The sequence below is a fragment of the Podarcis liolepis genome, assembly GCF_965112155.1.
Source record: "Podarcis liolepis genome assembly, chromosome: 7".
Classification (NCBI taxonomy): domain Eukaryota; kingdom Metazoa; phylum Chordata; class Lepidosauria; order Squamata; family Lacertidae; genus Podarcis; species Podarcis liolepis.
In genome coordinates, this window is record NC_139561.1 from 2543808 (window position 1) to 2604755 (window position 60948).

The 60948-nt window shown below is 50.4% G+C and overlaps 2 protein-coding genes across 4 annotated transcripts in view; both read right to left on the minus strand.

Annotated features, from left to right (window-relative positions):
• CNNM3 (cyclin and CBS domain divalent metal cation transport mediator 3) overlaps nt 1-8594 on the minus strand; it is a 30332-nt gene extending 21738 nt beyond the window's left edge. For both annotated transcript variants that reach the window (XR_014528654.1, XM_083514222.1), the window contains exons 1-2: nt 7064-8594; nt 179-322 (exon numbers count right to left, since the gene is read on the minus strand). Coding sequence is in view for 1 of the 2 variants with exons in the window: in XM_083514222.1 (XP_083370348.1) it covers nt 179-322; nt 7064-8555 (1636 nt within the window). In the remaining variant the exon portion in view is untranslated. The remainder of the gene's footprint in view (nt 1-178; nt 323-7063) is intronic.
• Nucleotides 8595-12434: 3840 nt separating this feature from the next.
• Nucleotides 12435-60473, minus strand: CNNM4 (cyclin and CBS domain divalent metal cation transport mediator 4; the record flags this gene model as incomplete). Of its 2 annotated transcripts, XM_083514220.1 has the most annotated exons (9): nt 12435-14425; nt 14643-17730; nt 18530-18717; nt 19289-19354; nt 23242-23341; nt 24671-24840; nt 27035-27172; nt 28139-28282; nt 58925-60359. In XM_083514220.1, 8 exons carry the CDS (start codon nt 60357-60359, stop codon nt 17524-17526), a joined length of 2448 nt encoding a protein of 815 aa, XP_083370346.1. In that variant the 3' UTR covers nt 12435-14425; nt 14643-17523. The 2 variants fall into 2 exon arrangements, with proteins under 2 accessions (XP_083370346.1, XP_083370345.1); XM_083514219.1 differs by lacking the exon at nt 19289-19354 and having other exon boundaries at nt 58925-60473.
• Nucleotides 60474-60948: the final 475 nt, after the last annotated feature.

A 60948-nucleotide genomic window follows, 5' to 3' on the forward strand; every position in this document is an offset into this window, starting at 1 on the left:
CCCCTGCCCACCTGAACCAGCAAATTAAGCAGCTACCACCACCTAGGATGCAAGTCCACTCCTTACAGGGGAAGGGAGGTTTAAAACATGTCTTTGCTAAACAAAAAGGGCAAGAGAGGGAGGGGGAGCGGAAGAAGAGAAGCCCCAAACAGGCCATACCTGCACGAAACCCACTTACTGTAGTCATCTGACTCATCCATGATCTCTGATTTTATTATCTCCTCAATGACATCTTCCAATGTCACCAAGCCCATGACTTCGTAGAAAGGGTCGCCTTCACCTTCATTGTTTACCTTCTGAACAATCGCCATGTGCGATTTACCTGGGAAAAAGGAACACGAAGGCACGGGGATTGGTAAAGAACAAGACCGTTAAGAAGAAGAAATGGGCAGAGCTTGCCACAAGACCCTCTTCATACACAAGATAAAAACAGATAGAGGAGAAGCATTGCAGACAAAAATATTCCTGCATCTGGTTCAAAACATAATGTGGTTTGTGCAGGCTTTGAGTGGCTAAGGTTCCCAGGCCCATCGGGCTGCATTTTTACCTGGACAGACCGAGCAACCACAGAAAATGCAGTCCTGGATTCCTGGCTGGGCAACAGTCTCCATCCTTGCCCATCTACTTTACCTCCAGCAACATCCAGCACCTCCTATTTCACATTCCTACCACTCAGCACCTGACAATTAAATGCGCAAATAGAATAATAGCATGGAAACAGGCGGCCCATGCACAATTGCACCAAACATTCCAAAGGCAGGCTCCTAGGTTTTCTGGCGCAGTACATGGAGGTACAGAAGCCTTTGCCAACCTGGTGCCCCCCAGATGTTCCGGCCTACAACACACATTTGGCACTTTCTGGCTGCAGCTGGTGGGTGCTGTGATCCAAAATATTTGGGAGGGCACCAGGTTGGCAAAGGGAAAGAACTATATTGATTTCCTCATGAAAAGAGCCCTACTGGATGAGATCAAAGGCCAATCTAGCATCCTGTTTCCACGGTGCCCAACCAGGCACCCCAATAGGAAGCCTGCTGCAAAGCAAGCAGTATGCAGAGGCAACCAGCCTCTGATGCTGGAGGTAGGGCACAGGGAGCGACGGGCAGTAGCCACAGATAGCTCTGTCCTCCATCAACTGAGCCACCAATTTGGGCTCAGTCTCTCCTGTGACGGAGACTTTGCTGTAGTGGTAGCCTGACTATGAAATACCCTCTCCATTTATTTATAGGCACTAACAGCCCACCTTCTGAATGTGGTCTGAGGGAGGGTATACTTGTTTAGTGCCTACTATGTCATCGTTTAAGCGCCAGGTGAAAACTTTTAATTTCCCCAAGCCTTTAGCATTTTGCAATCTCAGTCTCTTGGGAGTCTTGCTCTAAAGCTACTGCTGTTGACCCCACCGTTTCGCTTTTAGTGGATCATTAGATGTATCCTTGTTTTTGCTGTTTGCATTTCTTAAATACAGAGTGAACAATGCAAACCTCATCTCACTAGCTAAAACATATCCTCTAGCCCAGCCAATTGCTCTGATGACAGATTAGGAGAATATTGCACCCACAGACTGGCTCAGATCATAGGCTTCTCTGTGGAGGCTGCTGGCTCGCACCCAGACGAGGCTCCCGATAATAGCTGGGTTCAGCCAAGCAATGCAAAACAAGTGGAATGTCCCCCTGCTGGCTCCAAGGATCTCCTGCAGGGTCATTCACGTGAAGGCTCCAAACAGCCCATCTCTCTCTTCAATGAGCTTCTCAAGGTTTTTAGACCACGCCTGGCTCCCTGGAATTTGCCCCCATCTGCTAGTTCTGGCCATGTGCCACCTGGAGCGACCAGAGCCCTTTGCAGCATTAGAAGGTAGCTGTTTTCTTCCTTTGAAAACACTCTGAACTCCTTAAAGGCTGGCAATGTTACCTCCTACACCAAGGCTGCCTGCTTCTGGCCTTGTTTGAGGACAGGAGGGAGTCAAAGAGAGCGGCAGAACCCCGTTTTCCATCGGGGTTCCTCCAGCTTAGTGGAATGAACTCAAGAGAGAGCAGCTGCAGTGGCTAGGACTCCTGGTGCCCAAGGAGGAAAATCCCAACGGCACCCCATGTTAACATGGGGCACAATGCACTTGAAAGTTCTCCTGAGTGAGCACCAGTGAACTGAACAGGAGCTGTGCAAGAGCAGCAGGTGCAGCAGAAATTCCTACTGCAGGAATGGGGAACATTTTTCACCCCAGGGGTGGCATTTTCTCCTGGGCAACCTCCCAGGGGTGGGAGGAGCAAGAGGCCAAACAGTGGGCAGAGCCATAGATGTGGTTCTTTCCCATTCCAGCCACATAAAGACCAGAATTTTCTACACACCATTTATTCATCTAGACAAGCAAGCTCATTCTGCACTCGGAAGAATCCATCTTTTGGAATAGCAGCACCTATACTTTGGACTTCCCTGCCTATTGCCTTCACACAGGCGCCCTGGCAGTGCCCTTTTCAGTGCTTGCTTAAAACATTTTCCCTAGGCATTCCTACCCAGGCATGCAGAATACTGACATGTGGTTTAATCTCTTTTTAGCCAATTGTTAATTTTAACTACCTTTCAAAAGTTTGTATACCACTTCAAGGTTTTATTACAATCAAGTTGTATATAAATTTTGATAAACAAATAAATAGAGAGATATAAATCACAGCCCAAGGCCATGTTCAAGCCAGGAAAAAGACACAAGTGAGGGTGTGGCCTGGGGAAAGAGTTCCAAGGGCCAAACAGAGAGATCTGGACATCCATGCCTGGCCCCTGGGACTGAGATTTCCCACCTATCCTGGTGGGTTTTGCTTCCAGGGTCTGCTCTGCCACCCTCAAAGATGCCTGAACAGAAAAGGCAGAAGAGGCAACAGGGTTGAAACTGGCCACAGACTTCAACACCCCGAGAATGTTTGGGAGAGATGAAAGCAAGCACTTCTTCCTGCAGCACACAGTTAAACTACAGGAAGCAGTGATGGCCACCAAGTGGGTGACTTAGAGAAGATTAGACAAAGTAATGGAGGAGGATCAGGCTATCACTGGCTACTAGCCCTGATGGCTCTGCTCTGCCTCCACAGTAGGAGTCAGGCGCAGCACTGCTTCTGAACGCCAGTTGCTGGAACCCACAGGAGGCGAGGGGGCTTTTGTGCACAAGTCCTGTGCGAGGGTTTCCCATGAGCATCTCTTTGGCCACTGCAAAAACAGGATGCTGAACTTAGTAGGCCACTGGACTCATCCAGCAGGGTTTGTGACAATGACCACAACTAAGCGGTAGAAGAACAACTGCTTTGCAACCCAGAAGTCACCAGTTCAGTTCCGAGGGTCTCTTTAAAATGATATCCAGAAGCAGAGCTGGGAAAGGCCTTTACTCAATAGCCCTGAAAGCTGCCTGCCAGACTAGGCCACCGCTCCCCAACGTGACAATCACTGGGTGCTTTGGACTACAGCTCCCTTCATCCCCAGCAAGCACAGCCATGGCTTGGGCTGATAAGAGCTGTAGTCCATCTGGTGGCCACCAGGCCGGGGAAGGTTGGACAATGTTGTCGATGATTTATTGTGTCTCTCCCTTTCTCCTGTGTGCTACTCCTTGTTTATGTGCTACTAGAGCAGGATCAGACTCCCACCACTGTGGATTTCTAACTCCCAAAGCTGTGCTGGGACATGCAGTCTGCACCCCCACTTTCTGCTCCCTGTCCCTTTTTACTTGTGTGTCATGTCTCAACAATTGCAAAGCCTGTGGGCAGGGACTGACTTGTCCATAGGTTGCTCTGGGATCCTTATGGCTGAAGAGCTGGGTACAAATGCATGCGGAAAACCTTGCCCCCCACCAGATGTTGCTGAACTACAACTCCCATCAGCCCCAGCCATCATTAACAACGGTCAGGGCGATGCAGCTGGTAGTGCAACAGAATCTGAAGGGCCACAGTTCCCTCATTTCTGCTCTAAACAAATAAGCAAAATGAAAGGCAGCACAGAAAGGAGGCGATGGAGACGGAGCAGCCAATCTTGTTCCAAAGGTTGAGGTGAAAGGGGGCAAAGCTGTTCATTTTCGTCACATGCCAGGAGAAGGGGAAAGCAGCTTCTTAGTTGTAAGGACAACCAATCTGTGTGCATGAGAGGGGGAGGGAGGGCTGGATGTGTAAGATTCTTAGGAGGCTTATTCTCCCAGAATAAAATGGCCTGGGGCCTGCTTGGAAGTGGTAAGGCTGGAGAACTGAACCCGTGAACTTGGCTGCTCTGTTTCTCAGCAGGGCAAGCCAGATCCCTGCAGGTATGCAAAGGTCACGGGTGCCACCCAGCTATTCCTGCCAAATGCTTCAGGAGGGAGAAGGGCTAGGGGAGGAAAAGGAGATGAAGGCCTACTAGTTTAAAAACAAGAATATTTCTCTGCTCAAGGAAAGCCTACGCAGATACAACCTATGCTACAGGCACTCCAAGCAAGGAGGCCTGGACACAAGGGAAGCTTGTTGGTTTGGTCCCTTAAAGGTGCTCTGAATGCATATGCACAGAAAACCCTAAAACTCCTTGTGATTTTTCCTAGGGGAAGGGGTGGGGAGGAGAATGGGCAGCTGGGCACTGGAAGATGACTAGAGCACCGCTTGCTTTTAGAGAAGGGACATGCAGAGCACTTTTCAACAGTGGCATCCAACCCACTGCTGCCTTCCTTTCTGCTCTGGAGCAGGGAAAACCAGGAGCACCAGACCAGGTTCAAGGTTTTGATCCCATCACACAAGGCCCTTTACAGCTTGGAACCAGGTGACCTGAGAGACCGCCTCATTCCTTCTACACCCAGCAAGCCACTGCGTCCTGTGGGAATCCCTCTCCTTACTGTCCCTTAAGTATCTGAAGCCCACCCCACAGCAACCTGGAGTGGGGCTTTCAGTGGGGCTTCTCCTGCTTGGCAGAACACCATCCCTGTTGAGGTATGATCCCTGTTTACGGAAACAACTGAAGTGACATTATTGTTGCGACTAACTTTTCAAATCAGCCTTCTGAAAATAATGTTTTTAGGTCTCTACTTTGGGTCTTATTTGTATTGTTTTTAGACCTATCATTAGTTTTTGTACGATGGTGAGTTGCCTTGAAACTTAAATAAATTAGTACTTCCATAAATGAATAAAACAATAACAGCAGTTGGGTTTTTTCTTTGCCAATATGGCCCCGCAGAGCCAAGACTCCCCAAGCTCCTTTTCTGTGTAGCTGCCACACAACTCAAGAGTCTTCTTTTGCAGCCACCTTAGAACTGGAGCTGGGGCAGAGATTGCCACCCAACAGGATGGCATCCAGCCCCCTCTGCAGCTCTGAAGTTGGGAGGAAGACTGGCCTCTTGCCCTACCCACAGACCGCCATGGTGGAAGGGTAACCATGGAAACAGAGGGTGGTTCATTACACACTGGGCAACCACTAGCCTTGCTGCCTTTGAGGTGGTCAACCTATGTCTGGACTGTACCACTTCAGGTGGGAGATGACAAGATGGAATGCTCCTCCATAGAAGCATGGCAGGTTTGGACCTGGCTTCCTCCCAGATACACCTTTTTGTACTTGAAGAGCATTTTGCTGTGGTTGTTGGCGCTCTGCTGGTTCAGAGGAACAATCCATTATACGAGCCCTTTCAGAAGTGATATATTCCAGAGACAGTATTATACATCCACGATGCATATAGTAAGGTCAAGTTTCTTAAGTCAAAGAGTTTGTTCTGCTCAGCATCTAGAGGGCCTGTGCTTACCCAGAAAAGTTCTGAGTGCAGAATAGGTTCCTACACACTTAACTCCAGCAGGTTCAAGGCCTAGACAGCTGGAGACATTATTGCAGCCTCTCAGGTGACCGGAAAGGACTAGTTACTACTGAACTAGTAACATATCTACACTTATTTGCAGCCGTACCTTGGTTCTTGAATGAAATCCATTCCGTAAGTCCATTCAACTTCCGAAAACGTTTGGAAACCAAGGCGCAGCTTCCAGTTGGCTGTTTGGGTTCCAAAGCGCATTTGCAAACCGGAACACTCACTTCTGGGTTTGCAGCGTTCGGGAGCCAAAACGTTTGACTCACAAGGCGTTTGAGAGCCAAAGTATGATTGTTAAGCCAAATAGAGTTGTACCTTGTTTTTTTGGAAGCTGAATGTTCAATGGGGCTTCCACAGCTTACAATCGGCTGCAGGAGTTTCCTGCAGCCAATCAGAAGCCACGCTTTGGTTTCTGAACGTTTTGGAAGTCGAACAGGCTTCCAGAAAGGATTCTGTTCGACTTCCAAGGCATGACTGTACAGGAAAGCATAATAAAACCAAGTGGGGTGGGAGAAGAAGAAATGAGGTTCCTATGCATTAGCAGTGCCTGAAGTCGTATTTAAAACCCCTAGCTGTCCACGTCCATGAAGGAAAGCAGATGAAACCTCTACAGGGCTGCCACATGGTTGCCCCTGGCCATTACCTCAGTGTGTGTATTTGCTGGGATGCTGAGATTGGCTGCAACTTGGACACTACATGTATGCAGCAAAAAAACCAAACCTACAAAAGCCCCACTTGTCAGCTTATACCTGGCCTGCTCATGTGGCTCATAGAACAGCTGGAGCAAAGCTGAGGTACTTGGCACAGCTCTTGCTGTACTGCCTGACTCAGCCTCTGCCAACCTGGTGCCCTCCAGACATTTTGGATCAGCCCCAGCAAGCCAGGGGTGGTGGGAGTTGGTATGGGGAACCTGTGGTCCTCCAGATGAAGCTGCAATATTACCCCTCACCACTGGCCATGCTGACTGATGGACTCGAGTCCAACGGCATCTGGAGAGAAGCAGCTTTCCCATGTCTGTTCTAAGGAAACTGGGGCTTCACAGAAGATAGTTTGAAAACCAATTGTCTATTCTCCTGGCAATGACTCTCTAGAGAAGTTTCTCAACCTTGGGTCCCCAGCTGTTGTTGGACTACAACTCCCATCATCCCTAGCTAGCAGGATCAGTGGTCCGGGATGATGGGAGTTGTAGTCCAAGAACAGCTGGGGACCCAAGGTTGAGAAATAGGGCTCTAGAATCTTGGGCAGACCTTCCAAGTCAGTGGCCTAACTGAGGGGCATGTCTTTTACCTCGCTTGAACTCCTCCAGCACAGCGTCCAGCTTGGTGTCGTTGAAGACAAAGTGGAGTGGGTGATTGTAGAATTTGATGATGGTGCTGAGAGGGGTGCAGTCATCAGGATCCACCAGGGCCAGGTCCTTTACGTAGAGCATGTCCACCAGGTTGGTGCGCTCGTCCTCGTAGATGGGGATGCGGGTGTAGCCGCTCTGCATGATCGTCGACATGTTGTTGAAGTCCAGCACAGCGTTGGCATTGAGCATGAAGCACTCGTCCAGCGGCGTCAGCACATCCTCCACGGTCTTGTTGCGCAGGGCGCTCTTGCTGAACTCTTCCCGAACAAACTCATTGTAGGGGTCACTGTTGCGCACCATGTCCAGGATCTTCTCCCGCAGGAGGCAGGTGCTGGTGTCGTGCTGCAGGGCCAGTTCCAGCACCTTGCTCAGCGGCAGCGAGAGCGGGAAAGTGAGCAGCATGAAGAGCTGCGTGAGCCAGAGCCCGCGCGGCGCCAGTGAGAGCCCCCAGCGCGAGCTGAGGGCGAAGGGCAGCACCTCGGCCAGCAGGAAGACCAGCCCGGCGGCGCCCAGCACGGCCGGCGCCAGCATCCCCACCGCCTGGTAGAAGAGCACGGCCAGGGCGGCGTGCGCCACGCAGCCCAGCAGCAGCAGCGAGCACAGCACGAAGGCCCCGCGCTGGCGGAGCGGCTCCAGCGCCTTGCAGGCCTCGCGCTCCCGCTCCGAGCCGCAGTCGCGCAGCACGTACAGCTCGGCCGGCTCCAGCCACAGCGTGCTGAGCTGCAGCGTGCGCAGCAGGGCCAGCAGCGCCAGCAGCAGCGCCACCAGCGAGCCCAGCAGCCAGGCCGGCAGCCAGGGCGCCAGCGCCACGGCCGACACCCGCCCCGCGCCGCCGCCGCCGCCCTCCTCCTCCTCCGTCACCAGGATGGCGTCGCCCGGGGCGGCCCGAGCCCACGCCTGCCCGGGCCCCGCCGGGCTGCACAGCTGGAAGCGGCCGCCGGGGCCGCCGGGCGCCACCTGCACCGTCACCAGCGCCGCGTGCTCCCCCACGGCCCGCGCGCCCTCAGCCAGGACCTGGGGCGCCGCCCGGGGCAGCGGCGGCGGGGGCGGCGGGGAGGCGGCGGGGGCGCAGGGGGCCTCGGCCGGCACGAAGGCGCCCCAGGGCCAGCTGCGGTTGCTGAGGCCGGTGCCGTAGAGGCGCAGGCGGAGCGTGGCCCCCGGCGCGGCGCGGATCAGGCCCCCCGAGGCCCAGGCGGCCGAGGCGCCCTCCTCCAGCCGGAAGCCCATCACCCGCGCCCGCGGCGGCGGCGGCGGCGAGGCGGAGGAAGCGGTGGCCTGGGTGGCTGCGCGGGCCCGGAGCTCGCCCGCCGCGCCCCTCCGCCCCAGCGCGGCCCGCCCGCCCGGCGGCAGCAGCACCAGCAGCAGCAGAGGCAGCAGCAGGAGGAGCGGCGGCGGCGGCGGCCCCCCCGGCCCTCGGCCGCTGCCCACCATCGCCAGAGCCGCCGCAGCCGCAGCAGCAGCAGCGACAGGGCGAGGGGCCGCCCACCAAGGTCAGCTGACCGCGAGGCCGCCGGCGCCTCCGAACTTGCCTGCGGGCGCCCGGGCCAATGCGCGCCAGGAGCCGAAGGGGTCCAGCCAATGGGCACGCAGGGGGCGTGGCCGAGGAGCGGGGAGCAAGTTCGGCGCCGCCGTGTTATAAACAAGGCGGCGAAGAGGAGGGAGGGGCTGCGAGATGGGGGAGCTGCGATTTAAAGGGGCCGCGTCCCTCCGCTGCGCTGGTCTCGGGAGGCGGGGCCGCTTTCTCTTGGCTCCAGTAGAGATGTGTGGAAGCGAGAGCTGGACCATCAAGAAGGCTGATCGCTGAAGAATGGATGCTTTTGAATTATGGTGCTGGAGGAGACTCTTGAGAGTCCCATGGACTGCAAGAAGATCAGACCGATCCATTCTGAAGGAAATCAGCCCTGAGTGCTCACTGGAAGGACAGATCCTGAAGCTGAGGCTCCAAGACTTTGGCCACCTCATGAGAAGAGAAGACTCTCTGGAAAAGACCCTGATGTTGGGAAAGATGGAGGGCACAAGGAGAAGGGGATGACAGAGGACGAGATGGTTGGATGGTGTTCTTGAAGCTACCAGCATGAGTTTGACCAAACTGCGGGAGGCAGTGGAAGACAGGCGGGCCTGGCGTCTCTGGTCCAGGGGGTCACGAAGAGTCCTGGCTTTGACCCCCCCCCTCCCCACCCAGCGCAAATAGCACCGGGCTGTGCCGCTTCAGACTCTGTGCATTCTTATTCAGGAGCAAAGCCCTGTGCGGCTCACTGGTACTTACTCTGAATTACAGGTGCAAATAGCATTTAACTGTACGGAAGGATGCTTCTCCCTCCCTTGCTCCCCCTCGTTCCTATGTGACCCAGTTGCATGCTTACTCGGGAGCAGGTCCCAGGGCCACGGAGGATTTGAGCCCCGCAGTAGTGGGGATTACTTCACTGGATTGCTTTCTGTTCCAGACATGGTTTTTGTTGGGGAGAGTAGCCAAAGTTGTTTTTTAAGAAATCAAAGTTTCTTGGGAAGGTGTGGGTAAAAATACCAGGGCAGGCTGCTTCTAGGAGGGGCAGTACCTCAAATAATTGAGTACTTTCGATGCTTTTCAATAATATTTGTGGACCTGGGGGGGCAGTTGCCCCCCTGCCCCCCGGCTATTCCTATGGGGACACACAAGCAACAATTGCAATCTACATTCCCATTTCTGCCCCACTGTGCTATGATCCCTCTCCTCAAACAACACTGGAAGCAGACTTCTATCATCTCAGAGGATTGGTCCTCTCACTTGCTCTGCCCCTCCAAGGCGATAGGCAAGGGTCTTCCGCAGGGCTGCTGTCTGAGATCCTCTTCACTGGAGATGCTGGATCTTGTGAACATAAAGCCTGTTTGCAGTCATGGAGACAGAGGCCCACTCCAAATATATGTTGAGCACAATTTGAGTCAAAGGCACCAGGCCAGACGAGAACACAAGAAGTGCCATTTATTGAGCCAGACCATTAATCCGAACTATGTAGTCCAGTACTGTCTATGCTGAGAGGCAACAGTTGTGGTTTATTATATTTATATGTTTATTTAAAGCATTCTTAGCCAATCTTCAGGCAAAATGGTTCCTGGGGTGGCTTAACAGAGACAGGTCCTGCCATCAAGCTTACAGTCCAAAAGACACAACACAAAAGGAAAAAGAAATGAGAGGGAGAAGCGGGGGCAAATCCGGACTCGGGTTCTTAATTGCAAAGGTATTATAATGACTAGCTGGAATGGGGAGCGTTTAAGGTGAGGGGAGACCAAATGTTGCTGGACTCGCAGCAGAGTCATGGCGTGCCCCCATTCTCTCTCTCCCTCTGCTGCAGGCTTACAAATATACCCAGAAAGCTCTGCAACCTCAGGGCCAAGGAGAGACATTTAGCAACTGGCTTTTAAAAAGTAGATTGCAGTAGGCTCCTGGTCCAGTTTTGGGTCCCTGACATGGGAGGGGGCGGGGGGGGATTAAACCATTGTACCCCACTATGGTCTCAAAGCAGATTGTGGCACCCTACACCTTCAACTTGCATGTGTGTGTGTGTGAAGCTCCGATTAGCTCCTTTAACTGGATATGCAAGTGCCAGTTGTAGGATTTGAGGGGCCTTGCAGCAAGGGACCCTCAAGCAAATCTCCTTAACCTCGAAGAGGAGGGATGTGCAAACTGCTCCCTGGCAAGACTGCCCGATCTTGCAACCCTCTACAGCTGACCCCACAAACTTCTTCTCTTCCTCACCAAAGAGCAAAAAGGACCTTGAAGCAGATGCCACACAGCAGGAAGTCCACCCCCCCCCCGGAAGCCAGGAACATTAGCCATCCGGCTTCTCTCTTCAAAAGAAGAAGGGTCTGGGGCAGAAACCTGATCCTTTCAAACTGGGCATGTCCAGGGTCGTCTTCTAGTTCTTGATACTTTCTCCTTGCTCTGCTCTTCTGCAACTCCAGCTGATTTCATTTGATAGCTGATCTCCCTGGCACATTGTGCCCGTGGGTCAGATTTATCTCTCCCTCATTCTGCTGTGTTTAATTTTTTTTATTATATATCAACAGCACAAACATAAAACAAAACCAGTACAACCACTGGAGTGTAATAGCAAAAGGTGCCCAGAAGCAGGAGAAGAGAGCAAACTCTCCCTGCATATTGCCTCTGACCCCAGAGGTAGAGCAGGACCATCATGCTGTCAACTGTTCAGAACACATCTGGCCAGCTGCTGGATGGGAAACAGCCAGCTCTGCCCCCAGCACTGCCTCGTGTGCCCACATCTGCCTTCCCTGTCAGAGGTTCAGAGGGGGGCTCAGCTTGCCAAGAGTTATCTCTAGCAATGCAGATGAACGCTTTGAAATGAGGTCTCCTCCAAAGGCAAAATGGGAACTGCAGTTCACCCAGGACAGGTGATAGGACAAGCGGCACAGACCCAGGCCAAAAAAACCCAAACCCTACTGGAGCACCATTTAAAATCAGTGCAGAAATAAGACTGTCAAGTGACCAGATTAAAAACTCAGCCTGGCTTCCTCCTTTGCCTTTAATAGCAGCTGCTAATTTAAGTAGACAAATCTGCTAACTGCAAGGAGACGAATATCACCCGCTGGTCCACCTGCCAGGAAGGGAAATTAGCTTATTGAGCACAAGAAGCAAGGCCTTTTCAGTGGTGGCTCCACATTTATGGAGCTTCCTCAGGAAATACAATCATATCTCTCACTGTTGTCATTTATATGGGACTAAAAACAAAATTGGGGAGCAGTTTAAATTTTTTTTAGTGGCCCTGTACAGGGACTGGACCCTGTCTGGGGTGGCTGGCCAAAATAGTATAAAAACACACACCATTTTGTTTCTTTTCATTGTTACTGCTTTGTTTTTGTTATTTTAGGCACAGGAGCAGTGATAAGTGTAAAAGCTGCCAACCCCATTGGATTGTGGCCTTGGAAATTAAGTCTAGGACTGGGTGATATATCGTCCAAAGCCGGTTTGAAGTCCCAATTGTGATATTGGTTTCATAATTTTTGACCTGGCTATATCACAAGCCATGATTTGTGTGTATGCTATGTGAGAAGACCCATGGAGCCAGTCCGTGCCTCTCCATCCCTCCATCCTTAAATCAGACATCACGATATTTCAGTATATCACAGTGTTTAGCTGGTGATATATCATGATGTTGGAAACCAGATATTGCCCAGCCCGCATTAAGTCCCACTGACTTCTATGCAACCCTCTTTCAGGTATGTTTCTGCAGGATCACAACCTTGTTATCCTATGACTCTGAGAGCAAACCCACTTAGAGGCTTTGAAAGAAAAGTCACCAACATTTCCCACCACACTTTGATTTGGTAATATTTATTACATAATAATAATAATCTTTTTAAAAGCTTGTCTCCCTCATGGGAGCTAGGATCTTAGGTTTAGTGTTTGTATTTTAAAATCAGAAAAAAGACAATAAATTACATCATGTCACCCACAAAGGGGCAAATGTTGAAAAACCATTGTGCTTTCCTTAGGAATAATAATAATAATAACAATATTTTTTAAAAAGGGAAATAAAAACCGCAACAATCCCCACACACAAAACAAAAATTTAAAACTCAGACAAAAAGCTACATTCAAATGAGACACATATACAGTCTAATTAAAGCTGCTTAGAAGCACAGACATCCGTTGGAAATAGCCCTGGAGGCAGGAAAAGGGATCCTGCAGTTTTAAAAAACCAGTCACAAAGCAAATGAAGGAACTACTCCCCTCGCCCCAGTTCCAGTTCCAGAATCAAGTATTGCTAACCTAACCCAACATTTCAAAGTCAATTGTGCTTAGGAAAATGCAGGAAGAGAAGGAAGAAATACTGGCCTGGCCATGCGGGAGAATAATCATGAGATGGGTGGTCACAGTTATTAAAAATAAACAAATCCCTGCAATCAGAGAACTAGCTCGGCAGGGAAGAAAGATGTAACCCAGCCCTCTCCCTGCTTTTCCGCCTGATGTGCTAGTGTTCTGCTTGTTGGAACTTTTTGACTTCACCACTCCAACACTCTAACTTTCCTTCTGCTGAACCTTCAACGCTGCCCTTAGAATACTAGACAGGTTGTCATCCCACAGGCGGCCAGAAAGCTAAACCAGAACATAGCCCCCTTGTGGGTTTTACCCCACCCCCACCCCACGGCCTGACTGAGCCAGAAGCCACGTGGAGATCTGCAGTGCTCTCAGGGTTGAGAGTTGGGAGGGGAACCAGCCAGGCTTACAGTTATGCCTACACAGCAGCTTGACTGGAGCTAAACATGACTCCCCACTGCTGTCCTCAGATTGAGCTGCTGTTGAAGGCATATCAACAGATGGCATTCAAAATGTTGGCAACCCTTCATTTTATGCTTGATGGATGTCCCACTGGGGCTATGAGTCCATGACTTTGCCCAGAGCCATGAACTTGCTAAGGAAATGGTAACAGTGCTTGGCTCTAAACCTGGGTGTCCTTGCAAGCCCATCACCTTCCCAAACCAAGTTTGGCCCTGTAAAAGAGGTTTGAGGGCCAAGAAAGTCTCCCAGCCACTTGGAATTTGGCAAAGTTCTTATATGCCAGCCTTTGCCAGCTTAGTGCCCTCCAGAAGTTTTGGACACAACTCTCATCAGCCTTGTGATCTACATGCCTTCTGCTAGGCAAAACAACTGAGGACAGTTTTTTAAAACTATATTTTTAGTGGAGGGGGCACCATTTGTATTTTCTACTTCAGGTACAAAAACCTCTTGGGGCGTCTTTACCCACCAACATGTTTCCTATGAGAAACTGCAATGTTTGAAGTGCAATGCTATGCTATAAAAGTACAATCCTGCTACACCATTTAATAGAACATCAACGCATCTGGGTACAATCATACAGTCTGTGCAATGGTCCCTTCCTCCCCAAGCCAAACCTGGTGACCGAATTTCAGATCACTTTTTGCACTTCTGTACCCACTTACTTGGGAGTAAACCCACCTGAACACAGTGGGACTTGCTTCCAAGTGAACAGGCTCAGGACCAACTCCATTTTGGTTTATGGGAAATTGCAGCGAATGAATATTGCCTTTCATCCAAACACTCCTACTTAGAGACGTTCAATTTTCACATGCTTTTTGTGCAGATATATAATTGTACTTTACACTGTGACTCACGAAACACAAGTCCTCAAGTGAAAGACACTCTGACAAAAGCAGGCACCTGTGACTCCACCAGGGTCACTGAATAAGCCATGAGACTGGGCTGAGAGATGCGAGGAGAACACTCTCTGGGGAACAGGCAACACTGACTCTCTACAACGTGAGTGACTGAATCATCTAAGCTCCACCTGACTGCAACTCTTCCCCAATCCCAGCAGACAGTGGCTGGAAAGGGCCAAGTGATCCCTGGCCTATGCCTGGAGAAGGGCACCTTCTTACGCCTTTGGGCGATGTGATACAGCTGCAGTGTCTTCCATCCTGCCTTGGTTCCTTATCTCCTACCCTGGATTTGGTGTCTTCTCCTGGATTAGATGCCTCATCCTTTTAGTAAGAGGAATGGGGAACTCTGTGGCCCTCCAAATACTGTGAGATTTCACTTCCCAACAGCCCCAGCCAGCTCCCGCAATAGTCAGGGATGATGGGAGTTGTAGTCCAGCAACATCCCGAGGGTCACAGGCTCCTCAGCTCTGCAACAATACAACCTGCCCGGGTGAAGAGAAAGTAAAAGGGGGATCAGAGACAGCAGCATCAAAATGCCTGCATTTCTTGCAGAGCTAAATATGCCTGTCCAGCCCCCTCCCCTTCTGGTCCTCCTGCCACTGGACACTGGACAGCCCAAAGAGTTTCTGACAGGTTTCAGTGGAGATCAAAGGAAGTGAATCTGGAGGGTCAATCAGAATGTGAAGACAGACCTTTTAAGAGCACGAGGGCAGAGTCCTCAGCAGGCACATGCAAACACAGATTATTTCTGCCCTTGGACAAGTTTCCAAAAAACAAAAAAGCCACAAACCCAGGACTCCTCACAGGTTACTGGAGAGATTCAGCTGAACCTTGGAAAAGACCAGTCATGGTGGGCAACCACTGGCCAGTACCTGTAATGTTACTATTAGCTGTATTTATGTAATGCCATTGATGTGCATTGGTGCTTTACAAAAGGGCAGGTCCCTGCCCTGAGGGGCTTACATTTTTTCATTTGACACTAAGCAGACGAAGGGAAGGAAAATGGGAGATGGGGTGCACACAGGTAAAATGTGTGCAGCATTTCAATCGCCGGTGCATAAGCTTTGTTACCGGGCAGCCTTTTCCCAACCAGGTGCCCTCTAGAAGATGCACAGGACCACAACTCCCATCAGCATGTGTGATGCTGGGGATGAATGGATCATGGCTGTGTGGCCTGCTGTTAGTGTCCAAAGGCTTCAATGAGAAGGCAGGTTTTGAAGGAAGTAAGAGAGGTGGCATTAGGCAGGTGGCCCTGGGGACAGTGCCAGACAAGGGGGCATGAGACCTTTGGGGGGCTGAGGGCTGGAGGGTAAAGATCAGAGGAGGATGTTCGGAGCAGAGGTCTTGAACATGTCATCCTTCAAATCTCCAGTGCAGTTTTAACAAAAGTGTTTGAAGATGGTCCTGAGCTCCATTTAGTAAGGTGGAGAGTAGACAACTATAATGAGAGACGTCTGCACACCACCCAAATCCCCTCGGGGCAAACTGACCCAGCAGCAACGGCTGGGCTGGATTAATTCTGTAGTGAGGCATAATGAAAAGACTCTTGACCACTGAAAATTAATCCTCAAGTGGCTGTGTCCTGATTCCACCCAGTGGAAAGTAATCTATCCAAAGTAACTACAGAAGAGTGGAGGGGACATCTCAAAGTGGTGTCATTTCCCCCATAGTAAGTGACTGCATGAATTTGCTGCTTTCACATGTGCCACGATCAATTTAGATAGAAATCAGGCTTTACAGGAACAAAGCAAAACACAATTTATTATTTCAGTTATGGCTGAAAACTCCTGCATCTGGAAACCCTTCAGGGCTGCTCCTGTGCTGCAACTGCTATTGTCACTTCCAACTCTGTTAAGTCCCAAAAGGCACCACATACAGGAACTGGGAACTGTCACTGGCTCTGTCAGATTTCCGCATGAGAACTTGAAACTAGAAGCCTAGCAGAGCTGATCATTCTTGGCCTGATCTACATGGGAGAAGCAGAAGGGACTGTACCATTTGAGTCTGTATCTGGAGGTTACCATTTCTGAATGTTCCCCAACCCCCCCCCCCATGTAAAAACAAACAAGAGCAACAACTAAGAGAACATAAACTCCCTGCAAGTAGAGAAGAGTACAACAAATTCTAGCCCTGCCTTCTCCCTGCTACACTCATTTTTTGATTTCCAGGGAGCTTTTCGTACAGCACACCAGGAAAGCATTCGTGAAGCGGCACAGTTCATCTAATTATCCTTGGGGCACACTTTCTTCAGTGGGATCAGAGCCCGAATGAGGAAGCAACAGTTCCCCTCCCTCCAAGCAGAAACACTCTCCCCACTGCCCCAGGAGGCAGGCAGGGGCAGAGTGCAGGTTCCACCAACCTTTAAACCCTGCTTAGTTCCTAGATGTTTGTCAGACACTCGTCTCCTGTCCAGTGCCCAATGGGCTGGATAAAAAAAACAAAAATATAACAGAACAGACGCCCAGACAACACGCAAGATACAGAACTTCCTGAGACAGAAAAAGGGTTCTTGTCCTCTCAGCAGGGGCTGCTGTTGCCTTCGTAGGACCCCAGCAGCTGCCCTGCTCTCCTTCTGGCCAGTTCTGTGTGGTCTCTCTACCTGCCAGCCTCTGGACTGGAGGCAGGGAGTGCCACTCTCCACAAGGTGGTCTCAGCTGGAGAAGAGCCAGGTGTGCTCCAGAATAGGATTCCTCTCTTCTGAACGCGCCTGGCCGTGGTGCCACTTCGTCTCTTTCTGTTTGTTTAAATAAAAAGCTGGTGTAGAAGAGCAAGCAGGGAGCAAACTCCCTTTGGAAATCTTCAGGGCAGCCAGCCCCTCCCCAACCCCCGCCTGAAATGAAAACAGGAGCATCCAGATCGCAGCACACAGTTTGGGCTTTGGCCCTCCCTCCGTGACCAAGTTCCCTTTGGTATCCAGAACCCGCATCCTTTTCATCAGCAGCTGGGCAGCTGTTTCCACGGTCAGGCTGCCGGCCATTGACGGATCAAACCGTCCTGCAAAGGAAGAGTGTGTGCACGTGTGGATGTGGGGAGAGCTTAGCGAGAGGAAATTATCTGGATATTCTCCCTCCCTGGCTGCAGCCACTACCTGAGGTTTGTAGGTACACAATCAAAATCCTCTTGTGGGCACTGGCGTGTTCCCCCCCCCCACCGCCCCCCAGTTCTCGTCTCTGGAAGGGAAGGACTGAGGCAAAACCAACCAGACTGGGTCGCCCAAAGGCCGGGGTCAGACGACGTTGTCTGGGGGGCTGTGGTTTGCTTTGTGGTGTTGGCAGTTCCTCTCGTTCAAAAGGCTGGTTGTTTCGTCCGTCACTGAGGTTTCCGCCTTTTCTGACAAGGAGGTGTCCAGTTTGGGGGTGCCACCCTCAGGAGACTGGGGGCAGCTCTCGAGGCGGGAGGCCATGAGACCATTTTGATACTGGAGGCGTGTGATCTGCCGGGTGGAGAAGGAGATAGAAGCTGAACCCTCAACACATTGCTCAGTGTGCACAATTCCTTCCCGCCCCCCCAAAAGCAAAATTTTTGCACGATAAAAGCACAATTCCATAATGCATATAGGTTATGTAAATTTATTATTATTATTAAAAGTGCATCTTCTTAAATACACACATGTATAAACACTTACCTGTTTTGCTTAACAAATTCTGTTTCTGGTAATCATGAGGAAATCCAGGTGACACCCTGCCTTTTGACTGACAGAAAAGGTGCTTGGATCTCTGCCTCTTGACTTTTGAATTTTCCCAAGGCATCGCCAGCACATGAACAACCATAAGGACTAGAAATGTACTTTATGAAAATTGCTGAAACACTCAGGTTGCGGAATTTCTGCACTTGGGACTGAAGTCTGCACTTGCACAGAACACCAACAGCCCTGGCTAAAGATCCCCAAGGGAACATCTACCTCAGACCTGATGGGATGCTCATCCACACAAGATAACTTCCTTCACACAGGAAAAGTTAGGCTGAAATCTTTCTCCCTGACAAACTAGCTTCCTCTGTGAAGAGATTATTTGCTTTTTGATATGGAGGGCAGCTGTGTGCTATCCTGCAAGCCACTACCTGTAGTCTGAAGCAGGAGGAGTCTGGCCCTTTCTCAGCTCAAGGGCCACATTCCTTTCTAGGCTGCTTGTCAGTGGTGGGCCAGGATCCAAAGTGGGCAGGGCAACACATGTTCATTTACTCACACCCCCCCTACAGCTGAGTGCCTCTTGAGACTCAGGCCCAAGACCCACCTTAATATACTGCAGGTCCGTAAGGGCGCGGACGCTGAAGTCGGAGATGTACTGGGAGCTGCCGCTGGCGTTGAGCTGGTTGTTGCTGCCGCTGAAGTTGGAGGAGATGGAGTCGGAGCGCTCGTGGTAGCAGAGGGAGGCGGACCGATTCAGATTGCTCAAATGAGATGGAGAACGCACCTCTGAAACTAGACACAGAGAAGAGTGAGCCAGGGACCAAGCCGTGCCCTTCCTCCCCCCTCCGAACTGTCTTGCCAACCGCGCAAAAAGTGATGCCACCCAAGAGGGGTGTAAGCCAATGGAAAGGGCTATCCATGCACTCTCTGGCTGCATGAACAATTTGTTTTTTGTTCAAATTGGATCAACTGGTTTGTTGCTTTTAACGCCAGCTTTTAAAACTACACTTTAAAAAAGGAACAACCAAGAAAGAAAGAAAAAGCAAAGAGGAGCAGGGGATCTGGATTAAGGCAGCTTTTGCCTCCCCAGTCCCCTCCAGAAGTTTTGGACAGCATCCCCATCAGCCCCAGTAAACACATCTGGGGCTGTTTGGGCTAAAATTTGGACTGGGCTTTGCAGCGCAACACAATTTTTGTAAAGAAAATAATCTGCAGCCCAGTGCATTTGCATTTCCAATTTATGTACCCCAAATACCATCTTTTGCCAATCTGGTGCCCCCCAGAAAAGCAGGGCTGAGTCAATGCAACCTGCCAGGCAAGGGGTTAATGTGCACCTCTCACACCATGCACAAGTGTTGTTTACCTGACACCCTGGGAAACAAAGATGCTCGGGGCATAAGAGGCTGGTGCTGGGGCGCGACAGGCAAAGCTAGAACCCGACATGGACACAGAGAAGGGCAGGAAGGAGAGAGAGATGCAAAAGGAGAAGTCAAAGAAACCTTTGATTATGGAGAAAGACCACACAGCCCCTTTGCGGGTCTGTTGCTAGCCCATTCTGGTGCCCTTGGCGGAAAGCCCAAATGGCATGGCCTCCCCCAGAAGTCCACGCCTGCTTGTGCTTGCCACAGGGCATCCTCCCCTGGAAGCCTCCCCCTGGGAATGGACTGTTGTTGTGCTGTTATGAAGCTCTGGCTGCTTCCAGTCGACCTTGTGCAGGGGAACGTCCTGGCGGCCAAGGACAGGATCAGTGCCCCCTGCACTGCCACTCACAGCAACATCCCAAGCCCATGGCCAGCAGTGCCCACCTCACCTGGCCTGGCCTCAGGCAGCTTCTCAGACAGAGGCCTGATTGAGAGGCAGGGAAGGGAAGAGCTCCCAGGGTGAGAGACGGGGAGAAGAAAGGGAAGCTCCCTGGTGGGAGCTGGGAGGCCCCCCCTTTCTGTGTGAGGAAAGGGCCATGATCCACCTTTCAGAGAGGACTCTGCATTTTCTGTGATCTTTCTTTCTCTGTTCTGCTTTTTATTTACTTTCTTTTATCTTATTGTATCATGAAAAAACTTTCATAATATTTTATGAATAAAATCAGATAAAGATTTATATCAAGGGAAGAGTACAAGGGAAGTTTTGCAATGTGTTGAACCACAAGTAGTTGTTTGGATGAAAAAAACAGTAATGTGAAACACTGGCTCACGGGTGGGGAATCTCAGGCTCAGTGGCTGACCACTGCCTTCCCGGCCTCTCTGCCTGGCACTCTGGGGCTCCCCACAGGCCTTACCCCTCACAGGTCCTGCTTCATGCCACCCCCCCAAGTGTCCTGGCATGGCTAGGTCTCCTTGAACTCCATCCTCCTTCCTAACAAGCAAGAGGGGAATGTGTAGGTGTGGAAACGAGCTTGCTCGATAAAAGTGACTTCAGGCTTTGGACCTGCCACCCTGGCATGTGGCCCCCGGAAGATTCCCCAGAAGGGAAAGTGGCCCTTGTGCTGAGATAGGTCCCCCAGCCCTGCTATAGATGGACAGGAGCCACCTGGCATTCTGTGGCACAGGACCACATGCACCAGGTCGGCCACGAGGGGGCAGAAGTCTAACATCAAATACGGCAGCAACCCAATAAGCGGCAGAGTCCGCTTTCTTCAAGCATCAGGGCAGGGGTGGGCAGTCGGTGGCCTGTGAGCCCCAGCCAGCCCCTGGAGCAATTATGTCTGGCCCCTGAAGTGCACTCTTCCCTCAACCTTCACCTCCAGTCTTCCTGGCTAGCTAACCTTCCTCCTCTTTGCCAATGCCCCGTTCTGCCCCCTCTGACCAGCTGCGGCCCTTCTCCTCTGAGGAAACCGAAGAAGTGAGCACACAGAAGCAGAGCCACAGATGCAGAATGAGATGGTGCCACCTCGGGGGTGGGATGGGGTGGGGGGAGAGTCCGGTGTTAAATTACTGGAGAGTTTGTTCCCACGCTTGCACACTTAGGCTGATGGGAACTTTCCTGCATGTCACTCCTCCCAAAACAAACAAACAAACAAACAAAAAATCTGAATACAGGACACAAGATTGTATATATCTGCCCCTGTTTGTTGTCCTTTGATCTTGTCTCCACTGAGAACTGTTCAGAGCCTGACCTCTCTGCGGTGGAATTTCCTTGGTCTCACCACCACCTTATCTCCTTCCGCACTGCACACATTCTGCCTTTCCCGTCCTGGGGAGGGGACGAGGCTCAGTGGCAGAGCATCTGCCTTGCCCTGGCATCGCCAGGTAGGGCTGGGAGACACTCGCTCTCTGAAATCCTGGAAAGCTGCTGCCAGTCAGTGTAGGCAATACTGAGGAAGACAGACCTATGCTCTGACTCAGCGTAAGACAGCTTTCTATGTGGCTGTTTACCTTCCATGGTAGGGGGTGTAACACGACTGCTGTGTGGAAGGAAAGGGAAGATCCAATTCACCTGAGTGGTGATTTGAAAGGGGGGGGACTGCCATTCCTAAGACGACCCCCTCTGCTCCATCAATGGTTTATTTAGCACTAAGCACCCATTCATTCATGCAAGATGGCAGCATATGGAGTATGGAGCTCAAGAGCTTGCAGCTGAGCAGGGCAATTTCTGGAATATACTTCTGGTTGTTCTTCCATCCCCCTAGAGGACAGAGTTGGAGCAGATGGGGCTTGTCAACTTGGGAAGGGAACCCATCTAGGAGAAGGAAAACGCTGATCCTGAACCTCCGCTGCCTTGAAGAACATCACTGGGAGAAGAAAAGGCTAAGGAGTGAGCCCTACACAAATCCAGAGTGAAGTCCCTAAGGCAGTTGGATGGCACCTTGTACGCCTCCTTCCAGCAATTCCTGCAGCTAAGCTGGTGCCAAAGGTCTTGCTCTGCTTTCCTTTGGACCACATCAGAGAGGCCAAGAAAGGGGTCTTGTTGTCTGAGCAGGCCAGGTCATTTCAGTGCTGCTAACACAGGGGTCTGACTTCACGCCCTGAGGTGCACTCCACTGTCTCTCAAGACAAAGGGATGCCCGCAGAGGACAAAGTGGCCCTCAAGGAGCGAGAGGCTCCTGATTTAGGGCATGAAGACGGTGTGCAGAAGATCCCAGGTTCAATCCCTTTACATAGGGGAAGCCAATGTGGTGCCCTTAAGATTTGAACTCCAACTCCCAGCAGCACCAGCCAGCAAGGCCAGTGATTAGCGACAATAAGAACTGCAGCCCACAACATCAGGAGGGGGGCGGCCTCTTGCTGCCCTAACTTCTTGCTTAAAGGGATTACGGGTCTTGGGCTGGGGAAGGCCTGCATGACACCTTAGAGAGCTTCTTCTGCTTCTGGGCTACATGGAGAAACAAGCCTAAGTTGGGAGAAAGCAGCTTCATATGCTCATGGGGGGCTGTTTTGTGGTTTCTGGTTGCCACAGCTCAAGGGTTATTTCAGCCCCCTCTCCAGATGAGTGCCAGGACCTCTTGCAATGTCCTAGTGAGGGTCAGCTCCTGAATTCATGCCTGGCTACACAGGAGTCAAAAGCTGTGCCCCAGAAACCTCTGATACTGCAAGGGGGCCCTAAGCATGGAAGGACCATAGCTTGGTAGAACTTGAGCTTTGCATGCATCCCAGGTTTAATCCCCAAAATCTCTGAGTAGGGCTGGGAAAGACCCCTCTCTGAAAGAGCTATTGCCAGTCTCCTCCAGGATTGGGAGGTGCAGCTACGAGGGAAAAGCAAAGCATCTTGGGATGGGCATGGCTGCCAGGCTGAACAGTATTCTGGAAGCCCAGCCCCTTCTGCAAACAGGGGGTGCATGATGTGTATTATGCAGCACAACCCCTTTTGATGGAGGGTAGGCACAAGAAAGACACCCCCTGCGAACAATCAGGCCCACCCATTTATGGAGCACATGCACTTCAGCATGGATAGTGTGTCACATCCAAAACCTAAAGGGGAGAGTTGAGCCCTCCTTCTCTCCCGTGGAATCTGCCTTCCCTTATAAGTGAATGATGGGCATCACTTTTTGCTACCATGCCTTGAGCGAGGCCTAAGGCAGAGGTGGCAAGTGTGTGGGGCCCTCCCAAAGTTGCCAGACTACAACTCTCATCATCCTTAACCACTGGCTATACTGGCTGGCGCTGAAGGGAGCTGAAGTCCATCAGGGTTTGCATGCCCTGGTGGACGACCACCCAGGGGGCTTGGTAAAAACAATACTTCCTGGGCCCGGCTTGCCAGCTGACCATTCCCGCCCACTGCCACGGACAGACAGAGGGAGCGGGCTCCACTGGGAAGGGTGCCTGGCCCCATGCCCCTTTTGTGGCCGTCTCCCTTTGGCCCCCGCCGCATGCAGGTCCTTACTTGTGGTGACCAACGGGCTCAATGCCATCACTCCGTAATAGGAGAAAGGACCGGTCTCAAATTTCATATTCTCCTTGCCGGCCTCCACCTCCACTTTGCCCTGTGAGAAAGACAAAGAGCCATGTGAGATTCTCAGGAGCTTCCATGAAGCAGCCAGAGTCAGCAGCAGTTGCAGCACGGTAAAGGGATCTTTCAATGAGAAGGTGAAAAATGGCACACAAGCTTCGGGGGGGAGCGGGGGGGGGAGCACAGTCAGCCTATGAATGTTGCCTCTACCTGCAACAAACAGGTGTGGGAGAAGTTTGGGCATTTCTTTAGGGAACATCTGTATTTGTGTGCATGTGCAGTATTGTAAGGTAAATGTGTAGGTTAAGTATAATATTTAAATTAAGGTATGTGTTAGGTTGGAAGCAGGAGGCAATGTGTGCAGGTGGAAATGACTGGTGATTGGATAAGAGCTTGAAAAGGAGTTTAAATGCTGGTGGGAGACAATTTGGAAGCCGAGTTGGGGCAAGAGGTGGATTTGAGGGCAGCAGGGCTGGATTAACAGAGGAGGGTCAGAATTGTTATCAGCCTTCGCTTTGTGTGAGACAAAGGAACAAAGAGATAATTCCAAACTGAGGCCAAATGTTCATGTGCTACTAAATTGCACCACATGCCTCTTGACTGGCTATGCAAGAGGTGAGAAAAGTTCAGAACAAAGTATCTGTGGTGGCAGCAGGAACAAAGGGAATTGAGAAACACCTATCAGAAACCCGGCTTGGGACAATACATCTTTGAAGGAGCGAAAAGGTGGCAGAGGGGAGTTGAGGGGAGCCTGTGGGTTGTGCCAGAGCACCCCCCATGGATGGTTAAGTCCAGTTAAAGGCGACTATGGAGTGTGGCGCTCATCTGACTTTTCAAGCCGAGCACCACATGGGCAGGGGGAGGGGGCATGGCAGAACAGCATCCTCAGCACACATGCGCTGGAAGGCCTCACAGGCTGGCCTCTGCCCCTCACAGACTGTGGGAACACCCAGTATCGCTTCCCACAATCCTCCTGGTCCCCTGGGTGGGGGGACCCCCAATCACCCCTGACCACCGGCCATGCTGGACTGAGGGAAGTTGGGAGTCCAGCATCATTCAGAGGGCATCAGTTTAGCCAGTCCTGTTCCATACCAGGCACAACGGAGGGGGTGAGCCTCATGTCGGAGGTTCAATGCTGCCCTCTACCTGGCCCTCGGGATGCTCCTCTCCATCCCTCCTCTGAGCACTCCTTGGGTGGTCGGGTGAGGAAAACTCTGACTTTTGCGTGGCTGGAATGGAGCTGGCTGCAGCAAAGTCTCATCTGTTGCTCCTCCCACTTTTGCCCCTGGCCCCGCCCACTACTGCCTTAACCTGGTGAGAATCTTTCCCTCCCTGCTTCCAAACGCCAAAGGGATTGGATTACCTGCAGGATGAGGATGAAGAAGTCGGCCGGCTTGTTCCTGTTGAAGAGGAAGTGCTGGGGGCACTTCTTGTTTTCTTCGTCGTACTTCAGCTCATTGATGACGTCGCGGTGCTTGAGCAGGCGGAGCAGGATCTTTTCCGAAATGAGGGAGGGGGTGAACTGCGTCACTTCTGCAAAAAGCAGGCGGGGGACATGCAAGTCAGACCCCAGAGGGAAACATCCAGGGGAATCAACCTTTCAGGGCAGGTCCAGGCATTGCAAAGAAGTGGGAGCAGTGAAACCCAGAAAAAAGCAGATATGGGGGGCGGGGGCGGGAGAGACGTGTACTGAAACCAGAAATTCAGGCTGTTATTGACATGATATTTCTTCACCCTCAGTGGGTGAGAATTGTTGGGGAAGGGCAGTGGTCAGCGGCGGAACACCTGCTTTGCATGCAAAAAGGCCCGTCCCCAAAGCCTTCTCCAGGGAGGTCTGGGAGAGAGCCACGGCCAGTCACTGCGGAAGATACAGAGCCAGGCCAGGTTCACACCAAACATTCAAAGTGCTACAATACTACTTTGAACAGTCACGGCTTCCTCCAAAGAATTCTGGGAGCTATAGTTTGTTAAAGGTCTGGAGAGTTGCAAAGAGAATCCCTCCCAGATCTACAACGGATTGGTTTGGTCATCAATCAGTCTTCACTGGGAACTCTGGGAACTGTACCTCTGCTGTTTTCAGCTTACCATTGATTTTGTTTTTTGTTTGTTTGTTTAAATAGCAGCCTTTAAATGTTTCTATTGATAACTTTATAGCTCCATTATTTTTGTAAATTGCTTTGGGGTCTTTTTTCTTACTATCAAGTGACATGCAAATTTTATGAAATAAATAACAACTTATTAAAAACCAGCAGCGCCCTGGGATTTCCCCCGCCATAATCTATATATTCTCTCGGTCTCAGACTCTGCCTCTCTCAATGGGGGCTTCCCTGGCAATGAATTTTCCTTCTCAGCTGGCTTTGCCATTTCCACGTTCTAAGGAGGAATGCTCCCTCTTGCAGCTCCTGCCCCCGCAAGCAAATGGTTGTATCTAAGGTGGACTCAGAGCAGACTGACCAAAAGCAGTGGACATTTGTTAGCCATGTCATTAATTGCAGGGAGTCTACTCTGAGTAGGACCAGCACTGGATACAACCTACATTGCCCTATCTTCAGTTGTAGCCTATCCTTGGCTGGCTGCCCTCCCTAGAAACTTGCCAACCATATTGGGGCTGTGTTTTGTTGACTTTGATGCAAGGAAGAGACGCCGAGGAAGAGGGAGGAGGATAAACAGACAGACCCAGCAGCAACCTCCCATTCAAGCCTAAAGCCACAGCAGACAGGATAATGGAGGGCTTGTCTTTCTGAGAAGGTAAATCCCCTGTAATTTGTGAATGAGACAATGGGAATGACCTTCTCACAAGGCTCTCATATTAGTCTTTGAAATCAGATTTGGCAGCTCTTATTATGGGCCTCAAGATAAGACAGCAAAGGGAACAGGATTCCACATCAAACGGTGGGGGTACCTGCCTGCGCAGGTGTGGATGCATTTCTTGCAAATGATGCAAGTCAGACATTTCCAAAAAATGTGCCGGGCAGCACTGGTGTGCCAAGAAAAAGGTAAGATGGGCTCCTGTGAGAAACCCAAAGCAGCCCCTGTCAAGGAGTCTGCCCTCTGAGTGATTTTTGCTTCCCATGTGTCTTCACCTTTCCAAAATTTTACTGCATTTATAGGGTATTGCTGTATTTTAGACCGGATATGCCTATGGTTTAATTGTTTGCTTTATATATTTTTTTTGTTATTTTTTGCTGCTTGGAGACCGCTTTAGTATTAAGCGGCATGTAAATATGCCAGTTCCTCCCCAAACTGCCCCATGCCACACATCCCTACACTCAGCCAAAACACAGTCCCACAGAGGGTGGGGACCCCATGGCAGCCTGAAGCTGCTGTGCTTCTTGAAGCCCATATGACCTGTACAGTATTATTATACCACCATCATCATCACCACGCACCCTTCAACAGCAGGCCCTGGTTTTGATTTTGGGCTTAAATTGAAAAAAAGTTAAAGCAGATTACGAATACAAAAATACATTACAAATGATAGGGTTGGCCCTGAAAACCCACCTCTCAGGGGTCAAAGGTCATGTTAAGGAGGTGTGTCTTGTAAGGCCCATGACTCATTTGCAGCTACAGTACTTCCCTGGCTCTCTGTGCTCCACATGTAGGGGGGAGAGATTTCTAAAGCAAAATGTCTGCATTATATCAAGAGCAGCAGACGGTGCTTGATGCTTCTCCAGCAAACCAGGATTTCGAACCAAGAATGGGGAGTGATTCCCAAAGGATCTCTTACCCGTAGAGAGAAAGCGGTGAGCAGCTAGGAGCAGCTGCGGGGAGATCTTCACCTTGGACTCTGTGTCATTGTCCTTAAAGGCAGAGAAGTCCCTTTTGCTCTTCTGGTTATTCACTCGTTTTCTGGATCGGTTGTCAGCTGCAGAAGAGGAAGGGGATAGGTTGAGAGGAAGGGTGTCCCCCCAAGAACAAGTTCACTATTCAGTGTATTACTGCAAACTGTGCTTGTTCCATGCACCCTCATGCCTACCACAAGGGCACGTAACTCAAGACTCCTGGAAGTCTTCTGCTTTCATATAATTTACATCTTTCTAGTCCTCAGGACTACACATTAAATTCTGTATCATTCCAATTTTAGTATACCTGCTTCCGAAGTGAGCACAACTCAAATTAAATTCTATGGGACCCATAGTTAACACTATGGACACCATTGGGAGTAGTCAAATCCTTCTCAAACACTGGGGCAGGTTTGGAAAATGCCCCAATTTTGTCCCTCAATGCAACCCTAAAGTTCTCCCTGAGAAGTGTGTGGTTGACACAGCACTCATGGGAAAAGCAAAGCACTGTGCTTGAGGACCAGGCTGCAATGTGGCCAAATGTATGCAACTGAAAAAAGAAATGGTCAACATTAGGGAAGAGGCCTGGAGTATCTGTGAGCCAGCCAAGACATCATGAACTATGGAATCTGCTCTTGCAGGAGGCAGCGATGGCCACCATCTCAGATAACTTTAGAAGAGGACTGCCTCCTGTGGAAGTGAGTTCCATAGTTTAACTGTGCTCTGTGAGAAGAGGTACTTTCTTTTACCTGCCCTGAATCTTCCAGCATATTGCATGGATGAAACCTGATCCTCAGGAGACCCTCAATCAAGCAGCTTCAGATGTGAGCTGCAGCTTCCATCATCTCAGATCATTGGTCATGCCAGCTGTGACTGATGGGAGTTGTAGTCCAAAGCAGGTGGAGGTGCCACACTGGCTGTCCCTGCCCTATGGTATAGGAAGACCCACAAAATGTCCTATCCACATATTCACATATTTATTACTATACAGCCGATCTGCCATCACACCCCCCTGCCCGGCAATAGCAGAGATTTGGAAGGGACCTAACTGTACATATCTGACTCGTCCAGGATCTCTGACTTGATGATTTCCTCAATGACGTCCTCCAGTGTCACCAGTCCCAGCACCTCATAGAAAGGGTCACCTTCACCTTCATTGTTCACCTTCTGGACAATGGCCAGGTGTGATTTACCTGTGGGAGAGAGAGCGAGATAAGCTATTACAGCACCACAGAAAGAGTCACAAATGTTATGCATTCTGGAAACATATCATCTGCCTGGTTGCTGCTGCAGAGTCCTGGGAAAATGAAATCCTATGACTGTGGCCAACTCACCCTAAGCTGTCCCTCTTGCTCAAAGACAGCTGGACATAGACGGTGGGAAGGTTGGAATCTTGGCATCAGATCCAACAAACTTCTACTAAGAACAGACCCACTCCAATTAGAGGATCTAAGTTAGCCGTGTCTATTAGTTTCAATGGGTCTACTCTGATGTAGGACTGGCACTGGTCACAAACAACCCTTGGTGTCAAGATGTGGGGTCAGGGGTTGTATTCAACTATGTCTTACTCAGAGTAAACCCACTGAAATTAAATAACTTAAGGTAGTCATGTCTGTTAACTTCAGAGGGTCTACTCTGAGTAGGACTAGCACTGGATACCACCCTAAATGTTGTGAGGAAATCAAACCAAGGGAAACTATAGGGATTCGTTTTAATTTAGGGAAGGGTACCACACACTCTAAACAAAGGGCTTGAATGATTTTGGTAGGAGGCCAAGGTGACCACAGCAGGCCAGAGTGAGTTTGTGCATCAAGGGGCTCAACAGGACTGCGCTTGTTTGCCAGGCTAGCTTGAGCACATGAGCAGGGAGAGGGCTGTGGGAAGTTTTGGAGGCAGGGATGGCAGTGAGAGGCAGAAGGTTCCCACATGAATACAGTCTGAAAAAATAAACCAGAAGTCTTTTGCACAATGCTCTCCTGTTCCTCACTCTTGGGGCATTCGCGAAACCCGGTGGAGGATCAGTCTGTGCAATTCTGACTGTTATTACAGCATTAGAGAGACAGAAAGGCAATTAGATGTCCTGGCAATTAAGGAGGGGGGAGAACCACTTTTCTCCCCTTCTGCGCTGTGGGTGGGAGGAGACCTCCCAGGCTAGGCAGGAATTCTTCTCAGCCACTGCTGATTGGAAAGGTGGTTTCTGAGACACGGAAGGGGAGCTGCAATTTCATGCAATTCTTCTCCTTCAGTGTCGAACTGCTCACATGAGTAGGCCACGGGCGAGTGGGAATTTGGAAGAGATCACTGGGTGCTTAATGTCATCTGTGCCAGCTCTTGGTTCCCATGCCAGCCCCATTTGCACTACACATTTAAAGCAGGATCTTACCACTTTAAACAGTCATGGCTTCCCCCAAAGAATTCTGGGAACTGTAGTCTGCTAAAGGAGCTGAACATGCTGGGGAGACCCCTCTTCCCTACCTAGAGCCACAATCTCTGGAATTGATTTGGAATTGCAGCTACCTTTTGGTAGCAACGTTTAAAAAGTTTAAAAAGTTGGTTTTGCCTGTTTTCACTGCTTTATTTTATTTGCAAACTGCTTGAGGTTTTCTTGATTTTTGCAATCACACAGTATATAATTTTTGTGAAATAAATAATTAAACAGTTAAATAACAGGAGGACAAAAAGCCACCGCCCATGATGGAAATCTGGGAATAAGATTTCAAGGGCGCTGCCTGATGGACAGAAGGGAGCTCTTATTTCTTGATTTAATCCTGCCCTGATGAATGAAGTCCTTGGAACCAGTTGCCTTTCCCTGCGCTGCGGTTCTTCCTGAGCACATTGTTGGAAACTGGCAGGTCATGTGCTAGCCACAAGATAGTGGAGATCAGCAGCAGGGCCTGGTGCTGTGAAGCAAAGATGCCTAGATGAGCCTGACTGTGGGGGACACTAAAGCTGGGAGCTTTCCTGCCCTTTAGAACTGCTAAGCTGTGAATACTCTGAAGGTGCTCTCGGCGGGACTAGCCAGCTCTCCTCTTTCCAGAATGCAACAGGGACATACATCACCGTGCAGAGCTATGAGGGAAAAGTTCTGGACTCAGGCCTTCCTCAGAGCATTTGGTCTGCTCCGCTACTGCACAGTTCCCCCAAATTTCCGATCGTCAAAGCACCCCTCCAAAAAATTAGGGTGATACAAGTGGAACCCGCAACATACTCCATCCCATCCCCCACTCATCCCCCCCAACAGAAATACAACATTATCTGGTCACTAAGTATCTTCAGTCGCCGAGCTGTTGGGGGTTTTTTTTGTCCCCCCCCCCGCCCCCGGGTTACTCCCCCTCCCCAAAAGAATGGTTTTTAGGATTCTTACATGTGGTTGATGATGTTTTAACCACATGTCAGCCTTTACTAAGCTGGTGCCCTCCAGATCTGGCCCAGCCATCTTGCCATGGGAGCTGCAGTCAACTAACATCTGGAGGTGCCACATTGGCCAAGCATAAGGACTGAGCTCATCTTTGGTATCTACCATTTCATATGCTTAATTGGTCTTCTCCATCTACTCATCTTTGTAGGCTAAATCATTTATGTTGTCATTTTAACACTGTGTGATGCTATTCATAGGCAAACTTGTCTTAATTAATGCAGGGGGGCAGAGAGCCATTTTGCCTACATGCGTTGATTCCAAACAAGAATGTGCAACACATTTCAAATACAAAAAAGCAAAGTTTAGAGGCACATTTTGATCCATTACTAAGTAATGTAAAGGACAAACGGCCTGTCCTCAGAGCCACCTTGACCAGCTTGGCAGATGTGCAGGACTGGGGCTGATGGGAATTGTAGTCCAAAACATTTAGAGGTTGGAAAGGTTGCCTCAGAGCCAGGAGGTCAGCATTTGCCTCATGTGCTCTCAGAATGCACTGAGGAAGGCGCATGCCCTGTCCCATCATTGCTGGCTCCACCCAAACATCGTCATGTGTTCATCTGAGTATGTTTATAATCTCCACCTGAATGGGAATCCTGTGCAAACTGGGCTTCCCAGTTACATGGAGGGTTCTAAGGAAAATTAGCTGAATGTCCAAAAATCCCCCCCACCCTCCTGCTCAACATGCAAAGATGTGAGGCTGAAGCAGAGCACATTGTCCTGCTGCTCCCCTGATGCGTTAGAGGTGAAGACTTCCAGTGTCAAAAGTGCCTGAGTCTCCCAATCAAACCAGTGTAGAAATTAGCCAGAATTCCCTGATCCCAGGGGAGGTTGAACTAGCAAGAGGCAAGGCAGGGCTAACAGATCATGCAGAGACGTGGCAGGCATCCTCCTCTGGGCTTGGGTCCTTTGGGCTGGAGATTTTGCTGGGAGAGAAATGAGTTCCAGGGGCTTGGAAACGCTCCCTGCAAAAGGAGGGGCCAGCACCAGAAGTCCCCCCCCCCCTTCTTCTCCCACTTTGAGCAGGAGAAGGCTTCTCAGGTAGAGAGCTGGCCCTGGGAAAACGGGGGTGGGGAAAAAACCCACTCCTGCATGGGACTCATGGGATTAGAGGGTTCCCTGTGGGGTGGGCCTTTTGTCCCTGTATCCCCGTTCAAAGTAGCCCCCCAGCAAATAAGTAGTTCATTTCCTAGTCAATCTGATGAGAGGCAAGGAAGGACCCACCTTTAATCTTTAATTCCAGGAGAAATACATAATTTCTCATGACAAATGTGCTGTTTCTGTACCACTGCAGTGCATAGCAAAGACAGAGTCAGGGCAATTGTCTTCTTCCTTGGAACAGTAATGCTGCTAAACTCTACTGGCCAGAGCTTAATATGAAATCCTTCTTTGCTACAGAACGGAGCGTGGCCTTTCACCTCTCACCTCAGTTGCTAACTACTCTGGAAACATCAGTGGGTCTCTGCACTCCCAACAGCAGCATCATTATGATCATCATTTGTTTATTATTAACAAAATTAACAGACCACCCTTCATTACAAAGTAACCACAAGGCAATTTCCAAGGTATCTAAAGACGCATGGCAGCTGACTCCCAAGTATGTGAGGTTGGGCAGCAGGTAAAACCAAACTAGCTTGGGTATCTCCAAAGGCCTGAAAGAACACATTTTTGTAACCAGGTCTAGAAGCTGAGTAATGTTGCCTCCATCTGCACCTCCAGAGGGAGAGCACTCCACAGCCGGGGCACCACTACAGAGAAGGCCCTGTCTCCTGTCCCCTCCCCCTTGATCTCATGGCCTTGGCCAGTCTGTCAAAAGGGAAAGGCACCCTGAGAACTACCTGGGTCCCAAGTATTTCAGGCCGAAACGAACACCTTGAATTGGGCCCAGGAACACAGAGACATGCAAAAAAGATGGTGGCTAACTTTGTGCAGAAACACCTGTCAATAACCTGGCAGCAGAAAACCAGATGCCACTTATTCACTCCCTCACCCATTAAAATTGTTATTATTTGTTCCATTTTTAAGCCACCTTTTATGGTTTGCAATATATGCAAGTAAAACAATAAAATGGAAACCAAATAAAACCATAATATGTACTAAACTTAATTTAAAATAAACAGTATACTTACAACTCGCCTTGAACACACCACTTTCTTTCAGAGGTTCTGCCCTGATACATGACCCTCTGCTTGCAGGCAAGAAATGTCCTAAAGCAGCTGTTTGCCCAAGGCGAGAAAAGAATTGCCTCCAAGTGACCAGGCACAGATTCCCCCCCCCCCAAAAAAAAACACCTCCATGTGCTACAGACAGATTATATCCTTAGCATGTTGTGTCCAAGTGGGCTAGTAATTTTCACAGACACTCCCCTCACTGCCCTGAGACCCCTACCACCGCCACATATAGGCTCTCGAGGACTTCAGATGGGGTCTCTCTCTCAGCCCTACCTGGCGGTGCTGAGGGCTGTACCCGAGACCTTCTGCATGCAAAGCAGACACTCTGCCACTGAGACACGGCCCCTCTGATCTTAATAGCCGAAATGAATCTTTGGGGAAAGGCAGTAATGAACACGTTAATTATGGCAATTATGATCTGTGCATCAGAAAACGACATCAACACACATTTCAGACACTATGAGGGAATACAGCAGTTCAGATAGTAAGAAGGCAGGAGGATGGGCAGCACCCCATTGACCCTCGTGGGCTAGCCTCTGTTGCCAGAGCCAGGATCCTTATGGGTGCCTTCCCCTGAGGAACCAAACACACTTCTTCCCACAGCACCTTGCTGGCCAAGTGGCACAAGGAACACACCAAGGAGGCAGCCAAGGAATAGAGGAGTGCTGTCTGAGGGCCCAGAAGGGACAGTCTGGAGACAGAGGCTTCAAGGGCCTCAGTTTGCTCTCGGCTTCTGCTGGGGATATTTGCCTCCTCAGCTTGGTCTGTGATCCTGCAACTCCTGACCTGCCTCACTGCATGGGATCTGGGGTCAGACCAGAACATGATAATTCTGCTTTTGCTAGCTGTGGGGAGAGGCAATGTTGTTTTAAAAAAAGTTTAAAACAACTTAAAATTACTGGACACAATTCATGGGCAAGCAAGTTAAAATGATGTAACTCAGAACAGATCCTGAAGCTGAGGCTCCAATACTTTGGCCACCTCATGAGAAGAGAAGCCTCCCTGGGAAAGACCCTGATGTTGGGAAAGATGGAGGGCGCAAGGAGAAGGGGATGACAGAGGACGAGATGGTTGGACGGTGTTCTCGAAGCTACCAGCATGAGTTTGACCAAACTGCGGGAGGCAGTGGAAGACAGGAGTGCTTGGCGTGCTCTGGTCCAGGGGGTCATGAAGAGGCGGACACGACTAAACAACAACAAACTCACCCTTGTTTTTAACCACTCACCAAAGGTGACTAGGAATTCCACCCATGGGAGTGAGAGATTGCTCAGCCCCTCCTCCCACAGCCCTCATCGAATCGTAGAGTTGGAAGGGACCCAGGGTCATCTAGTCCAGCCCCCTGCAATGCAGGAATCTCAGCTAAGCATCTATGTCAGACGGCCATCCAACCTCTGCTTAAAGACCTTCAAGGAAGGAGAGTCCACAGCCTCCAGAGGGAGATAATTTCACTGTCCAACAGCAGCTCTTACTGTCAGGAAGTTCTTCCTGATGTTGAGTCAGAATCTCCTTTCTTATAACTGGAAGCCATTTTTTAAATGGCGGGCACTGGGCAGGAAGTGGGGAAAGCCCTCACTCCCCCACCCAGCAGAGAAACCAAGCGGGCTGCCAACAGAGGCATGGGCACTCTGCCATCTCCTGGCTGCCCACTGCATTTCCACACTGAGTGTGCTCCCTCCTTTGTTTCCAGGGGGTTGGTGTTGGGGAGAAGGCACAGCCCTTCCTTCTGTTGCCCATCAGCTGCACAGCAGGCACATCTCCTGCGCATCTAGTGTAGAAACACAGCGGGCGAAAGGCAGGAAGTGATCCATGCCTCCAGGCTGCTTCTGTGTCAGACACCCAGGACAGGCCTTTGGCTCCTGTGCAGCCGGCACAGAGACACAGCGAGCTGGTGGCAAAACAACAGAGCAGTCCGTGTCTTTGCTACCAGTCTGCTGCACTTCTATGCTGAACATGCAGGAGTGATGCAGATTTGTGTGTTCAATGAGGGGGGAAAGCAGTGGCAGAAGAAGCAGAGGAGGTGTGAAGGCTGGCGTGTTCTGCCCTCAGGGCTCGCCTGGAAGGTGCAGCCAGTGGATAATGTGACATATGTCACACCATGCCGGAAGGAACCTCAGCAGCTGCCTGTCAGCTTCCAGGACAGGTTTAAGGCTTTGGCTGTGAGCTACAAAGCCCTGAACAGCTTGGGATCAAGTTATCTGACGGATCGCCTCTTCTCATAGTGCCCCATCCAGTCACTGCAAAGGGCTGAGGAGCCCCTTAACCGTCCACCATTGTGGGGAAATGTGTTTGGTGGTGACTGGGAATAGAGCCTTTTCTGTGGTGGCTCCCTCTTTGTGGAATCACTTCCCAATGGAATGCAAACGAGCGGCAAAACTATTGGTGCTATGGTGCCTTCACACCCATGTTCCCAGGTCCTTGCAATGTTTAGTTCCAGAAACGGCATTATGTTAATTTGCCCTGTTGTTGCATTTCATTTTTTGAAGTTTTTAAATCTTTTGATATTTTTATTTGCTTAATAGACTGTGGCATTCTTATTGATCTGCCTTCAAATGCCATATGACAGGCAGTCTACAAACAGCTAACTAAACTAACATTTTAGTTATAGAGGCATTTTATGCACCATCTGCTCACAAGTGTGGATTCTCACCACCCTTGGCTGGAATGAAGTGGCCATTACACCCCAATAAAGTCACATCTCCAACGCTGAGTCTGAACTTTGTCCTGTGAGCAGCGGTGTAGGAACTTTGCAAGTGGACAGCAATAAGAGGCAGGCAGCCCCCAGGGATCCATCCCACAGAGCAGGGAAACCAAAGTAATTAAGAAGCAAATGCACAGCTCCCTCCCTCCCAACCTCTCCTCTCTGCCTGATAAACCCAGGATTATGGGTTCAGGAGACTAGGAAATCCACAAGCAAACAGCTGGTGGGTGGTAAACTCCTTGAGGCATCAGGAAAGAGAGAGGGGTGTTGCTAAGAAACTGCAGCCTGGGCAAGGCTGGGGATCACAGCAGAGACCACCGCCACTGCCACCACTTTTCCCTTGTCCCTAAAGAAGATGGCACAGGAACACCGGAGAAGGGCACAAGGACCTGCCTTCTACCAAGCTCAGGGCCTGTCAGCAGCAGCCTTCCCCACCCAGTTGGACTACAACTCCCAACAGGCTGTGCGGGCCTGGGCTGATGGGAGTTGTAGTCCAAGCCACCTGGAGGGCACCGGACTGGACAAGGACTAGCAGTGCCTCTCCAGGGTTTCAGACAGGTGCCTCTTCCAGGCCTACCTGGAGTCGCCAAGGACTGGACCTGGGTGCGGGGTGCACCCAAAGCGTGTGCTCTACCCACTGAGCTGCCTACTGCCCTTCCCTTACGGCAGGCGCAGGGGTGTCGTGACGCTCTGGGCACTGCCGGACTCAGTTCAAGGCAAGTGGAGTCTGCCTTAACCGTACGTAAATGTATAGTCTGCCTTAATCTTTGTCTGCATGGTTAGTTAATATGTTAATATGCTGCTGCCCCTTTAAGCAAAAACCAAGCCGCTCTCTCCGAAAAGAGAGGGAAGCCTGGACTAGAAGCAGACCCCGGGTCCATCTGGCTCTGTGCTGCCTGCGCTGACTGGCAGTGGCTCTCCAGGGTCTCACACAAGGGTCTCTCCCAGCCCCACCCGGAGATGCTGAGGATTGAACCTGGGGGCCTTCCGCAAGCAGGACAGATGCTCTAACGCTGAGCCATGCCCTCCCACTGCCCCAGGACAGTCAAGTTTTAGGCCTTTTGCACAAACAGCTCAGCAAGAACGTTAATTTGTTCCCCTCTTCCTGCTTAGCACCCGGGCTGCAAAGGGCTGTTTTTGAAAAGGAGCCAGATGGACAGGATGAGGGAAGACTTGAACTTGGAACAAAGGCTTAGGACAGGACTCACTGAGAGCTGCTGCTTCACAATGTGATTTATTGTGTTGTACACTGTCCACATGTTTATTAATATGATAACGTTCATTTCCTTACCCACTACATTCATTTTCAATAGTTGCTGGAACTCTCCCTTTCTCTGTGCTTCTGTAGGACCCGGGGCACATAGCGCCATTTGCCGGCACCTGGGGCAGGCCGTGTGGAAGCATTCTAGGCGGGGGTGGACTGTGCTCGTCAGGCGGGGGCGGAACATGCTCCCCCAGCCCTTGCCGCTGGCACCCTCCACACTCCCCCAGCCCTTGCTGCCAAGCCAAAGAGGGCATGACGGGGATCTCTGCAGAGGGGGGCTGGTTTGCACCCCCCCCCAGATTGTGTGCCTGGGCCACGGCCCCCCTGCCCATGCTATGCCGCTTCATAGGACTGAAATTTGTTTCTTTCTTAAGAAGACCAACTGACATATCTTTTTTTGCAGATTTTATTTTGGATCTCCAAAAGAATGGTCATCAATGACAAGGACAGGATATGTCCCACAGAGTGACTCTGAAGACCTATTTTCATCCTTGTGAACCAATTTTGCCTTCAGGCCCTAGCACCAGTGATTATGGGCCTGTGATGGGACTGAAAACTGAGACGCCCTCGGTTCTTTATCCATATCTTCTATGTCACCTCTTTTGGTGCTGTGCTGCTTCATGAATCAGCTGATCTGTGGGATTGCAGGGGGGGGGGGAGACACAGCCTTTTGGTGCCCCAATGGATCACCTTGCTCGTGCAACACCAAAAGACGCACATCTTTAAGCCTTGCTTTTCAAAAAATAAAAATAAAAAGTGTTGTCGAATAATTAAAAAATGGGACTAGACATTTTGTTTTGGTGCCCACAACCTGGGTTCCAGGAGCCATGTGGCAAATAGCTTCTAAATCCCAGTTTCTAGCACTGATCCTGAATCATATCAGTGGGAGGAAGGGGGCAAGAGAGTATATCTGGACCATCTGTAGACCTGTGTAGCCTTTCAGAACCACAGAAAGAAATAGCCCAACAAATACTGGGAGAAGAATCAGGACATTTTCCATAGCTGATGGAAACTTGGGGCAAATCCCACCATTACAGATGGGTACCAGTCTATAAAACCAACAGCCAGTTCAGAAGACCTACATTTCCACCCCCCCCTCCATTATATAAAGAAGTAAAAAACCACCTATATTAAGCATTGAAAGGAAGGGGTGACAAACTGACCCCCCCTTTGACCCAGCCTGAAGGCCTGTGTAATGGTAAAGGGACCCCTGACCATTAGGTCCAGTCGTGACCGACTCTGGGGTTGCGGTGCTCATCTCGCTTTATTGGCCGAGGGAGCCGGCCTACAGCTTCCGGGTCATGTGGCCAGTATGATATAGTTCAGATCTAAATAATACAAATAAAATCCATATAAGCACTGGAGAGAGTCCAAAAGTTGCTTATGTCAGTATAAAGGAAGATGCTAATGCAATCGTGTATTATGCAACGCAACAGGCACAGTTTGTCCCGCAGATTCTTTGTTTCTGTGCTGGATGAATGGCCATCAATCCACCATAAAAGTCTCCCTCTATTTTTGCCCTCTAAGTACACAATGTTTTTGCGTCTGTTTTTCAGACAATGACATTATACCATTTTTGAACACTTAAACCCTTTACCTCTCTCCAATTTCTAGCTATCAGTATTCTTGCTGCCATTAATAAGTCACCAATTAAATGTTTATATAATAACCCCCGGTTGTTTCCACTGAATATACCCAACAATACTATTTTGGGAGGTTTTCTTTCTTCTTTAACAGGTTTTCCCAGTATTTTTTATTATTTCTACAAAGATCTCCTCCTAGATGTCCCACAACAGTGATGCTTATGATACATTCACATTCATGATGCTTTTAAAATATAGAACCATAGAGTCGGAAGGACCACAAGAGTGATCTGGTCCCAACATGGGGCTCAAACCCATGAGCCTGCGGTTAAGAGTCTCATGCTCTCCCAGCTGAGCTATCCCAGACAAGCCTCTTTAGTATATCCTTTTAAAGTAGTGTTGTTAACCTGGACTGATCAACTCCAAAGTGTACTGATGGCCCAGAACAATCTCCTGACATAAAGAGCTGTGCTGGAGACCCCAAATAGGTCACTGCATTTAGTCTACCTGTTGATAGATGCCCTCAGCGAAGGGCTCGGTGCCATTCTCTACCAATGCCATGAAGCGAGCTGAGATACTAGCTATGGGTCAAGGACATTAGCACCAGGACAGAAAACGTATCGCAAGCACTCAGGAAAACTGGAGTTCCTGGCCTTGCAGTGGACGGTCGCAGAGAGGCTCCAGAACGATCTCTATTACTTATGAGATGGGCTTGTCCCACATGTGCCCACTTGGCCGCTTCGACCGGAGGAGCTGGCACTGCTACAGGTGCCACACAATGCCCGTTCTGCATTTGAAGGTGCTCAGTTGCTTCATGTGGCAGGACCTGCACTCTGGGACTCCCTGTGCTCTTCTTGACACCTGCTGGAACATTCTTGGTCAGACAAGCCGACTCAGGTGCTTAGAAAGTTGAGGTGATTTTAATCTGTCTTAGTATTTTAATTTTTGTATGTTTTAAAGTATGGTTGTGATTTTCCCTCGATTATATTGTTTTATCTTTTTGTAAACTGCTTTGAGGTTTTTTACAATCAAGCAGTGAATAAATTTTATAAAATGAATGAATTAATATTATGGTCTACAAAAGAGCTTTCCAGACTTTTCATGTTAATGACACACTTTTTAGACATGCATCATTTTGCGACACAGTAATTCAGTTTTCCTAGCAAACCAGAGGTTAAACTAACCCCTTTCCAGTCCTGCGAGTGTGGGAAGCGCTCGTGCAAGACACCTATGACACTGCAGCCGACACACTAACGGGTCACAACACACAGTTTGGAAGTTCTGGCTACAGTGATAACACCGCCTTAGAATATGGCTTTACCTCCACCAGGCATAATGCTACCATTAACTGGCAGGTAGCAATAATGGCTGATTTCCATTTCAGCATCAAACATCACCCTGGGAAGTCCAAGGTGGAAGCTGAGGTCCCTTGGCTAGGGAATCTAAGAGATAACAACTGAAGCTGTCCTCGTAATTTTACAACCTGCCATAGACAGAAAGAAGACACTGTGTCTTGGGTGGCAGCTGTTACCTGCCAAAGACAAGATACTGTTTTTCCTAACATCTAAAGCTATGGGATGCAAATGTTTACATGAATATTTTGTTTTTCTGTTAATTATGCTGCTTTAAATGTAACGTATTTTTCACTCTATAAGACACACTTTTCCCGCTCCAAAAATTAAGGGGAAATGTGTGTGCGTCTTATGGAGCGAATGCAGGCTCCATGGCTTCAGCGAAAGCAACGTGAAGAGCGAAAAATACAGTATATTGTATATTTAACCTTCATATATAATGCTTTGACATTTTGCAATGCTTTATTTGATGTCTTAATTTAGATTGCAAACTGTTTATCATATTTTTTTTAAAAAAGAGATAAAGCCGTATAGAAATGATTTAAATAAATTAGTCATTTTTGCCCACACAACACACGTGCAAAGTTCTTCTCCTGAACCTTAGGCAAGGCACTGAGCTTTTGTTATCTGGGAAGCAGGAAACACACAAAGCCTTGAGAAGCAGATCCAAATGACTCAACTCAGCCCCTCGCTCAGCTCCAACCCCCATCCTTGCTTTATCAAACTACCACAAGATAGGATGATGGTCACAATTTTTTTTTGGGGGGGGGCTTTTTTAAAAAGAGAGAAGGACAAAATCATGGAGAACAGTTCCAGCAGTGGTTATATCAGCCATGGCAGACTAAGTAAAAGCTCCAGGCTAAAGGCAGTATATCGCCAAATGCCAACAGGAACTACCACACTTTGTGGCTGTGAAAACATGTTAATTGTATGTCATGTGGGGGGGGGACACACCGAATTGTGTGCAGCATGATACTACGCACGTTTACTCTGAAGTAAGTTCCATTGAATTCAATAGGATTCACTCCCTACAAAAGTCTGCATAGGACTGGAGTCAGATGGTTAAAATTTGGTTTTCACCATACATGACGTGGGTTGTTTGAGACACTTGTAAGGGCAAAATGTGCACAACCAGGCCCTTTAAGCAGCCACTATACTAGCCTCTCCCAGACTTGGGTCTCCAGCTGTTTTTGGAAGACAATTCCCATCATCCCTGACCACTGGTCCTGCTAACTAGGGAGGATGGGAGTTGTAGTCCAACAACAGCTTGAGACCCACTCTCAAGACCTTTGAAGAATGCGCTGAATTCTGGGCTGGAAAGAGAACATGCTGTGGATGCAGCTCTCCCATTCCTTGCCTTGCTGGAAGGCGTCTGCTTTGCATGCACTCTCCCCCAGGCTCAGTTTACGCCATCCTCAGGTATAAGGGGAGCAGAAAGACCTCTGCCCAGGACCCCACAGAGTTACTGTCAGCCAGATTAGACAATACAGCGGTACCTCGGGCTACATGCACTTCAGGTTACATACGCTTCATGTTACAGACTCTGCTAACCCAGAAATAGTACCTCAGGTTAAGAACTTTGCTTCAGGATGAGAACAGAAATCGTGCTCCGGTGGCAGCGGGAGGCCCCATTAGCTAAAGTGGTGCTTCAGGTTAAGAACAGTTTCAGGTTAAGAACGGACCTCCGGAATGAATTAAGTATTTAACCCGAGGTACCACTGTCCTGGGCTGGACAGTCTGGCTCGGCAGAAGGCAGCTTCCCAACTCCTAGCTCTGCAACGTACACAAACATCTCTTGCTGGGAGGTTTCAGTCTGCTAGCGCTGCCAGACTGCTGTGTGCTCTGTCACCGGGTTCCCAGACAGCCATAATTGAAGAGGATTAAGTCACACTAACTCCGGTTCCAAAAATAGGCAATGGTGACCTCACGCAGCAAGAAGGCTCCTGCGGCCAGCAGTGACTCCGTGCAATGCCATCATCAAAGAACCTGGGAAGAGATTGGGGGATTGCTCCCCCCAGTCCAAAATACTTCGGGCAAGTGGAATTGCAGGAGACCCCAGTCCACCCCCTGGATTTCTGCATCAAGCACCATAGCTTTTAAGCTCTCTTACTGCATGCCAGGTCCACAGGCTCCGGGATGCTCCTGCGAGATCCTGCAGGAATTTGGGTGGTGTAGCGGGGAACCAGTGGCATTGGGGGGGGCCTGGCCCCAGGTGCAAAAGTTTTAGGGGGCGCAACCAGGCACCCATCCACAGGTGCCGGCTTGGTGGCAGGAATTCCCGCCCCACCCCGGCAAAGGCAGCAGGGCAGCCCATTGGGGGCTGCCACTGCCAAGCAAGGCGTGTCCTGGCAGGACCTCTCCCCAGGTGCCTGCCCTTCTCTGCCTGCCTGTCGCTGCCTGGGATCTCTGGCCCTGCACTAAAAAGAGAGGGTGAAAAGGACACCAGAAAGTGAAGCAGCTGATGGTGTGCATGTATATAGACAGACAGAAATGCAGGCTTACTCAGGATGAACCCACTCAGCCTCAGGGCACAGTGTTTCTCTATGGCAGGCATTACAGCCTTTGAGCCTGGAGGCTCCGTTCATTACAGTTCCAATTATCATAATCATTAGCCTTTCTATCTCACCTTTCCTTCAAGGAGCTTGAAGTGGCGTACATGACTCCCCCCCCCCCCCCCGCCACATAATCTTCACAATAACCCTGTATGCTGATGACTGAGCAGGGGACTTGAACCCTCGTCTCCCAGGTCCTACTCCAATACCCTAACCACAACACCACACTGGCTTTCTGTGCCAATTCAGCTGCCAAAGCCAATTAAGAACCCAAGGATGGTCTTGCTGGGTCAAATCCTAGTCCAACATCCTTGCTTGAATGCTAAAGGCAGCCGGTCTGTGTTGTTGCCTCACCACCCCCTGCAAACTGGGATTTATGGGGAAATGTCTCTATATATCAGAGAGACCTGTGGCACCTTAAAGACTGAACAGTTTGCTATGGCACAAGGTTTTAATGGGCAATAGCCTTAAGAGTCCTAGGCTGGTTAGCCCTCATGGTTAGGGAGCCCAAAGCCATGGTCTTTGTGGGAGCTATAAGGCAGTGTGCACCAGATTACTGCTTGCAAGCAGGAAGCCACAATAAGCCAAAAAGGTTCATCACTGTGTGCACATGGGGCCAGAATGGCTTCATCAGAAACACCAAGCGGCCACCAGGGTGCCAAACTGGACAAGACACCAGTTTACACAGTTAGCAAGAGTGTGAACGGCTTAAAAAAACCTAAATAGTATGCATGGAAAGCAACAGGGAAGGAAGGCTAGGGGTTTTAAGCCCCTCCCCCATGGTAATCATGACCCATTTCAGGCTATAAGAAAAACTTTATAGGCATGGATGGAGTTTCCCTTCCAATGCAAGAAGAAGGCCTTGCGGAAGCAGGGTGGGGGGAGCCAAACTGGATTGGAACTGCAGGGGTGGGGGTGGCGGCTATGATCTAAAATCCACATGCCCTTCCTCCCACACCAAGATGCAGTTCGGATTGCCCCCTTCCCACTCCAGGGACCAGGTATTTTACTTTTAATAAGCCATCCACAAAATCGCTAATTGCAATTAGGGTGCTTCGTCCAGCTCAGTCCTTAGCTGAGTCGCTGCAACAACTCTGAGTACAGAATTTATTTAAAAATAACTAAACCACAAAGCAAGGACAGAAGGTCAAGCAACACAAGAGAGAAAGTGCTGCAGGTGTACCTATGAACACGAGATCCAACCCAAGGAAGAGGAGAGACCATCAGGAGGGGTGTGACTCCCTCCTGGCGAGCTGCCGCTGGGTGAGGCACATGGGCAGGGCCAGATCCGCAGGGCAAATAGGCACCTCAAGGAGAAAAATCATTTCCTGTAGTGAAGGAGCCACGCCCAGGATTCGCTAAGACCCAAGGTCTCCACTGTCAGATTTGCTAATGAAATCCATTTTCTGTTTACTTCAGCTTCGTTCTGAAGTTTCCCTTTGGGGAAAGTGGTAGTGTTGTTTCAACTAAAATGGAGCTTCCCTTATTCATTTAATGAATTGAAAAGATTGTTTTATTTATTGGACATATTTATCCAGCCTTTCTTCGTGCAGAAGCCCAGGGTGGCAAAATGCATCCTTAACAAAACAACTATAAACCCCACATTGGCGGAGCTTCATGATCCGGCACGGGGGGGGGGGGGGGGCGGAGAGAAGGCGGGGGCAGGGCTGGCGCGCGTCCTGGGGGTGTGGTGTGCCAGCGCAGGTGGGGGTGTAGTGTCCAGCACGGGTGGGGGGGCAGCCGCGATGGCACCCCACCAGGATTGCGCTGCCGGGGGCGGTGCACTCCCCCCACACTCCTCTTCCTCCGCCAGTGAATCCCAAAAAAAGCAATCTAAAAATAGTTTAAACATTCTAAAAAGAGTTACAGTTAAAACATTCTAAAAATATTTTTTCCTTTAAAAAATTGTCTCATTCAGTGATCTCAGGGTCCTTCTGCTGTCAAATCCCTGGGAACACAGGAATGTTCAAATTCCTCCTGAAGGGCCCCTCCCACAAACCGCAGGGTCCCAGGCAGCAGTTCTGGGATCTACTTTGGAATATAAGAGGCTACCTTGTATTGTACCAGGTCAAATCACTGCTCCGTCTAGGTCAGTATTGTCCACACTGGCAGAGAGCAGCCCTTTGGGGTTCAGATGGGGGAGAGTTTCTGCGCTAACTGGCGATGCCAGGGACTGAAGCTGAATGCCAGGCAGATGCTTCACCACAGAGCTAGAGCTGCTCCGCCAGGCAGTCTTCAAGGTCTGCTGCAGCAGAGGCAAGCAGAAGATAGACCAGGAGACGCCGGGGTTATAAGGAGAAGATCAGCAAGGGTTTCTGGCTCCCAACTGCTTTAACTGTGGCAACTATAAAACCACTCCCCACCCACCCGCATTATGCAGCAGAAATGAAGAAAGCTCAGGTTTTCTTGGGCAAAAGGATGGTAAAATCATTTCTGATACAAACCCATATTGCCGGGCTAAGCACATGCTCAGAGGCCAGGGGTGGGGAACCTTTTTCATCCAAAAAGCCACATTCCCATCTCAGCAACCCTCCAGGACTCCCTCAGAGCAAAGCGAGTTTCCTGCCCCGATCTAAGCCAAAGCATAATCTGCAGGCTGGTGGCAGCCAGTGGCGCATCTGCACACCACAAGTCCGAGAAAAGCAGCCTTGTGGTTGCCCACAGTTAATGGTGTCTCCTCTCCACAGGAGCAGATAAAACTCAGGATGCTGGACTCTTTCCTGTTAGGGACCACAAGGGAAGCAAAGGCAGCTGAATGAGTGGGGCAGGAGAGGTGGATTGGGGAGGCTCTTAAAAGAGGAGCAGTGTGATTTGAATGTGTGTACACAGCCCTAGTCAGGCCACTGGGCCATCTAAGATGTCTGTCTACTAGTGCAGTGTTTCCCAACCAGTGTTCCGCGGCACACTAGTGTGCCGCGAGATGTTGCCTGGTGTGCCGCGAGATGTTGCCTGGAGGGAGGCGGGTGAGTCCAAAAAAGGTTGAGAAACACTGACTTACGTTTCTCTTTCAAAAAGGAAATGTGGGTTAAAGCGGCGCCGCCGCCTCCCACTCACTTTCCTGCTCTGGCTTCCCTAACAGTTTTCCGAGTTGCGTCACTGGATCCAGCCCCCTTTTCCACAGGTGACACGGGGCTGGAGGAAGGGAAAGAGGGCTTTACGTCGCGCACAAAGGCAGCCTCCTAGAAGCGCTCTGGGCCGGCGCCGGAGGACTCCCACCCTCAGCTCCTTCAGAAAGGAAGCCCCGCCCCTCGGCTCCCTACGCCGCCAGGCAGCTCAGCTGACTGACGAGGATGTACTGCGGCGGCGGCCGCCGCACAACCACCGCAGTTGCTGGCAGCGTCCGCAGCGCAATAAGTAACAGCGCCTGGTGCTGCCAACTCTTTCTCTCTCTCTCTCCCGCCCCCCCGCCCCCAAGCTCTCGCGCGCCCCGCATCAACATCGCCCCGCGCAGCTTCCCGAGCTCGAGGCCAGCCGCTGCACGCACGCGCCGGCTCGTCATCGGCTCCGGTTGTTGCCTTTCTCCGCCAAGGTCAGTGGACCCCGAGCCTAGGCTTCCTTCCCGCACCCCGCTTTCCGAAGACCGCACACCAGTTGGGCCAGTACATATTCCCCTCCCGTGACTGGAGCGGAATAGCCCTTTCTCTTCTTCCCTAACCCTTGTCGTTGGAGGAGTCCCTCAGTCCCTCGCTTTGCTGCCTCCTCCCCCCCCACCCCCAAAGCTTGGAGGTTCCCCGGCAAGGGGGAGGAAAAAAATTGAAACTTACACTTTCGTGCATCCCTCCCGGCGTGACGCTGCACACTGACGTCACGGGGCTGTAATGGTGGTGTGCCTCGAGATTTTTTTCATCAAACAAGTGTGCCTTTGCCCAAAAAAGGTTGGGAAACACTGTACTAGTGGACAGCTCCAGGGTTTCAAGCAGCCCTAGCTGGCCCTTCATCACCATCATTCCCATCATCTCTGACCACTGGGCCTGCTAGCTAGGGATGATAGGAGTTGCAGTCTAAAAACAACTGGTTTGGGAAAAATGCTTTACTGGTGTAAAGCATAGGCTCTGTCAGCGAGCTGGAGCCCTTCGTAGGACCAGTCCGCATAATTCTAAATGAATTCTGAATAGGAACACAGTAATCTGCCTTGTACAGAGTGAGATCAATGGTCCATCAGGCCAGAATGGTCTATCAAGTAGCAGCAACTTCAGTCAGATTTCAGCCAGACAGTCAGATTTCAAGCAGGGCTCATTTTCCTGGAGGCGTCGGGCTCTGAACCTGGGAATTTCCATGTGCAAAGCAGACTTGAGCCATGGGGCAACAGTCCCCTGGAAATTTCTCCTGGGAAATTCATGATGGGAATTCATGGTGGGAGCTGTGCAAAAGGATCATTCTAAAACTATTGGTTTGCCTGTTTTTATACAGGGTTACATATTTGGGCTATAAACAGAAAATCTAATTGTAAAAATAGCTGTCCCCTCTTGGCCCTGCCCGGAGGAATCCAGCTCACTCTGAATCATCACAAAGATAATAGACTCATAGAACTGCAGAGTTGGAAGGGACAACGAGGGTCACCTAGTCCAACCCCCTGCATTATTCTATTAATGCAAGAATCTTTTGCCCAATGTGGGGCTCAAACCTACAACCCTGAGAGCAATTCTCATGTTCTACTGACTGAGTTATCCCAGCTCGTCCAAGGACATATGGACTAGAAGTCCAGAGATTCAAAACACTACCAGGGTGCACAGAAAGGTAATTCCAGGACATTCCAGGACTATCTGAAAGATACTGCCACACACAAGGCAGAGGCACCGTATACAGCAGGGGTCAGCAAACTTTTCCAGCAGGGAGCCAGTCCACTGTCTCTCAGACCTTGTGGGCGGCCGGACTATATATTTGGGGGGGGGGGTGAATGAATTCCTATGCCCCACAAATAACCCAGAGATGCATTTTAAATAAAAGGACACGTTCTACTCATGTAAAAACATGCTGATTCCCAGACCATCTGCAGGCCGGATTTAGAAGGTGATTGGGCCAGATCCAGCCCCTGGGCCTTAGGTTGCCTACCCATGGTATACAGAGTTACCCACGCCCACTGGAAGGTGGCAAAATCAGCACAACGCATCACACAAAGAAGCGTCTAGCAGCAAGCAGCCTCCCCTCTGGGGGCAAGGGCTTTGAGCAGACGGTCTGAACCAGAAAAGCCAGTAAGAGAAGCAGGGTCACTGTCACGTAGAGGGGAAAACAACAGCCGCTATCAGCCTTGTCCAAGAGGACAAAGTTAACTGCCCTGAGGGTGGGGAGCTTTGCTTCAGAAGCAGCGATGATAATGAAGGGAGTGTCTCTCTCAGTACACAAACCCTCCCAAGTGACCCATCTTTGCCCCGGTACTCATGACTCTTCCAGGCTTCAGTTACACTCACTTCCCAATACCTGTGCACATACCACCTCTGCCCCACCAACTTATTGGCCTCCTTTATACACAGCAAGGTGGGTTTTCTGGGAAATTCTCCTACTTATTTATTTGCCATTGCATTTGTATGCCATCTTTTTCTCTCTGTTTGGCAAAGAGTAAAGGCGCACTAAAATGCTTCTGTGCACTGAATTATCTTAAAACCTTTTATTCCTTCATTTACCAATGAAATGGTTGATTCTCACACACACACACACACACACACACACACACACACACACACACGTGTGCCTCTTAGCTACGCTAGAGGTGGGAAGCCTTCAGAAACCTGGTGTCTGAGATGGCATTAGAAATGGAGTTTCAGGTACATAGCAGAAACCCGCCTCAGGCCTGAACAGCCCAGAGACAGAGAGGGTCCCCTCAGCTACGTGGTTCTCTGGCACCATCCTCAGATCTGAGGGGACAGGGGCAGGAGAGAGAGCTGGCCTTTAAATCCAGAGGTGCTTATGCAGGTGCTCATTACCATCTCTGATTCTTGTTGTAAATCACTTCAGGACTGTGCGGTGGGAAGTCAGTTCCCCCTTGGGGGGGGGATGCTTTGTGGGCGGGAATCTGGGTCCTTGCAGCGACCCAGCAGTGGGTGGAGGAACGCAGCCCACGTCAGCAAGATCCCCGGCTGCGTCACGCAGCCCGGCCAATCGGGTTTGCCTGGGGGTGTGGCTACGACTGTTTAAATTGTGGCGTGGCCTGGGAAACCGCTTCCTTTTGCCTCCATTCTCGGGATCTCCCAGCCCGCCCGCCCTCTTTTCTTGTGTGGATTGACTATGGCCTTGCTATGACTAATGTCGGTCGCCTGGTTGTGGGGCCAGGTAGGAATTTTTTCACTTGGCAAAATTGGCACTAGCCATTTGGTTGTCGCCTACCTAGTAGCAATTGTCACAAATTTGTAAGGTTAGGCACTGGGTAAGCCTTATTATGGGAGGGGAGGTTGTTGCCTCCGCCTGCCCCTCAGGCACGCTTGGCAAATCCACACCATGATCAACTCCCACCCAGAAACCACTGTCCCCACTGTGGAAGGACGTGTGGATCCAGACTTGGCCTCCACAGTCACTTACGGACTCACTGCTAAAACCGTGTTTATGGAAGACTATCTTACTCGGCTAAGAGTGATCACTGAAGAAGAAGAAGATCCCATTAAAGGGACCTGGGGGTGTGGTTCCTGTCCAAAGCCTGGGCGTGGGCTAGGGCCATGCCATGACCCCAACTGTGATGCTGGGGGTGCTCTTAATTGATGTATATTATAAGGTTCCCCCTTCCGGTGGTTGACCCTTATGAGACTTCCTGCAGTCAGGCAGGAGTCAGGATATTGTCTTGCTTCACCCAGTTGCCTAAGCCAAACCGCTCACATCTGTAACCAATAAAGTTGTGGCCTTATTTATCCCATTAACCCAATTTACTTGTGTTTGCGTATTTATTTCAGAGGGGGCTGCGGGGCCCAGGGACCTCGCCACACAAGGTGACACTAACTCAAAGAAACCTAACCCTGGTTCCTTGGAACATACAAGCTCCGCCCCCCCCCCCCCGCTTTCTCCACCCACCATGGTAACCAGCATCCCTTTCTCTCTCTCAACTAATATTTGCAGATGTGCTACAAGTTTCCATATCCCAGCTTGACTCAGCATAAGTCGCCTGGAAGGTGGGCAGTAATTCTGCAAAGTTACAAAAAAACCCACCAAAAAACCCTCAAAGTGCTGACTCACTTCATTTTCTACAGGCCGCTGTTACTGCTGATTTGCTGTTGAGCAAAGTTTTGCCTGAACTTTTAGCTGCAGTTAAGTTCCTCCACCCACACTCCTCTCTGGCCCATATTGCCCGGGGCCAGTCTTAGCCAGGAAAGCATTACATCAAAAGACAGGTTAACTTCTGCCATAATGTCAGCCATAGTTCCTCCTTAATCACAGCTAGAAGCTAAGGGGTGATGTTATCCAGGAAACCTGAATCATGAACTAACCTGGTTAGAATAAACCAGGAAAAGGATTCGTGGAAGCAAAATGTGATCCTTCAAGAAGGGTAACAGCTCAGTTGTAGAGCAGGTGTTTAGCATGTAGAAGATCCCTGGTTTTTCTTGGTTGTCTTAATTAATTGTAAGCTGCCCTAGGAGTTTTCGCAAAACCCAAGGGCAGGGTAATTAAAATATGTTAAGTAAATAAGATGCTTCTCACCTGCAGCTCAGACTGGTACACTTTTTAGCTACCTCATTTTGTGTGAACTAGGCTTAGGGCACCACACACAAAACATACACACTCTCATTTTACATTTTTGGGAACCTAACAAAGTCTTGGGGATCCTGTTCCAAAGTATCACATTTCCACCCCAGCAGGAAAGCAGGAGCTAAGCTCATTTGTAACAGGCACCAGCTCTGGCAGGAGCCAGTTTAATCCTATATCCTTCAAAACATGCTTTTGAAAGGGGTTAGCAGCAACCACCCAACTAGACCCATGACAGCTGCAGTTCTTTTCTCAGGGCAACCAGAAATGGCAAATCTTTTCAGCTTTGCCAAGAGAAGAGGAGAGTATCCTCAGGTCGAAGAGTCCAAACCTTCCCAAGTGTAAGCAAGATGCAGCAAAGGTGGCCTGTAGGGGGTGAAGAAAGTGGACAGGAGATTTTGCACCATTTCTCTCTCTCAAAACACTGACGTTCTGGATTGTGCAGGGAGGCCACATTCACGCTGCATGTTTAAAGCTCTATGATACCACTTTAAACAGTCGCAGCTTCCCCCAAAGACTCCTGGGAGCGGTTAAGGGCACTGAGTGGTCAGGTGACTCCTCTTCCCAGGATTCTCTGAGGGAAGCCATGATTGTTTTAAGGGGTATCACATGCATGGTGTGACTGTGGCAGCAAACCAGTGGAAGGTTGAGTGGGGGGGGGGGCAGGGTGTTTGCACACTGTGACTTATTTGTCCATCTAATGCACAGGAACTGGCCACTGGGTCAGACCAAAGGGGGCCCATTTAGTCCAGCATCCTGTCTCACAGAGGCCAAGCAGGGACCTACATGGAGCCTGAAAGCAGGAACCGAGGGCAAGGGAGGTTCGGCTGCCACCTTCGTTCTACACCTTTAAAGGTTCCTCTTTCACCAGGCTTGTTGGCATCTGATGCCCTTTTAAAATGTGGTGCGGAAGGGGGGCTATTGGGTTGTCTTTGTTTTTATTATGTACTTTTTGTTTTTTATGTTGTGACTTTATGTTGCAACCAGCCCTGGGATATAAGAGTATAGGACAGTATACAAAGTAAATAAATAAATAACAATAAAATAAATAAATAGCCACTCTCCCCACTTGTGATTTCCAGCAACTGGTATTCAGAGGCCTTTACTGCCTCTGAAGGGACAGGTCTGAACCAAGGGCTTGTGGGGAGGCATCCATTTTACCTCCCACCCCATATTCTTGGTACCATATGGAGCAGCCTTCTAGAGTCAAACCATTTGGTTCCTTTAGCTGCACACTGTCTCTACTGAGTGGAGAGCCTCTCAAGGATTTCAGGTGGGGCCGTACCTGGAGATGCTGTGGACTAATGCATATTGTGAGGGGGGAAATGCAGTTTTCTGTGCCCCCCCTTTTTAAATGCACAGATTGCTGCAGAACCAGGGTCCAGCCGATTTATGAATGGAGGTGTGAGGAGCAGGATCCACGGCTTGCCAGCAGGATTGATCAGCCTCTGAGAAAGGAGGCTTCCAGCACAGCAGGAATAGCCACAGAATGAAAAGGCAGCTGGCAGCATCTCCCTGGATGGGTCCCAAACTGAGGGAGAGAAAGCAGGTAGAGAGGATGGCTTTGAAGTCAGGGAAGCCAGAAAGGAGGAGAGCAGAGAGTGGGTGATACTGCAAGAGAAAGAGGCTGGAAGAAGGAAAGTAAGGGGTTAAGGTTGATGAGAGATGGGGCTCAGCAGGTGGCCTCTGAAAGTAAAGGGACCCACAGGGCTCTGACTACCCTTGGGACTGGCAGAGGGGGCAGGGCCTGGCAGCAATCAGCCTGGCAGCCATGGACCAGAAATAAACTCATCCGTCCACCCTGCTTGTCAGCCCTCAGATGCAACAGGTGAGCAGGAGGCTGAGGAATCCACCCATTTGGGAGTAAGGCTGGCTCTGTGAGGCTCTGGTGGAGGTAACACAGCCTACATGTGGCACATTCAGATGTACCACATACCCTCCAGCTTGGGGTGGGGGCTGCGGACAGAGCACCTCAAGTTCTCAGAACACTCCGGGATCATCGGTCACTGAAACTCCAAGTTCCATGAGCAGCTCAGAGGCAGCACCGCACTGCAACTAGGAGCACAAGCCAAGAGCCCCTAGTTCAAATCTTGCTTCTGGCACCAACTCATACGCTTGGCAAGCCACTGGCAGGATGAGGGCAAGTGTGCACCAGGGGGAGGGGGGCTGGAGAGGAGAGGAGGGCAGTGACCTGGCGACCTGTACCAGCCAAGAGGCAAGAATCAGAGGCAGAAGAAGCTTCAGAGCTGGAGGAAGAGGAGGAAGAGGCAGGCCAGGCAAGTGCCTCCCCACCCTCTCCTGCACCACTGTCTCCAAGAGCCATGAGAGAATTGAAGTGGGAAGAGCAGAAGCAGCTTTCATGAAGGTGTAGTCTCCGGCTGCATGAACTCTACCCATTGGAGGAAGGTACATAAACAGGTGGAGGGCGAGGGGTCCCCAGTTGCTGCAACTGCTCCTTAGAGTGTGGACCTGGTGGCCTCCAGATGTTATTGGCAGCAGCTCCCATCCTCCCTGACCAATGGCAGTGCTAGCTGGGGTTGATTTAAGCTGGGATCCAACATCTGGAGAACTCCATGTTGACGACCCCTGCAGCAAGCCATCCACGATGGCCATTTCTTTTGTAGTGAGGGCAGTCCAGCTCTGTGTCAGCCAGTTGGCCGTGGGTCACAGCAGTGACAGGAAGTTCTCCTCAGGTGGGTAATGCCTGCAACTCAAGGCGGACACAGCCCTAGGCAAACAAGACCTGAAAAGCAGAGTAAGGTTCATCTCCCCTGCCACTCCCAAAACAGCACAGAGAGCAAGAGAATGTTGCAGAGCCACAGTCCACAAAACAACGACTGAGGCCTCTCAAGTGCCCTCACTGGACAAGCCAGAAATTCAAAGGATGCCCCTCCAGATCTGTGGGATGGAAGACCCCAAAAGTCCGACCTTCCTGAAAGTAGCCCCCTCTAACACCAAACAGGGACGAGGGTGTGTGCTGTTCTTTACCGACACAGTCAAACATGCATCCTTCTGGACACTTAAGAGAAATGATGGCACCTGGAAAGAAAATCTGGTCTCTGAAAGCTTTTTAGGATTGTAAGGTCTGGAGCAGGAACAGGAAAGATGGGATGCTGCTGACTGTTCACAGTATTCTTCTATAGGCTCTTATGTGCGGGTAACTATGAATGGCTTGCTGTTCTTGTCTGAATCAAAATATAACTTTTAAAGAATTGCACCAGTAAATGCTGAATTCTACTGGTGTTGTGCAAGGAAGAACATCATAAGGAGAGTGCTGCTGGATCAGGCCAATGGCCCATGTGGTCCAGCACCCTGTCCTCACAGTGGTCACCCAGATGCCTGCAGGAAACCAGCAAGCAGCGCCAAAGCACAAGAGCTCTTGCCCTTCCTGTGGCTTCCAGCAACAGGGATCCAGAACGGACTAAAAGTGTGACCCAGGGAGGTTCAAGCCTTGGCCCAGCCTTGAGCAAAATCTACGTACTATTTATTGTGACAACAACAAGAAGCAGCTAGAGCAGACCAGCAGAAGAGGAGCAGGACCACTCCTCCGTGGGCGTAGTCAGGATTTATGTTGGGGGGGGGCAGAACCTCCGTTAGATATGTATTTTTATTTTTATTTATTGACTGGGGGCAGCCCCCCCCCCATGGCTACTCCCATGCACTCTTCCAGCTCTGCTGTGAGATCAGCAACTTTTGGATCCTCTGCTCCATTAACTCTTTCCATTCCAGCTGGCTGAACTTTGCAACCAAGAACAAGTGCCAGGGTTTGCTCTCGTCCACCTCCCATCCAATCCCTTTTCCTTTTGTGTTATGCCTTTTTAGGATCTGGTCTCCCAGGGCATAGGCTGCTCCTGCCTTCAGAGATTTAAAAATCCTCTGCACTGGTCTTTTTCTTTCCTCCTTCAGTGCTAAAAGGGAGGCAGCTGGAGGTGCAAATATATCCCCAGAGCAGCGCTTAGTTCTTAGAGCCACTCCTCCCTGGAAGCCATTCCTGCCTGTCACAGACACTGGGAGAGGGGAGCGAATGTGGTGAGGGAATTATACTCTGCACATGCTTCATTGCTCTACACTTGCTGTATTATTTTCACAGGCTTCAGGAATGCATGCCTGCTTTGAAAGATATGGGGCCTAGCTTTCGCTGAGCTTTAGCTCAAATTAAGCTCTGGGTTTCCACAGCCATTGTCTCTTCTTGTTTTCCCTCATCTGTTGTTGATGTGCCCTCTGGGCTGGGTGAGCTATCGGGCGCTTGTCACATGCTCCTCCCATCGATTTACAGCTAGCGAGCTGTCCCTCCATCTGTGAACTTGGCCTCTGCCTTTTGCCAGTGCTCTCTCTCCCCCCTCCAGCCCACAGAGGATATTTGCTACTGCGGTTTGAGTAGATTCTCAGTTTCAAGTCCTCCTTAACAGCTCATTTTTAAGTGCTTGGTTCTTGTACCAGCTAAATGCTCCCAGACAAGCTGGCATCTTTTCCCAGAGCTATACAAAGACATTTTGGTGTCCAACTTGGAAAATCCAAAAGGCATCCCTCCACATCCCAGCTACTATGGGGATACACAACGATGCCACGTACTATCTAAATGAAGCTCACAGACCACTGGTGATCCACAAACGGAGAACCCCTGTAGCAATGCTCCAGTCAGACTCGCTTCTTGGCACACCAGGTCCACCAACTGTTTTCCCCCCTCAGACACTTGCTTTTCTGGCCACGGCCACTCTGTCCCACTTCCTTTAGCCATCCTGTCCCTTGACCAACCTTCTTAACCAGTGTTCGAAATTCCCTTTGTTCTAGGCACATTTTGCGACAGGGAATTTCAGTAGTGAGAGTAGTTTCTGAGCTCTGGGCGCAGTACTGTGCGTATGATTTCAGATTAAAACTGCGGAGTGGAAGGAAAGGAGGAACCTTTTCTGCCTCCCCACTTTCAGCTACTCTCTGAAGACTGGAAAAGAGACCCTCTTAAGAATATTAGGGGGGTGGGCAGGGAAAGGACTAGACCATGTGAAAAATGAACATAATATTTTAGCTGCAGTTCATTCATTTTCAGCTTTGTATTCTTGTTATAAAAAAGCGTGCCCAGACATTCCGTTGTTGCACCCATAACATTGGTTTAAAGTGCCATTTAGCTCCTAGCTTTCATATCTCAGTTTCGAACACTGCTCTTAACACTCCTCTCCCCTTGCCTCCAAACATGCACCCCTCTAGACCCTAGCACTGCAACTTTAAGCACTGTCCTCTATCTGCTGCTTCTTCAGGTTCCATGAATGACTGTGGATCCCTTCCTTCAACTCCTCTGGTCCCTTAAAAGTTTCTATATGTACCAGGACCAGTTCCCAGTCTCCCAAACTATCCCTGTGTGAGGTCTATAATCCCAGTCAAACTGACAACTTTCCCTTCCCTCACCAAAGTTGGAGTGCAAGCTGTTTAAGTCCTTTGAGAATGGAACATGCCAGCTCAGACCATCAGCGTCAAGGTCTTCAGTCTGCCACAAAGTATAGACACAAAGCTTTTAAAGTCTTTCAGTCCTAGGCCTTTGAAAAGAAGCAGAATCCCCCGTGCCTTTGGGAAGCCTTTCTGGTGACTCAAACATAGCAAGAGAGGCAGCGGGAAAAGTTCATGAGACTATACTCTCACACAGAGGGACAAAGCCACCCATGACAGATGCTTGCATTTTAAGGCAAGAATAGCCAACACAGTGCCCGTCAGATACTGCTGGGCTACAACACCCATCAGCTCTGACCACTGTCCATGCTGGTTGGGGCCGCTGTTAGAAACTTAGATCTAGGTTAAGGTCGCCACAAGAGAATGTCTATTCGCCAGGAAGTTGGAACTTGATGACCCTGGGGGTGCCTTCCAATGCAAGAATTATACGATTCTATGATCTTAAGTAACTCGACTGTAGCTTGCTCTTCCAACAATTCACTTTTGAATTGTATGCAACTGGAGAAGAAACACACACAGTGGAAATGGAAATGGCATTAACTATGGACTAAGGCAGATTTTTAAACTGTGGTCGCCAATCTGGTGCTCAGAAATCTCCACAATTGGTCCCACTCCAGTAGCAAACTGTGCCTGGTGCCCGGCTATTTTCAAACACTGGTTGGGGCAGGTGGGAGAGGCAGTCCAATTTCATCTGGAAGGCTACTCCTGCACCCCAAATCTGGTGACTGCTGGATGATCTCAGCTTTTAAAGCAATTCAATTAGGAGAGAAGCTTAGTATATCACTGAAACCTGGACCTGTGGTTTTGCTCACCTGGGCAAGCCTTGGTTACAGCTCATGGTTTGTTTGGAAAGGAGAGCTAACCTATGAGCCAGGGTTTGGATGATAGGCTGAGCTAAAGCACAGCTTAGCTGAGCTCAGTGCAGAAGCAAAGCAGCCACAATATGTTCATCATATTAAGCCATGGCTGGGTGTTAAATGGGCCAAGTATATATCTGAGGACTGTGCTGTTAGTTCACATCCTGTAGTTCTGCATGAGTCACAGATCTCAGTTTGCCTCTTCATTGCAAAGCAGTGGACACAACGGGCAGCTTCCTTGGAGGGTGAGCAATTCTGCATCATCTCTGCATCAGCAGTAACTGAATGAATGACCAGGTCAAAACCAGTACTCGGCAAAATAACTCCCCAGCCATACAAACTAATTAGAACAGAGGTAATGGTTCACATAGAAGCAATGGGTAACCTCCTCTGAGGCCGTGCCATCACACCCAATGCAGAAGTAGTTACTCACCCCCACTGGAAGGTGGCAACTGGCAAAGTCAGTGCAATGCATCATGCAGAGAAGCAGCAAGCAGCCTCACCTTCGAGGACAAGTGCATGGAGATCACCCAAGCCTTTAATTGTTGTTTTTTTAAAAAAAACAATTTAGTGTTAATGCATTTAAACAACTGAATATTAATTTGTTTCTCACTGCATCCATAACACCCCTCTCAGGGCACACGGTTTAGAACAGAGGTCACCAACCTAAAGCCCATGGGCCAGAAGTGGCCCACGGAGGTTGTTTGACAGGCCCATGAGCCGGCCCCAAACCGAGTTGCCTGCTCGCGCACTGCGCTAAACAGGTGCAGTGCAGCATGGGGACTCGCTTCTGCGGTGATAGAATTCGCATCTGCGCAGATGAAGACACCAAAAATCGCAGGCGGGCACACAATCCAAACCATGGTGGGATCCACGCAGGACCGATTCCGCCCAGGAAAGATAAACCTTGCTGACCCCTGGTTTAGAACAACTGTCTACAACAGCCTTTGCCAAGCTGGTGCCCTCCTGATGTTTTGGACTACAATTCCAACCATCTCCAGCCTGAGTGCAGCCGATGGGATTTTTGGTCCGATTTAGTGAAAGTTGGTCTTAAAGGCAATCTCCTTCCACCCAAAGGAGGTGTTCAATGTTTTGGCTATAAAGGGTCATTGCCACGTTACAAACATTGCAATGGCATTTAACCCCATCAGAACTCCGCAGTACTTTTGAAACCTCAGCTAGCTTGCTCTTCACCCCCAGACTCAGTGCAGAAAAGGGCAGCTGCACTTCCTTCAAGTAGGAAATGAAGAAGAACAAAGTACATGCACGTACAGATTGAGTAGTTTCATTTTTTCGGCAAGATTTCAACCATCATCCCATGAGGCTATGTTTAGATTGCAAATGCAGGAAGACATTCATATAAGGGTAACCCCCTCCCCAGCCATAGGCAACCTTCCCCTTTCTCCTTATTGATACATGTCAACAGGTTTAATTGTTGGAAACAACAGCGATACCAGGGTGCAATCTTCTTGTGCTGAACTCCTTTGAAATGAGGAGAAATGGTGCTTGTGAATTTCCAGGTGCAGCGTGTCTTTATGATTCACAGAATCATAGAATTGCAGAGTTGGGAGGGACCCTGAGGGTCATCTAGTCCAACCCCCTGCAAGGCAAGAATCTTTTCCTCACGGGGGCTCAAACCAACAACCCTGAGATTAAAAGTCTCATGCTCTACCAACTGAGAGACCCTGTGGGCCTCGGTGGAGCTTTGCAAAGAAATCAAAACATTACTGTATCCTCCAGGAGGGAAACGGGGGTGGAGCAGGGGGTGGGGGGGTGACTTTGCAAAGCAACACACAGGTTGCGGCTTTAGCAGTGTGGCTTTAAGAGCTTCCAGCATCAAGCAGGGTTGACTTCATCTTAACATCTAGACTTCCTGGTACTCCTCCAGAAATGGTTGGAAACATCCCTTTGGCAATGAAACTGTATCAACAACTCTAAGAACTGGAGCATATTAAATGGGGGGAAACATCACAGCAGTTAGCTGAATCGCTGAGGGCGTCCAATATACCTGCCCTCCCCACTTATCAACTCTCAAAGCTTTTAAAATATTTTCCCTCTGCAACTTAGTTTCCCAAGGCCCAGATTCTCAGTGATTCTGGTTTAATGCTAGAGAAATCAGCTGTAATTTCTTAGCCCTTCACCCAGCTAATCTGCTCCAAGGCGGGAAATATCTCATTTCTCACTTTCATCCTATTTTATCCCTGTTAGATAGTTTCCCAACATGGAAAAAATGTACATACGATGTAACCCCCAAAACGGGCTTTCAAGACCTTGTTTCAAACAGATCTGATGTTTGTGTGTGTGCCTAAGAGAAAGGATGTTTTATATTAGCATACAACGGGTGGGGGTGAATAGCATTACTCCACTTCAGAGTTTTGCTGATGCTAAAATTGAAGATCATTGTTAGAATGAAATGTCAATTCTGCTTTTCTGAGTAAATCTTTGTAGGACTGGGCTACATAACCTATTCAAGAAGACAACCAAACTCAGCCCATTCTAGACTCAGCCTCTTCCCACACTGCTGTAAATGCAACATGAGAACACACACGAGTGTTATACAGACACTCACTGGAGACCTGTGACTGGTTGAAATTCCTGGGTGGGAATACACTAGGTAACAAACCCAGGTTTCCCATATTAATGTGTGGGGTGGCCCTACAAGGGCACTAACTTTGCTAGTCTAGTATTAGATGCACATCCCCCCTTTCACAGAACCATAGAATTGGAAGGAACCCCGAGGATCATCTAGTCCAACCCCCTGCAACACAGAAATCCTGCCCACTGCCATCCCTGGGTGGACCAAACCACCAACCTTCTGGTTAACAGCCATCTGCCTTACCCAGCTTGAATTCCTCCAGCATGGCATCCAACTTGGTGTCATGGAAGACAAAATGGACAGGGTGGTTGTAGAACTTGGTGATGGTCTTGAGGGTGGTGCAGTCATCAGGGTCTACAAAGGCCAGGTCCTTGACGTAAAGTATATCCACAATGTTGGAACGCTCCTCCTCAAAGACGGGGATACGAGTGTAGCCACTCTCCATGATCTCAGACATGGTGTTGAAATCCAAGATGGCGTCACTGTTGATCATGAAACAGTCGTGCAGTGGGGTCATGACAGTTTCCACGGTCTTAGTCCTAAGCTCCAGAGCCCCTTGGATCATGTTCAGCTCCTCCTTCACCAGGTCATTGTAAGGTTCCGTCACCTTCAGCATCTCCACCAGCTTCTCCCGATTGTAGACCGTGCCAATTTCTTGACCCAGCACGCAGTCCAGGAGCTTGCTGACGGGGAAGGAGAGGGGGAAGGTCAACAGCATGAAGAACTTGGTGACCGCGATGGTGTTGGCCCCCACCGCCAAGCCATGGCGGGAGCAGAGGGCCTGCGGGACAATCTCCCCAAAGATCACGATTCCCGTGGTGGAGGCCACAACGGCCCCCAGTCCCGAGCCAATAAGGTCGTCGAGGAGGATGGTGAGCGTTGTGTTGACCAGCACGTTGCCCAGGAGGAGGGAGCAGAGCAAGTAGTTGCCCTTCCGGCGGATGGGCTCGATCTTGCGGGCGTAGCGCTTCTCCTTCTCGGTGCCGCAGTTCTGGACGATGCGCAGCTCCATGGGGTCCAGGGCCATGAGGCCCAGGTTGAGCCCGCTGAACATGCCCGAGAGGACCAGGAGGCAGCCGATGAGGATCACCTGGAACCAGAGGGGCAGCAGGTGCTTCTTCTCCTCCACCACCTGCAGGAAGGCGTCGCGGCCCTCCAGGGGCAGCCAGGGCTGCCCGGGGCCGCTCTGCGTGCACAGGACGTACAGCTTGGACTTCTCCGCCTTGCGCAGGAGCTGCACCTTGACGGAGACCAGGGCCGAGGTGTCCCGGCTCTCCTCGGCGCGCGGCTGCACCACCAGGTCCTGCGTCTTCTCGGGGCAGGTGGCGTTGGCGGCCTCGCCCCAGAAGGCGGCGGCGGAGGAGGAGGCGTTGCCCACCGGGCCCACCTCGGAGAAGGAGACCAGCTCGGAGACGCGCGCGTGCATGCCCAGCCCGTAGAGGCGCAGCTTGATCTCGGCGCCCTCCAGCACCTGGATGGGCGAGAAGCTGGCCGCGCCGGGCGCCGGCAGGTCGGTGCTCTCCAGCCTCATGCCCAGCACCCGGGGGGGCCCCGCGCCGGCAGCGCCACGGCCCGGCGCCGGGCACAGCAGCGCCACCAGCGCCACCAGCCTCGCCGCCGCCGCCGCCCCGGCCTCGCCCCCTCCGCCGCGCCGCCGCCCGCTCCAGCCCAGCGCCATGTTAGCCTCGCCCGGCCCGCCGCTCCTGCCGCGCTCGCTGACTGGGGCTCGCGGGCGCTGCGACTGGCCGCGGCCGCCGGAGCGCGCGGCGTCACGGCCTCGCCTCCTTTGCATAGCGCCCGCCCGCCCTCCCGCCGGGCAGCGCCGGGGCGGGGCCGGCCGCTGAAGGAGGCGCCCCAGAGGTCCCGGCCAGGCGCGCCCGAGCAACGTCCAAGCAGCACCCGGAACAACTACACCTCCCGCGAGTCACAGGAGCCCAGTCCCGTGGCCGGGGGGGGGGCTTCGGCCCCCACAATAAAATATTTGAGGCGCCCCCCCAAAAAAGTTGGTGGACATTCCCATTCAAATAGTGTCTGTGCATTGCATCATGCGATCTGTTATGCGGGGCGGGGCTTACAGCCCCCCCCAATATTTTATTCAAGTTGCCTCCCCCCCCGCCGCGAGCCTTGGGAGGCTCATAGAATTGCAGGCTTGGAAGGGGCTCCCGAGGGCCCCCCAGTGCAGGAAGCACAGCTAAAGCATCCCAGGCCAGCTAGTCGCGGTTCTAAAACTTCCAAGGAAGGCCAGTCCCACCTTCCCAGGTAATCTC